This window comes from Cupressus sempervirens, chromosome 8, assembly GCF_028749045.1.
Source record: "Cupressus sempervirens isolate cs-2001-9-10 chromosome 8, ASM2874904v1, whole genome shotgun sequence".
NCBI classification, from domain to species: domain Eukaryota; kingdom Viridiplantae; phylum Streptophyta; class Pinopsida; order Cupressales; family Cupressaceae; genus Cupressus; species Cupressus sempervirens.
The window spans coordinates 697,199,781-697,271,869 of record NC_143125.1 but is presented as its reverse complement, the minus strand read 5'-3'; the positions used below and the strand labels follow the sequence as shown (position 1 = coordinate 697,271,869).

At 34.4% G+C, this 72,089-nt stretch overlaps 1 protein-coding gene and 1 long non-coding RNA gene across 2 annotated transcripts; one reads left to right on the top strand and one right to left on the bottom strand.

Moving 5' to 3' along the window:
* Positions 1 to 17,288: 17,288 nt before the first annotated feature.
* On the bottom strand, positions 17,289 to 50,275 carry LOC149544364 (uncharacterized). Its single transcript, XR_016355777.1, has 2 exons — positions 49,973 to 50,275; positions 17,289 to 17,787 (listed from the first exon to the last, which is right to left on the bottom strand). It is a non-coding gene; the product is annotated as an uncharacterized LOC149544364 (long non-coding RNA).
* Positions 22,969 to 31,842, top strand: LOC149544365 (uncharacterized). The gene is made up of 5 exons (XM_089796547.1): positions 22,969 to 23,113; positions 24,085 to 24,137; positions 30,655 to 30,996; positions 31,094 to 31,615; positions 31,711 to 31,842. Exons 1-4 carry the CDS (start codon positions 22,969 to 22,971, stop codon positions 31,331 to 31,333), a joined length of 780 nt encoding a protein of 259 aa, XP_089652673.1. The 3' UTR covers positions 31,334 to 31,615; positions 31,711 to 31,842.
* Positions 50,276 to 72,089: the final 21,814 nt, after the last annotated feature.

The following is a 72,089-nucleotide window of genomic DNA, read 5'->3' as shown; positions in this document are numbered from 1 at the left end:
GGAACTCTAAAGAGGAGGGTAATATTCTTGAAAGAATAGCAAATGTGATTGAAAAGACAAAGTCTTCATTGAGAATGAAAAAGGTTACACATATTAATGAGAAGATTGATCATGTTTCTAATATCGGTCTTACAATTGTAGGTAACATAAGGTCATCAAGAATATCTAAGAAGAAGATCCATAATCCCCCTATTGTGCAAAAAGATTGTTCTAATAGAAAACTAAACTGTCAGTACCGGTAAAGCTCCACTAGGTGATCCAAGTGGATAGTGAGTCAGATAAAGACCTAGGTGGTGAGCTTATTGATAATAGTGAGAGAGTTTAGAATATTGTGGGATTGTCTCCTCCAAGGATGCAGGTCATAAACACTCCTAAAAAAGTTATTGAATCACAACAGGATACTACCAGTCCTAACTAGCTCATAGCTTCCGTAAATAGGAAGAGGATTTTGGTTCTAGTTTCTTTCCCTATCCACAGTATTGTAAGAAATTATACTAAAAAGCCTCCCAAACCCAGAAGGACTAAAATCACAGCTAGGATAACCTTTGATAGTGCAATGGGGAGGAGTATAGTTAAGGTAGCCACCTATAATCAAAAAGAGGGAACTAATAAGTTGGACCTAGGAAACTTTGAAATCACATGTATAGATTTGGGGATAATGAACCATGAAACAAAAGAACACTAGGTTGAGACATCTTCCAAACAATTTGTGCTACAATTGCAAAAGGACAAGATCAAAAAATAAATAAATAAATTGAAAGATGAGAATAATGTAATGGCTAAATATATAAATTCACTGGAAGGACAGAGTTTAGTTCCTAGTAACCAATCAAATCTTACCTTTGATTCTAGTGCTCTTGAAAATCAACAACTATTAGAGGATTTAAAGAAAGGGAAGATGGAAATGTCTTCCATGTTCAGTTGGATTAGCCTAGTACCAAATCAAGTCACTAAACACATGCAAAATCTACATAATATTGTTTCTCCATTAGTGGTTTGGAAAGGTGAAGTCAAGAAATTCTCAGCCATGGTGCCCAGTTGGTAGAAGCAGAATATTTTGATTCAGAAAAGTTCCTAAAAGAATATAGCTTGGAGGCTATCCAATTACACTTCTACTATCTCAAGGATACAATCATGTGAAAATGAATTCAAAACATTGCTTGAACATGTAAGTAAGGACTTTCAACCCATTGGCTCAACTTTTTCTAATCCTCTTAAGGAGGTTTTGATGTGGAGACTATGACTAAACAACATGAACAACACATGAATTCTATAAAAGCTAAAATTGATCTCACATCATTTAACTTCTCCAAGGTGGCCAAAAGCGAAGTAATGTCAGGCATGTATAATCTATGACTCCCCAGTTACATAGGTATAATGAATAAGATGAAGTCGAATAAAAACATTTGGAAAAACTGACACATAACATCAAGAGCCTGAATACAAATGCCATGACCAAATTCATGAACGCGTTCAAGACATGGAAGCTAGCATGTGGACAAGGTGGTGTTGAAGATAAGGAGGAGGAAGAACCACTGAACCAATTGACAGATGATATTATCTTTAAATTCTTTCAAGACATTTAGTTTCTATTTTTAAAAATTAAACTTAAGGTCTGCATACTCTTATGTTGGGTTTTATAACTACTTTTGATAATCTGAGAATTGGGTTTTCAAGGAGATTCTCAGATAGTTCTCTATTTAACTCTAAAACTTAGTAGTGTTTAGGGTTGGCAATTTTTGATGTTATCATACCATGACCATTTCTATCTAAGTGTTATAGCTATCCAAATGTTTTAAGTTTCCAGTATTGTTCTTTTGGAAAGGAAATGCTTGAATGTTTGAAGATGTTATGGTTTAAATTTACTTGTTATTAATTTAGTATTGAGTCAATATTGAATTGTTGAAATTTCTATGATGCTGGATAATCCTTTTCATGCTAGAGGAGTATTAGTTTAGAGCATTTTTCAAGAGGTGATTCATAAAGAAATTATGTATTATCTCAGTTGTCTGTATTTTTGTTGATGTCATTCTTGTTTATTAGATTATTCCCCTATCTAAGAATAGACAGGAAGCCTTAATACTTTTTGGTGAAAAGTAGCTCTTATTGAAAAGGTACTTTTTTTTGAAGATCTGATAAGGAAGATGAACCTTACAAAAATTTAGACAGGAATTGAAGAAATTGAAATTCCTCAACTATTGGAAAATTGCATTTGTCTTGTGAATTTGGATTTAAAAGTTTTCTTTCATTTCTTTTTATTAAAAGACAAATCTTCCCACCAACAAATTTTTGGCGACTCTACTGGGGAGTCAATCAAAGGAGATTTAGTATTTCATTATTTAAGAAGTGATATTATCCTCCAATATGGTACTCCCACATTATGATTTCTTTCTTGTTCTTCAACCCAATCTTGGCTTTAATGACACCCAAGAAGATATCATATTCAATTTGAATGTAGTGGCTTGGAGAGAAAGGAAAAATAATCAACAATACTTTCAAATAGTCAAAACTCTAGAAAGAGAAGAGGAAATTCGTGAACAACTAAGAGTTCTTGTAATTCAAGCAACTGTAGAAGTAGATAGATTGGCTCAAGGGTGAGTGAGGAATTGAATAAGAAAGCCAAGAAAGTTGGCTGAAAAAAGACTCACAAGAGCCGATAGAGAGAGAGAGGCTTTAATGATGATGACTTTGAAGCTTTAAAATTGACTGATTTTAAACCTTATCACACTAACAAAATAAATAAGAATGTACAGTCACTTAGTAGGCCTACTTCACCACCAACACAACCTTCTCGGGTTCTACAAGCTCTTGATATCCCTAATGCTATTACCTCCTTTGTTTTAAACCTCCAACCTCTAAATATTATTCTTCTGATTATGGCTTTCTGGGGCCAACAAAATGAAACTCTCCTACTTGGAGCAAACCTTGGAGCCATGCCCAAGGGTGCTAAATATTCTTGCCAAATTTAGAGGAGATGGTAAGATTCCAGCTGAGGATCGTCTAAGCTCTTTCAAAGCATCCTGTGGAACCCTGGATGTCCCTACTGAAGATATTGTTGTCTGACTCTTTGTTCTAATGTTTACTGATGTTGTTGTTGATTGGTTTAACTACCTTCTACATGCCTCTATAACCAGTTGGGATACCATGACTAACACTTTTGAAGCACATTTCAAAACCCCTAGTGATGGAAGTTCTTATCTTATCCAATTATCTGAGCTTAAGAAAGAAATGCACGAGCCTATGAGAGAATTTGTGGCTAAATATAACAAGCTTTTAAAAATGATTCCCATAGCTTTAAGACCCAATGCTGAAAATTGGAAGGGATTCTTTGTAAGAGAAATGCCCCCTAACATCTCTTTCCATATGAAAAGAAATGTACAGGTTGATTTGGTTGCTGCCCAAAGATTAACCATTGAATTAGGGGATGACTTGATAATCATAGGAAAATGGAGAAGGGATATGCAAACCTTGAATTCTTAGGCCTCTACAAGTACAAGATCGGTAGTCTAGAGGTTGGTTAATGAGGGTTTCACCCTAAAAAGGAAACAAGGTAGACTTGGTATTTATCCAAACAAATATCAAAATCAATCTAAGAAAAGCACTTTCCTCATGCAACAAGGAAGAGGTTCTTATCAGCTATTTGGTCCACAAAATAAGTTGCAGATTGAAGCCCCTCCTAATAAAGAGGTACTGTTTTATTTTCATCTTACCATGGATCATGGTGGTGAAACCTATACAAATTGGTTGAGTCATTTGCAAATGAAAGAGATTGAAGGTCAACATGGAATTGTTAACGAAGTAGATTTAGATCCACCTGAAATGAGTACCTGACACACATTTTTTCTAGAATATGAATCTGATTTGGATAGAAATGGAGACATTCTATTAGCCACTAATGATACCTCATGTTCTATATTGATAATAGGTCAAAAGGCATCCAAATTTTCTCCTAGAAGAGGCTTGAATTCACAAGGTACGAAAGTGAAAGATTCATCCCAACCTATCGAAGATTCCCCCAAAGCTATGGAAAATTATCCCCTTGAGAGGTTTTTTGTAAATCCAAGTTTTTCTACTTCCTTTGATCTAGTTTTGTTTTGTAAATCTTCTACTATTACTATATCTACTGCTAAGTTTTTAAAAAAAAAATCCTAAGGAATTAGATAGAATAGTGGAATTTATCAAAGGCGAATCTTGTAATAATTCACAACTCATTGGAGAAACCTCTAATTCTACTGAGACACATGTCCCAATCAATGAAAATTCCCTAGAACGAGCTGTAGATCTTGAAAGTCTAATGATCTTGGAGACAAATGGCCAAGATAGAAAACCTGATTGTTTTTATATTTCTCATTTGCTAAACGGAAAGAAGCTTAGTAATTGCATCATAGACTCTAGTGTATTTTTAATATAATGCCTTCTTTTGTTGCCAAGGCCCTAGGTATGACTCTTACCAAGAATTATGGGAAATTCTACACTATGGAAAGTAAACAAGTGCCTTTGATAGGCAAGGTGAAGGATGCACAAGTTGTTTTAGCCTCATACCCAGATAATATACTAAAACTATCTATGTTGGTGAGTGAGATACCATCAAGATATGGGATGTTACTTAGTCAAACTTTTTGTAGAGACACGAGTGGTGAAATAAAGATAGATTGGTTTGAAGTAATTATTCCTATGGGTAGAAAGAAATTCTATTTGACTCCTGAATAAAAGAATAAACACATAGTTTTTTGTTTAGATGACCCAAAGTCTTACATTTTGTATCAAGAATCTCAATTTGGTAATTACTTGATTCAATCTGAAGAAGATGTAAATCAATTGAAAGAGTAAGAAATGTGGAATATGGAATTTGATAGAAGTTTCTCTAGTTTTGGATTAGGAGCAGGTGTTGTCGTAATTTCCCCTAAAGGAAACATGTCAACACACTCTTTCAAATTGGATTTTCCTAATGCTAATAATAATTCCAAGTATGAAACTCTCCTTTTGGGATTGCATGAAGAAAAGATAAAAGGAATAAAATCATTCACAGTGAAGGGAGATGCCAAGCTAATTGTAAAACAATGTTGAGGTCTCTATGCTGTAAAAAATGAACATTGAAACAATACCAAAATCTGGTATGGGACAATATTGAATTTTCTGATGCATTTAATATCAAAGCAATCCCTAGAAGTGATAATTCTAAGGCAGATTCTCTCATAGTGTTAACTTCATTACTTCTTCCACACCCACAGAGTTTGATCAGAAATGATATAGGATCAAGATGGTCTATCGTCCTAGTGTTCTAGATAATGTAAATCATTAGTAAGTCTTTGACAATGATAAACAAATTAAGCAATTCATAACTTGTGTCAGATATTTTGCTAAGTCCTATTTTGAAGGTTCTTTGAAAATATTAGGTAAAGAGCAGTTGGATTCTTCTAGTGAACATGAGGTAGTTCAATTAAAAGGTAATAGAATTCCTCGTGGGTTCATTTCTCTTGAAAATGTGTTTTCATGAAAGAGTGAGGGTTTTATAACAAGAAGGTGCCAGACCCTGAAGTGAAAAAAGAATATGATAAGATCAACATTGGAGATAGTGATGGTTAGAAATGGATCTCCATAGGGAAAACTTGTTCCTCAGAAGAAAAAAGTAAACTCAAAACATTATTAACTAATTTTACAGATGTTTTTGCTTGGAGTTGTGATTATTTAAAAAACTTCAGGAATGGAGAGCACATAAATTCTATCCCATTGAAGCCAGAAACTATTCCCTTCAGAAAAAAGTTGAGAAGTTGCAATCCTAAAGTTTCGGAAGCTATCTTCAAAGAGGTAGAAAAGACGCTCAGAGCATGAATTATTTATCCTATTCATCATTCTACATGTGTGGCTAACATTGTTTCAGTGTGAAAAAAAAAATAGAAAAATAAGGATTTGTGTAGACTTTTGTAATTTGAATCAAGCTAGCCTCAAAGATAACTATGCATTCCCCATAAAGGAATATTTGTTATAAAAGGTAGCTGGAGCATAAATGATGTCCATGCTGGATGGTTTTTCGTGTTATAACCAAATCAATGTAGCAAAAGTTGATCAAGACAAAACAACTTTCATAACTCCCTGAGGCACATTTACTTACAATAGCATGGCTTTTCTCTCATTTACGCAAGCACCACATTCCAGCAAGCCATGAATTCTTGTTTTAAAGATATAAGGGATAAAATTATTGTGATCTATCTTGATGAAGAGAAGAAAGGGTCATTTAAAGGACTACTTATGGTACTCTAGAGGTGCAAGGAACATGGGGTATCTCTAAATCCCAAAAAGTCAATTTTCTTTGTTGAAGAAGGGAAATTTCTAGGACACATTGTATCAAAGAAGGGAATTTAGATAGATCCTGAAATGGTGAAAGTTATCTAGCAACTAAGCCTTTCAGTGAATAGGAGAGGAATCAAATTGTTTTTTGGTCAAGTTAATTTTCTTCAAGCTTTTGTACTAGATTTTGTTGAACTCACCAAATATATAATAAAAATGATGAGTGAAAAAGAAACTTTCAAGTGGAATGGAAAAGGTAAGAAAGCATTTTAAGAGATTAAGAAGTCTATTTCTCTGGCTCCCACTTTGGTCGCTCCTGATTTAAAAAAATATTTCATCACTTATCGTTATGCATCTGAGCATACGTTGTTGAGTATCTTAACACAAAAACACAGCTAAGGTAACCAATTCCCTATTGCATTCATGAGTGTTCCTTTGAAAAACAAAAAGAAAATATTCACTCATTGAAAAACAAGCCTTTATAGTAGTAAAAGTTGTTAAACAATTTAGGTACTATATTCTGCATTCTCATTCTATTGTTTATGTCCCTGAAACTGCTGTGTATTTTGACTCAACATGATATAGGACTAAATAACAGGGCTACTAGGGCAACCAAATCATTTGTGATGCAAAGGCATCTAAGGGTCAAGGCAGTTGAGTTAGATGTGGGTTTTGGTCAAGATTTACTTTCGGGGTTCTTAACTTTTGACTTGGATGTGGGTTTTGGCTAAAATTTTATAAGTAGTTGCACTAGAAGGAGTTATTTGGATTATCAATCAAGCTCATCTTGATAGGTGGTCATTTTGACATTTTTCTGGTAGTCTAAAATCTCATCTTGACCTTTGAAATTGGCTTTTGTTATTTAAAAAAAAAATTTAAAAAATTTGTTTTTGTAATAAACCTAAAATCGTATCTTTGATTTTGTTGATTAGTTGGCAATTCATTTTGCCTTAGTTGCGGGATTTTCTTGAGAAGAATCAAGATTCATAGGATGAGTTTTAAAAATTACCAAATATGGAAATTTTCATTTTTCTTGAACATCTGCCAAATATGGTAATTTTCAGAATTGTAATGTGTAGTTGTTGGTTTTCATTGTAGGGGTAGAGTAATGAAGAGTTATGGTATTTTGAAACAATTTTTTTGTGTCAAATTCTAAATCTTTCTTTAACCAAATTGGGGTTACATCATTTGGTCATCCTAGTTTAAAATGACTAAAATTTGCATTGTTAGAGGAGATCAAGATGCAAAATTGGAATTCAAGGATTTCATCATAAGTTTATCAATAATTCTTAGTTTCATTATGAAAAAGTGGGTTTTGGGTGTAGGAATTTTTTTTTGTACTACAATTTAAGATTAAATAAATAAATAATTTTATTATTAGATAAACTCATAATTAAATAATTATCCAAATAAATTAAAATAACTAAGTAAAGGACTATTACTCTTATATTCTTTTTCTTTTTTAAATTTTAATCATAATCCATATATTACACCTTAAATTATATATTATTTGCCACTTTTATTTCCAAACTTTATTAATTGTAATTAGATAATTACACATTATATTGGATGATAATATGGTAGTTTTAATATATAAAACTACAGTAATAATAGAATACTTATTATTTTATAACAAAAATAAATGTTTGGTTATAATTCACAAGAAGTTGTGCATTTTTTAATATATAATTATGTGATACTATTTTTTCTATAATTAAAATAAAATAAAATTAATATATTAAAAAAATAAGAAAAAAATTCTGCATAATTAAAGATTCCATATATTGTTTTGTTAATTATTGTCTATTTATTTAATATTAATTTTCATAATACTTATAATATTTATCATCTATATAAAATCAAATTATTAAATTTATTAATAAAATTATTTTGTTAGAAAAGAATGATAAGTAAAACATATCGTAAAACTTCCACTAAATGATAATTAAAGCATGAGATGCCATTTTATTTTCCTCAAACGACTATCAAATTGAAATGAGAACATTGTTTCATTAACCATTGTTACATGTCTCTCTTAACAAATTTGTCCCTAAATGGGTACCATTCATCTTATCATTTGGCACGCTTTATGTGAAGCCTAATTACAATGATTAGTGAAAACCCATAAATATTGCTTTCACTCCCTTCCCCTTAATATGATATTAATTTTCCTAGAGCATGTTAAAGACTATGAAGATGCCTGATACTCAGCTCACTCACCATGTCAAAGTTAATTTTTCACAAACAGATTGCCTACTTGGGAAGATTTCAACAAGAGGTAGGGAACTTTTTAGATTATTATATTGGTTTAGGGTTGTTAAATGTCTTTTTTTTAGTTAATTGATCTTGTATGTTCTCTTTCACTAGTAGCCAAAAAAAATTGAGATGTCCTAAGTTTCATTCTCTCTATCTCTTTTGTGCACGATCCTTCTATAGGTAGATTTTAGAGCATAAACAATTATGATCACCCTTGTATTTTTAACCATCTAATTTGATCACATTCGAAATTAGAGAACCAAGTAATTTGATCTCTTTGTAAGTTTTATCACCAAAACTAGAATACTGCATTAACAATATCTATGCACTCGACAATCTTAAAAATTCCTAATTGTATTTTCTATGTCAAAAAAAATCTTCAAAATAAAAAATAACATGCTTGTTTGCAATCGCCCTAAGTTGTACCGCAAAATAAAGAATAAGTTTTGATAATATGTTAGTGTGTGTTTTCAAAACACCAATCTTAGGGCCAACAGATTCTACAATGTGGAGAAGGTCATGGATTGTAGAAACACCAGTTACCAAAGATAGGGAAACATTAGTCTTCTTCTCACCATGAGCTAGAAAAGCCTCTTTCGGGTAGGTTCTTGAGCCAAAAGAGCCTAGTAATCATAGGGTATCCTTTCTCTTTCAACATTAGGAGTAGACAATGGCACCTTGGTCTAATTTTACTCCCAAAAGCTAGGGTCTAAGACACCTATTTGGCCCATATTCTATGCTAGGGAAAAACACTCAAGCTCAAAAACCATCACTGGGTAACTGCAGATGTGTTTGGTGTAGAGTTCTAGAAAGTGTGAAAAAATCACAACCCTAAAAATTTTGCTTGGCAATAGCTAATGTCGAGTGACAGTTTTGTTCGGTACCAATGGATGTCGAGTGACAAGAGGGTGCCAAGCTCGCTCGGCACAAGAGGAAGCTGATTTAACTCAACAAACAAAGGGTAACTCGGCATATACTTAAGTTCAACAATAAGAAAAATTGAGTGAGTTTGGTAGCCACTACAAAGTGGTGCTCGACAGAAGAGGATGCCAAGTGAGCTTGGTAGTAACTGCAAACCGAACTTGGTGAGAGTGACAGAGAGGATGAACTTGGTAAAGACCAAACTAAGTGGGTTATAACCAAACTTACAACCTACATTTTCCACCATCAAAATCAGAGAGCCAAAGTTTGAAGCTTTCAACAATGAACTTCACAAATGCAATAAATAGAGGAAGAACAATAGATTTTAGTATGCCCACTTGCTTGCTTTCTTTCCATTCAAATATAATAAAACTGTTACAAAATCTGGGAGTATTGACTTTAACCAAAAAACCCTAAAATAACCCTAAAATATTCAAACTGATTAAAACTTTAAACTTTAAACTTACAGCTCTAATGGTTGCATACAACAATGCCTGGAGCAATCACTTCTTCAAGGGTTGAATCAATAAAACTTATAGAATAATAAAAGAAGAAACACGTGCAACTGCAGGCATGAGACAAACTTCTTTCTATCTTCACTTGATCTGCTGATTGACTCCTTTTTTTCTTCCTTTGATTTACTCTACAACTCTCTGACTATTGAACTGATCAAATGAATCAAAATACATTCCTTTTGTCTCTTGCCAAAAATGGTTTCCCTCTCATTTTGAATTCAAACTCACCTACCCGCATTCAAGATTTCTGAAACCGTTAGAGTGGTAGGTGGGTGTTTGACCCTAGGGGAAAATGACTATTTGCATTTAATATTTCAACATTCCCCATTTGCCCTGAGCCAAACAAACAAGGATCACTTCTGATCCAAATCAACTACACCAAGACTCTCTCTTAGGTGCACAAAAATTCTAAGGCCTAATGGATTTGTGAAAATGTCTGCTAGCTGCCACTCATACTTACAAAATTGTATTTTGATATCCCCATTCTCCACCAACTCTCTGATGAAGTGATATCTAATCTCTATATGCTTGTTTCTCCCATGGAAGACTGGATTCTTAGACAATGCAATTGAGGAGATGTCACAATAAATTATGGTTCCATCCTCTTGCCTTTCATTCAAATCTTCCAAGATCCTCCTTAACGAAATAGCTTGACATGCTATTGCATTTTCTGCTATATATATTTAGCCTCTGTTGTAGATTGAGCAACAATAGGCTGTTTTTTGGATGCCCATAAAATTACACCTAATCCCATATGAAACATCTATTCGGAAGTTCTCTACCTGTCATCTCAACTTCTAGCCCAATCACTATTTGTATAACCCACCAAATTGAAATCATTTTCTACAGTACACAAAATTTCAAATCCCTTGGTAACATTCACATACCTTAGGATCCTCTTTCCAACTTGCCAATGGGAATCTTTTGGTGTTTCCATAAATTTGGAAATCAAACTTACTGCATACATCATGTTTGGCCAAGTCAAATACATCAAACTTCCAACCATAGTCTTTTATAATGTTGGATTCACATTTTTGCTGCAATCTTCCTTGCTCAACTTTAGACCTACTGCTATTGGTGTTGGGGCTACCTTATTGCTCTCCATTTTGAATCTCTCCAAGATCTCCTTTGCATATTTTTCTTGAGAGATGAAGATGCCATCATTCATTTGTTTTACTTCTATGCCTAGAAAGTACTTCAAGAGACCTAGGTCTGTCATTTCAAATTCATTTTTTATAGCTTCCTTGAACTCACCAATTAAAAAATTATCATTTCCAGTGAAGATTAAATCATCTACATACAAGAAAATAATCAACATACTACCTTTTGCTGCCTTGATATAAAGTGTGGGCTCACCATCACTTTTGCTAAAGTCATTGCTCAACAAATATGAGTCAATTATGTTGTACCATGCCCTTGGAGCTTGCTTGAGCCCATAAAGAGATCTCTTCAATCTATAAACTTTATGTTCTTCACTTGCAACTTCATAACCAAGTGACTGCGCCACAATACTTCTTCCTTCAATACACCATTTACGAAGGTGGACCTCGCATCCATTTGATATGCCTTTCATTTGTGCTGGGCTGCAATTGCTATGAAAGCATGCATAGTTTCCATTCTTGCAACTAGGGCATATGTCTCATCATAATCTCTGCCATACTACTACTTGTACCCCTTGACCACTAAACATTTGTTATGCCTATCTATTTTTCCTTCAACATTGCACTTGGTCTTGTATACCCATTTCACTCCAATTACTTGTTTCTAGTTAACTCCCATGTCTCATTTCTTTCAATAGCATCTATCTCCTCATCCATGGCATTACACCATTTCTCCTCATTCACAACTTCCTCAAAATAAATTGGATCACTATGAAAAATTAATGCAAAATTTACATTCTCATCATAATCTTCCTCATACCTTTCATCTTGGTATATCTCCCTTAAACTCTTGGTCTTTCTTGGCAATAGGGAGGTGAGAGTGGGATCTAAATTTTTAGTATTGTTGCTACTACTATTTTGCATACTAGCTTGGGGTTGTCTTGAAGTGCTTGGAACTATGCTCGACATGTTAAGGGTTGCTTGCCTTTTTTCCTTTGTTTGCAATCTATGTTTGCTGCTCCATCTTCTTGCTGATCACTAATGTCATCATCTTCTTCTTCAATGGTAAGCACTTTACTTGAGGTTCTTGAAGATTCATCTACCAAGTCATTTGATGATTGATTTTCAAGAAACTCCACATCTCTTGAAATGATGATCTTCTTGTTAATTGGATCATACAATCTATAAGCCTTGGATTCTCCCTGTAAAGGTGCACTTCACACCTTTTTCATCCAACTTTTGCCTTTGTTCCTTAGGCACATGTGCATATGTTACACATCTGAACACTTTCAACTGCTCAACTGTCCATCTATTCCTTGACCAAGCCTCAAGAGGTATCTTGTCATGAACTGATTCTATAGGACACCTGTTGATCAAATATATTGTTGTTGCTACAGCTTCTCCCCAATATTCAGTTGGAAGTCCTTTTTCTTTCATCATGCTTCTTGCCTTTTCAAAAATAGTCATCTTCTTTCTCTTAGCCACTTCATTTTGGTGTGAAGTATAACTAGTTGTATGTTCTTTCTTGACGTCATTCTGTCTGTAAAAATTTACAAACATGTTGGAGGTATACTCCCCACCTCTATCTGATCTAGGAATTTTTACATAGTGTCCATATTCTTTTTCAACTAGGGCTTTAAATTCAACAAATTTATCAAATGCTTCAAATTTATTCTTTAAAAAATACACCCATATTCTACGACTAAAATCATTGATGAATATCATAAAATAAGTACTCCCCCCAATAGAAGTAGTTTGCATAGGGCCTACCAAATCAAAATGCACCAATTATAATGGTGCCCTAGCGCTTCTGAAATTTCTAGAATTAAAGGGAAGTCTTTGTTGCTTACCCAATATGCAAGCTTCACACTTGTCATATGAATCTACAATGCTTGGCAAACCATCTACCATTCTTTTCTTGGATAATAAATTTAAACCAGCAAAGCCAAGATGTCCATATCTAAGATGCCAAATCTTGGAGGGGTTTTTAATCACTCCTAAGAGCTAATTATTAATGTACTGTTATACATGCATGCTTGGGAGGTGCAACACTAACTTGAGAAGAGAAACATGTCTCTATCCTCAATGGAAACATCCAGTTCTTTGTCATTTGGATTGTTGCAAGTAAGCTATTAATCCCATCCTTCTCATGAATGACACACTTTTTATTTTTCATCAGCACTTTATATCCATTTTGAATGAGTTGTCCAACGCTCATTAAATTATGCTTTATACTAGGGGAAAAATACACATTTTGTATCTCCTTGTCACCTTGATTGGTGCAGACCATAATAGATCTTTTGCCTACTATGGGAATGATTCCATTATTTTCCATTTTAATTTCAAACTTGAAAGTCTTATCAATGAAAGAAAATAAACTTTCATTACCACTCATGTGGTTGCTACAACCACTGTCCAGGTACCATACCTCAAGGCTTCCTTCTTCACTGATGTTACACATGATGAAGGCTGTGGGATTGTTTGCATTTTCCATGTTCACATCAACCACATTAGCATTTTTCTTTGATTGATCACCCCATTTCTTCTAGCATTCACTTGCATAATGTCCATACTTATGACAATAGTAGCATTCAACATTGCTATTATTGAAGTTTTAATTCTTCCTACCTCCTCTAGAGTTATTTTGAAAGGTGCTTGCTCCCTTTTGGTTGCTTGCTCATCCTAATCTTTCTACACCAACATTCCTTTGACCATTCCTTCCACGACCTCTATTTCTTGAGCCTCTATTAGAGCCATTTCTTCCTCTCCCCCCACCTCTTGAATTCTCTTGAGCCTTGAAAGACTGCTCTTAGGAAGTTGTTGATCTTATGATCTGGTGCTCATGGGTTTGAAGAGTTTCCATCAACTCATCCATGGTCAATGTGGTGAGGTCTTTTGCTTCCTCTATGGTCATCATAAGGTTGTCATATTTATGAGGTAAACTCTTCAATATATTTTCCAAAATCCTCTACTCATCATAATTTTCTCCATTTGATTTGAGTTGGTTTATCAAAGTGGAGATTCATGAGCTGAACTCTACAATGGGTTCATTGTCCCTCATCTGAAGGTTCTCAAACTCTTTTTTGATCATTTGTAGCTTCACTACTTTGACCTTATCAGTCCCCTTGAAGTTCATCTCAAGGATGTCCCATGCTTCCTCTGCATAATTTTCTGTTGCAATCTTGGAAAAAAACATTTCTGTCATTGTTGCCTTAATCAAACTTAATGCCTTAGCATCCTTTCTCCTTGACTCTTTCCACTGAGTCTTTTATGGATTTGTGAGAGAAGCATACTGAGCTGGGTCTATCACATCATTGAACTCATTAATCACAAACTCCCACAAATCATTAGCAACTATTATGGTTTTCATTTTCTTTGCCCATGTATCATAATTTTGTCCATTAAAGGATGGTAGTTGATGCCATATCTGTCCTGTATTTCCTACCATGTCAAAAATCCTAAAAAAATAAATGCTCTAACTCACTGTGGATGTGGGGCCTCAAAGCTTTGAATAACTGCAGATAGAACTCGGTGAGAGTGACAAAGAGAGAACTTGGTAAAGACCAAACCAAGTGGGCTGTAAACCAAACTTACAACCTGAATTTTTCCAACATTAAAACCAGAGAGCAAAAGTATGAAGCTTTCAACAATGAACTTCTCAAATGCAATAAATAGAAGAAGAACAATAGATTTTAGTATGCATGCTTGCTTGCTTTCTATTCAAATATGATAAAACTATTACAAAATCTGGGAGCATTCGGCTTCAACCAAAAAATCCTAAAATATTCAGATTGATTAAAACTTTAAACTTTAAACTTACAACTCTAATGACTCATACAACAATGCCTGGAGCAATCACTACTTCAAAGGTTGAACCAATAAAACTCATAGAATAACAAAAGAAAAACATGTGCAACTATAGGAACGAGACAAACTTCCTTTTGTCTTCTGCAATTTGACTTGATTTGCTGATCAACTCCTTTTTTTCTTCCTTCTCTACTCTGCTCTGCAGCTCTCTGATATGCTAAACTGATCAAAATGAATCAAAATACATTCCTTTTGTCTCTTGCCAAAAATGGTTTCCTCTCATTTCACATTCAAACTCACCTACCCGCATTCAAGGTCGCCGTCAAAGTGGTAGGTGGATGTTTGGCTCCAGGGGCAAACGACTATTTGCATTTAATATTTAAACAAAAAGAATCTTTGAAACAAGGCAAAAAATTTCACACCAAAAATGATCTAAATCATCTTTCTTTGATATATTTAAAAATTAGAAGTTAAAATCCTCTCCAAAAAGATTATATCTCTAGAGATTTTTTTAGATTTCTACATTTATACTATACAACATACTTCTTGTAGTGGGCTAAATGTACTCATGCTACTGTTGACCACCATAAATCAACCTAAACATCAACCCAGAATCAAAGCTACAATTGATAAATGTTGAAAACATTCATCTGCTATAGGTAGTTTAATGATTGTCTACACCAAGCTCTAAGAAGATAGAATATTCAATAATACATGACCCCAGTAAATCTTTTATAATGCTTCTCGAATAAAATGTCTACAAGAGGTTGAGCTAGAGGTTCTAGATCAGTTTAGCCTTTACTCTTAGAACTCATCTATGACATGTATTGGGTTTTACTTTGAGAAGATGCACTTGCACATGCAACTGTGTGATTTAATTTGATAATATACTTTTGTACAGTCCCTATGACCAATATTGGACATTGAGAGGAATCAACGTCCGATTTACATCAAATCCCCATGAACTAGTTCCATTAAGATTTATCTTTCTAAGATTGTGCTATGGATATTCTAATTGAAGTGTGCTCTAATTTGATTGATAGAAGTCCTAGATGATTTTCTACTCCATCAAACATAACTTTCATGAGGACTTATGCATATAACTTGGAGAATTAATGTAGGATTTCACCACCTCTCCCTATTCAGATGAGATAATTGTGGTAGGGACCATACAAGAAAGTTGTATCATTCATTGGATCATTGATTATAATGGCACCTGCCCCTGCAGATACATACACTCCATTTTTTTCAAGAATTGATAGAAACAAATCTCAATGTTTGTTGACAGCCCTAGCAAATAGTAAAGACAATAATTTTCCAAATTGCACTTAGCTCATATATATTTCTTGAATTCTGACAGTTTTTGTTAGGTTGTTTGTGGTTGAAGTGCTAATCTAGTCATTCATATGAATATTTTATCAAAGCTATAATAAAACTAATGAGGACAGTAATACATCTTACATTCATAATGATGAAATTAATGATTCCAATTTATACAGGATTGTATTCCTCTTTTAATTTATTCTTGCAAATCTATTTGCAACACGAGGCCATCGCTGCATGAAGTAGGACATATACATAATACAAATAAAAAGAGCTTCTATTGTAGTTAAAGACACATTATTTTAGTGATTATAACAGCATATTCTTCTCTTATTTATGATGTAATGAAAACCCAAGAGACCAAATACAAATCTATTACATTAGTCTAACATACTGATTGTGGACAGCAGGCTAGGAACATGCAGGATAGATCAACCAGACTATTTAGAGGCATGTGAAATTTGGCCTTTATGCAATATGAAATATATGGAGGCGACACAACTACCCTCATTATTACCATATGTAGACAAAGTTCAAACAGTCATAAATCCATTTAGATATATAGGAATTTTGAGGAGATTATATACAGTCAAAATAGTCTTCAAGTACAACAAATTAATTCCTGCCATAATACTACTTAAGTTCTACCATAGATGTTACAACATTGAAGACATCCTATGCTCATGATCATTGTCTTTCTTCTATCCCATTTATAGTACCCAAATCAGATTTTCTCACTTTTCAAATACTGTCAAACTTCAAACCATATTTAAATCTTCAAATTTAGATCATACTTAGGAAATCTGATGCAGAGCATCTTGAACCCATAGTCTCTGACAAGATAACTTTCCATTTTTCATCATCACAAACAGCACCTAAGAAAAACTCTTCAAGGGGAAACTACTTCTCAATACCCATATCCTAATTTACTAAACATCTTATAATCTTGGTTTTGCATGGCATAAATCAAAGGGATCAAGCTCATCAAAACTTATACATTCTTGGATGATCACTTATCATTAACAACTTCTTCCACAAAGTAGGCTGGTGCTAATGAGTTGTGGTTTCTTCTAACATGGATTCAAAAAAAAATCTTGTTATTCTTTAAGAAAAGTCTTTCACAAATATTTAATGTCAAATAATAAGTACCCAAAATGATAACTCAATGCTATGAGCCTCAACATTTTTCCACTGCAACTTCTGTTACCATTACGCAAATTCAACACCAAGAGGATCAAATCAAAACCAATAATAACCGTTATACCTAAAAAAATTTTGCTACGTACAGACAAGTTTCTCATGCTTTCAACTGAGGATAAAGCGTAAAAAAATCAACTAATGAAAAGAACTTACAACTAATTGAGCCACATTTTCATTTGTTTAGATTAAATTAGGCACAGTTTCCATATGTATGGAATTCTCAACTGGTCCTCTATCTAATGCACACTTCCATAATATCTAGATACAGAATATGAAGATAAACATCTGGGCACATATGGGTATTCCTTGTTCTACATGGAATCCTAGCTTCAAAGTGACTACTGTCAGCGAATATCCACAAATCCTGAAGGCAATATCTGTTAGAGGTAGAACAAGAGTGAGAATCAAAGTATTTGGTAGGTTACAGACAAACAATCATTGTTTTAGTGAGTAGATGAGTTGCAAGAGTTTAATTGGTTGAAACAGATTGTAGTAGGGTAATCAATATGTATTCTCTCTCTGAGCTTTTTGAAACTACATTTAGCTTGAGAAAGGAGTAAGCAATTGCTACTTCTACTTCCTCAATAAATATTTTGTGTAAAATTTGTCCTGGTTTCTTATCATAGGTAAAAATATGCATTTTTTGACTTCTTACTGTCAACTCCAAAACTTCTAGGATCGGTAAAAATTAAAATTCTTAGACATTGGCAAATACACTGTCATGGAATCACTGACAGATGGCGAGATAAATCATTTACCTCAAATATCCCACCATTGAATTCCACAAGATATTTTATCAGAGGAAAACATAAAGTTTAACCTAAAATTACTGATCAACATGAAACATCCTTAAAATAATGAGGAAAACTGGTCAGAGTTTGGCCTTCTATGCTTTGTAATCCACCAGTATATCACCTGGATGTACGTTAGGATGTATCCAAAGCCTGGTATAGAGAATAGAACCACCAAAGCAACTAAAAAACAATACATTATTCTGTTTTTCGATTTTTGGTAGTAGTCCTGTTACAGGTTGTCATCTAAGGTACTGCATATAGTTTTTATTAGTAAAGTATGGCACAATGTACTTCTAGGTACCTTCAAAGACATTTTTGTGGGTATTTTGTCAAACTGCAATTCACAGGCAAATATTGCAGTGCTTCTAGAAAGCTGGGCCTTTCTGGCTAAATCATTGATTTCAGCATTATAAATCTGTTTCTTAATAATGTGTAATTTTTAAAATATCCAATTTATACTTGCCTACTACAATTGACCCTATACAATTAGATCTGAAAAGGGAAAGCACATTGGACCATTGAATCAATAGTATTAGCACCCGATGAACATTGTACTTATATACAGTCAACATAATGAAGCAGTCAATTATCATGGTCAACCAAACTGACAACAAGAAATATGAGAATTTTACTGTAATATCAGATATTAAAACTGTATGCTCGGGTTGAACCAATGACTAATAAATTCATGAGGGCATGAACAAAAAGTTTTACTAAGGAGATGACTCTTCTCAGCATTTTAGCCATGAAATAAGAATTAGCATATATAATTGAGTCGGCACATACAGGCACCAGAATGTAAGAAAGTGAGAAAGAAAAGATACGTCTGAGTAGTGAAAACTTGTAGTGGATAATCAATGGAGAAAGGGAACAAAAGATAGGGTATGGATAATATCGTAGACCTTTAAAAGGTAGTGCATAACACAATTGATTGTAAAAGAGGAGTGATGAGGATCAAACAATTAGAAGAGTTCAAAAAAAAGGAAACGTGAACACCTTGGAAATAAGATAGATTGCATACCACTTCCAGCAATAATACGTAACTTTCAGATTCCTGTTCTTTTTCTAATACTACAGAGCTTATATATATATATATATATATATATATATATATATATATATATATATATATATATTTGTATTCATGATCAGTACACTAACTATTATAAGGGGTAGAGTATTATGTACTTCCAACCACCCTACATAGCTAGAAAAGAAGATCCACAACTGTTTGTATAGGAAACAACATATTCTCTAGGAAATATTGCTTCGTTGAGATAATCAAACCAAACACAGGAATACCCTGAACATTTACAAATCAGATATTTAGAGTGCTGGAGTTAGAATCCAATTAGGAAAAACTTCTCATGCTCTCAATCACAAGATATATATCAGCACATTGGCATAATGAATATAGGAGACAGAATATAATTGGGGGTTAATTCAGACTTCTGTGCAACTATATGTCTACGAAACAAATCAAATAGAAACTCGGACATTTATTAATAAAAACAACACCCTTATCCATTCTTAACTCTACCCAAATCTTCATATCTGAGATTTATAAGTTAAAGCATTATTGCCAGTAATGTTCCATATGTAGATTATCATACAAATTATAGCAAAGATGGATTATTATGCTGATTTACACTATGTGTAAGATGTACAGTTTAAACTTTATATCATTGGGAAGATACCTAATCAGATTCATAACATTGTCCTTACCATTATTACTATTATTATAACTACACATTAAATAACATGAACATTCGAGAGATATCATAGCTTGATTCATTGGAACACTAAAAAATTCTAGGAAGGAAACCTATTCTCATTAATTTTAAAAGCAACCATCATAGAACTTAGTATCTAGGCCAAAATATTATAATACTGAATACAGATATTAGTACTGTGCTGAGTTTGATTTTTACACAGCATTGATGGTGGACCGTTGAAAGTCTTTCTGAGTCATCAGAAGTGTATTATTGTCTGAGATAAGTAATCTCTGATATTATTAAAAGTTTTGTCTACTGTAATGATTTTCAAAGACCTTTTTGATAAAATTACTTTCTTCTAAGTTTTATCGCCAAGATTTTTTCTCAATTTCCTATGTCATTTTCAGTCATCTATTCTATTTTCTACAGTGTCAGATTTATGTTAATGGTGTATGTTCATGTTAATTCATGTTTTTACACATCACTATTTATTCTTGATATCTTTTACAAAACTTTTTTTTGAACATGAATTTGATAAAAGCATGTGAACTTAGAGAAAATTGATGTGAAAGTAAAATAGTACAGTTAATGACATAATTTTCAAAATTCTATGATATGGAAGCATCAAAGATAATGATACTCGTGAGGAACAAATCTAACTGGATAAATGTGTGAATATACTGTCACTAAACTGAAATGATATTTTAATTGAAAATTGGAAAGACGTGTATCAAAATGCCACAAAGTGGGTCCTTCAACATACAAGAATGAAAAACAATCAATTGTATGGTTTCCGCAGAGAAAACGTTTACATCTGAGGAGGAGGCATGGTGTAAGCTAGTTACATTTAGGCAGATTCCATTTCATTCGAAAGCAATACAAGAGCTCCATTTTTTGGGGTCTTTGAGTTGGTTAGGCTCAAGAAGTATTTCCATTACCAACTCCATTTCTAACCTATCCAATTTTTTCCATGGGTCCTAGAGATAGGGGTTTTAGTTGTGGATATATGACATGTAAAATATGAAAAAAGCTGTTCACAGTGATTTATATATCTATAAAGGTGCTAGAAGACTCCAAAGGAATTATCGAAGCCAATCATTATAGACACACTACATTGGAGCCCGATGTCCTTTGTTTTGTTTTCCAACATTAAGATCATGATGCATGCTCTACAAATGAAACAAATTTATATACAGAAGCTGGGTGTATTTGTATTGAAGATGGTGAATGAGATATCTCGGAGCACCCACGCAAACAATGAAAAGGGGTAATAATAAGGAATAACTCGTGCATACTATACAGAAATGAAGAAACCACCATTGATAATAGCCAAGGTGGATTTCAGAATAAAAGACCCAATGTTTAAAACCTATTCATGCTATCAATGAATATAATATGCAAGATGGAGATAAAAATGGGAAATGATGAACACAAGGAAATATTAGGATTAATTTGACAAACACAAGTGTCATTAGAAAATGTGATTTTGTTAAATAAAAGACAACTCTTCACTTGGAAAAGTCACATTCGCAAATTGCTGAATAGCATCCATCACAACATCAATTGGCAAATGCACAAAAGGGAACAGAGAGAGCATCCAGAAAGAGAGAAGAAACAAGAGCTGGAAAAGCATGTGAAATAGAGGAAAAAACAAAGTTGCAAAAGGGCTCAGCAAGACTATGTAGAGAAAGAGTTCAAGCTTCAATTTATTGTTCTACGAATAGCTTGATGTTTTGTTAGAAAATACTCAGAAGCACTTGAGAGGCCAATACAGATTAAAATTGAGTTATAAAGGTGTTAAAGTTGTGATGTATGACCATCCTCAAATGAAAGTATAGACCCTCCTGAAAATAATTTTATAAACACAAAAAACTTCCATTTACCTTGTCACAATTTGTAAAGACCTATTGGTTACGCATATTTTCCTTTACAAATAATCTCTGATACCGATTCGTGGCCCTGCTCCCTGGCTTCCGCATCTGATACGGACGGATGCGGGAAGCCTCCAGATGCGCTGCGGGTGCTGCCCGGAAGCCACCCGCAGGCATCCGGATGCGGGTGGCTTCCGGGCAGCATCCGCAGCGAATCCGGGAGCATTCGGACGCATCCGCGGGAGTTAGGCGGAAAACTAATTAAATAAAGTATATTTTAACTTAAAACAATGAAACAACATGTGACTAAAAGCATTTTTTAAAGCATTTTTTCACAATAAAACCCTAAAACGACCCTAGAAGACAACATAGAAGCATTCCAAGAGTCATTTTAGAGTTTTGTTTGCACCTATAGCCACTCCTTCATTGTGAAGCTAAGTTCAGCATTTTCGAAGAGGATCGATCGAAAAGGGAGAGATAGCTTTCTCAAAGAAGTTTAAACCATTCAAGGTAAGTGATCAATCCTTTTCTTGAGTATTTAGATGAATTTTTTTGAGTTTTTGATGATTTTTTTAAGTTCTTGAAGATTTTTTTAAAGTTTTTTTTCAATTTTTTTTTTTTTGAAAGATATGTAGAAGCAACTTCGGGTATCTATTTTAGTAGTTTTTCTCACTTCTTTCCACTTGTATGCATGATCATTGATGTTCATCGTTGTTAGGAACTAATTAAAATTTATTTATTTTCTTATAAAATAGGTTGCAAAAAACTAGACAAGAATGGATACCGGTGGTAGTGCTAGTCAAAGTTCAGTGGGGGGCCAAGGAGGGGAAGGGATTGATAATTTCAAAATTGATGTAGGTTCTCCTTTGTGGAGACATACAGCACAGATATCACAGGTTGTAGGAGGTGGCTCATACTTTTGGAAGTGCAATTATTGTCAAAGTAACAAAGGAAAACCTTTCAATAGCTCATATTCTCGAGTGAAGCTTCATTTTATGGGCCCTGCTGGCAAAGGATTTGGAATGTGCAAAGGCAAAAATGGTACTGGGATGACTAGCGCGGAAATACTTTCATTTGTAAGAGAACAAGAAGCTGTTGATGCATTGATCAATAGATCAAAAAAAAGCTACTATCAAGGTCCTTCCTCAAAGAGCAAGCCAAAGACACCCACTGAACCAATGGCATCCTCCCAACACCCATTCTTGCAGGTACCTGTGCCAGAAGAGGATGAGGAAGAAGTGGAAATTTCAACCCGTAAAAGAGGCCCATTGGACACCGCATTTAAAATGGGGGCAAGAGACCGCGCTGATGAAGCTATTGCACGTTGCCTCTATGCGAATGGGCTTTCTTTCAACTTGGTGAGATCACCATATTGGAAGGAAATGGTGGCAGCAATCAAAGAATCACCAGCTGACTACACAAGCCCGGGCTATGAAAAGGTGCGTACAACTTTATTGCAACAAGAGAGGGCACATATAGAGAGAGACCTTTAACCAATCAAAAAATCTTGGAAAACTTCGGGTCTAACTATTGTGTCAGATAGTTGGAAGGATACAAGAAACCGGCCACTGATTAATGTGATTGCAATTTCCCCCAAAGGGGCAATGTTTTTGAAGGCCATTGATTGTGAAGGGCAAGTGAAGGATTCGGAATTCATTTCTAAAATTCTCATTGAGGACATTGAGATGGTGGGTAGTGAGAATGTGGTACAGGTGGTCACTGACAATGCCAAAAATTGCAGGGGTGCAGGTGCTTTAGTTGAGAGTCGGTATGACCATATTTTTTGGACTCCATGCACTGTTCACTCCCTTAACTTGATCATGTAGAGGATTGGCACTGAAGTAGATTGGGTGAAGAAAATATATGAAGAGGGGGAGGACATACAGATGTTTGTGACCAACCACCACATGTCACAATCCATTTTTAGAACATACTCCAAATTGGAGTTGCTGAAGGTAAATTAATTTTTTTAAATTACTAAGTTTCATGGTTTTGTAATTTAGTTAAAAATTAAAATTTATAATTATATTGTCAATTGACATATTGTTAACTTGCTTAGGTTGCTGAGACCTGTTTTGCATCTCATACAATCGTTATGAGACGGCTCCTCAAGGTAAAAGATGCATTAAGTCAAATGGTCATCGGTCATCAATGGGGTGTATGGAAGATCTCAAATTCAGAAAGAGCACAAAGGATCAGGGATTTGATCTTGAATGAGAGTTGGTGGGCTCGTGTGGCATATGTATTGGATTTCACCGAGCCCATCATGACTATGCTCTGTTTTGCTGATACAGATACACCTTGCTTAGGGGATGTGTATGATGGCATGGACACCATGGTTGAGAAGGTAAAACACTCTATACAAGCAGAGAGTGACCCCACACAATGTGAAGCCTTATGCAAACAAGTGCAAGCAATTATCAACCATCGTTGGAATAAGATGACTACCCCATTGCACCTCCTTGCATATGCCTTATCTCCTAGGTACTATAGTGAGGAGATAGCTGGTCTGCCGGATAGAGTTGCACCATTTGCGGATGAGGAGGTTGCTGAGGGGTGCCACAAAGCCCTTTCAAGACTCTTCCCACTGGAAGAAATGCATGAAAAAGTGAGGGAAGAATTTGGGTTGTTTGCTTTGGGGTTAAAGCATTCTTCATTTGCACTAAAGGACCAAAATAGAATGGGAGCTATCACATGGTGGTACATGTATGGTCAACCTTTCAAGCATCTTCAACCTCTTGCAATCAAAGTCCTATCACAAGTAAGTTTTTTATTTTGTTTTGTAAATTTGTTTTAAAATTTTATGTTTACACTTGCATTGTAGAATTTAGTGTTTCACACATTTTATAAAATTAATTTGCTTTTCATTTGTATGTTTTGTGACAACTATATAGGTTGCTAGTTCTTCTGCTGCTGAAAGGAATTGGAGTACATACTCCTTTATCCATTCGGTGAAGCGCAACCGGTTAGGCTCCAAGAAAGCTGAGGACTTGGTCTTTGTCCACACCAACTTGCGTCTTTTGTCACGTAAGAATGATCATTACAAGGAAGGGGCAACAAAGCTTTGGGATGTAGCCCCTGAGTGTGCAGATTTGGATGCAACACTTCATGATCTTGTTACAGTTGGAGACGGTGATGATGTTAGTGTGGCACGTGGTGCATCTAGCATAAGTGGAACCATGCTTGGTTCAAATGATCTTTCAGCAGTTGGAGATGACAATGAGAATGTGGATTTTCTTGCAAATCCCTATGATTCAGAGCCAGACTCTGATTGATTGAATCTTCAGACTTCAATCATTTACCATGTTTTTAAATTTTATTTTGTTGGAATCTTGAACATGACCTATTTGAACTTATTGTTTAAGAGTCAAGACTAAACGCTAATGTTGGACAAGCACATATTGATATTGATATATGAATATCATATGAATTTTGAAATATCTTGAATTTTGTTTAAGGGTTCAATTAACTGTTAAGTATCATAGATTCATAGTCATATTATGCTTTATCAAATGATTTTTTTTTGTATCTTTCTTGCATTTCGTTGCATATGTTAATATTATAATATTATATTTATATATATATATATATATATATATATATATATATATATATATATATATATATATATATATATATATATATATATATATATATATATATATATATATATATATACGTTTCCTCCTGCATCCGCATCCAAAAAAAAAAAAAATCCCCGCATCCCGTATCCGCTTCCGGAATCCGCTTCGGAATCCGAATCCGAATCGGTAACTTAGCAAATAATGAATCAGGTCTGCAGGTCCAAATGCACATTAAGTTTTTAATGAATCAGCCAAATGTGAGGTTAGTGAAATTTGTAGAAGACCAAATGGAAACCAAAAAAGGGGAAAACACAAAAACAGGGGGGGGACGTCATTTCTAAACCAAAATAAGGCTGTCCAATCCAGGCAGAGGCTATCAGGGGATTGCAATCCAAGTGTATTAACATTTCAATGAGAAAGAAAATACATTAGGTTTGAGCTTGAAGTAGATTCAGTTTTCACATTAAAGTAGTATTTAGAATATTTTAGATGGAAATGTCAATTTAAGCATACACAACTTATGAAGAAAACAAAGAGGATAAAGAAAGAAAAATCACACTATGTAAGAAGTGCAATGGTAACGGACAATTACTCTTCCCTTTATCTTCCTTTATCTGTTGTCGCTTGATATTTGGAGAAGATAACAAATTGAGATAATTCGAGAAAAATGTCACAGCTACAATATTTTAGATTTGAGTTTTCTATCACTGCCTACCTCCAATAGACATTTTTCATTTTAATAGGGAACAAATATGTAAAATTTGTTTCAGCTTCTTTTTACTCCTTCTATTGCTAAGCTTCATTGAATCAACATAAGACATCGTTTGTGTTTGTAGGGACAATTGAATCTGTAAGTGAGGTCTGTGTGAGGCAGATTTGTGAATCTGTGGATAGTTTAATAAATAATCATGATGTTTGTATCTGTAGTTCCATTGTTCAGACATTCAGAGGGCGTAAGGGAATGATAAATTCCTTCAAATTTGGCATAGCAGTATGTCATCCTCTAATGGTTCAACTTAGTACCTTCTGGAAAATTGGACTGAGAAGCACTTGGATAATGCCAATAAAATTGTCAAGAAACAGTGCTGCTTGCAGAGTCTGGAAAATCCTCAAAACACCCGAGGTACTCTACGTGGCAGAAGAACAATTTATTCAATAAAATGCATAGACATGTCTATGCCTCATCCAATAGGAGAGGATCATGTTCTGGAGGCATCTTTTGGCAGTTAATGCCACCAGCCATGACTTAATATATAGATGAGTATGAGAATGCTTTCTTTGAAAATCCATCTACAACACTGTCATTGCTACTCAATCTCATAAAATCAATATGATAACCCATTTGTTCACAAGAATAAACAATCTTGAGAAGTTGAAGAACGTATGTGCCCATCGGAGGACTAGATAGCACAAAGACTCAAACAGAGGCTGTAATTTGACCATTCTTTATCAATGGAAGCAAACATGAGGAATATTTCTTTCTACGTTTGTCAAATGAATTTTCCTTTCCACAGTTTTGGCACTTTAATAAGTTAGTGGATTGATTCAATTACTCTTGACTGGTATATCCATTAATGGGCTTCAATAATTTTATGCTACATCTATTTTTCCTGGTATATCTATTAATGGGCTTCAATAATTTTTTACTGTATCTGATTTTTAATTCTTCTATACTTGTTAGTACAATTTCCCACTCTTTCTAACACTGTACTAGAAATTTTCTCATACACAATGGCCTTTAAAGATTTTTGAGTAGGGGATTCTTCTAAATTCCCTTCTTATTAATATAGTCCTATCGTGGTTGATCTGATTGCAATTTTAAAATGGTTGACTTTCTATTATTACATTTTATTGCAAAAGAGTTTTGTTCATCATCATGATATCCACCCTCCCTTCTATACTGGTAACGAAGTATTGCTAACTATCTTTTTCACTGCTGCCATCTCTATCACTAGGGGGAAAAGGAAAACTGATTCAATTCTGACATTAATAGACCAAAAGGGTAAATCCATCCTGTAGAAGCAGGGAAATGATACCATGATTGTTTTTTTAGAGTAAAAGCATCGGAACATAAGGTTGCAAGTAACGCCTCTCAAAACAGAATCAGACTTTCCTCTCAAACAACAGAAGTGACACAATCCATATACAGATGGGGAAATTTTCTGATCTTCTTATGAGAGGGGAGTAAGTGTATTCCCCAAAATCAATTAGAGCATGCAGTGCCTTTGCAAGGAGGAGAGTTGCGTTTGTATTGGAAGCACGTTTAACAAAGTTTTGACAAAAAAATTATGAAACATCATTTTTAATGTTAGGATATATTGAAACAACGTAACACCCAAACAATGATAAAGAAATCCAAGGAGACAACACTAATCAAAATGTAGAATCCATGAGAACAGAAAAGTTTGGGGACAAGCAATGCTGATACACATGCCAGAGAAAGTGACCTCATGGTTCAAGAACCTAAAATGAAAATTACCTACTAAGGACCTCCATGATACATAGAGAACCATCAGACTTTAGGAGCATAATAGTATAGAATTGGCACCCTCCACTTTGTCTATGGCTGTGATAAGTGATACTTCAACGAGGCACGTGGGAAGAGGCCTACAAATTACAAAACCTACTGAAAGCTGACTGTCCACACGACTCATCAGGAGGATCCCTACCCCCAGCTACTACTGCTAAATGGGGTCAGAAGGAGAATGAAATCCAGCTACTATTGTTAGTATTATTCGTGGATTTTGCTACCCACCAAGCTTTGTAGTTAAGGTTTTATCACAGGCCTATATAAGTTTATCCCTTAGCTTGGCGGCTAAAGAATTAGCTCAGCGGTTTCGTCTATGGCATAGTTGAACATGTGACTCTAATCCCCTGCTCCAATCTCCTCTGGCCTCATTGTCAAATGGCCATTTCATGCCCTGGGCAATATCGGGGCTCTACTGCTCAATTTTCCAACGCACCCTACGTTGCTCTGTATCAAAACCCGCATCGTGAAAAAAACCCCAATTTTTCTATAGGTCTGACGGACAATCTTCTAAAAATCTACACCATGTTGGTGTTGTGAGTGACAAAGGTGATTAAAATGTGGGAAAATAGTTAGTACTAAGTATGAGGTTGTTCATGTTCTTCTTTCAACAAAAGCAGAGGATACTATTGAAGGAGGCGCTGGCTTGGTGGATGCCAAGGCAAAAAACTCTAGTGTTGATGTGTGTTTTATGACTCACCAAACAGTAGAACAAAATACCGAAATATCTTATCCTCTCTTGAATAAAGTCTTGTGTATGCTAAGATTGCTAGAAGATCATACAATGACTTCAAGGTTCCTTTAATGCTAGGTCTTGAATACAGATAAGATCGGTGGTTGATGTGATTTGTTGATGATCACAAGGGGCCTTACATGTTTATTCATATTCATTTCAAGCCATACTGGATGTGGGAGCTATCTTAAGGTTTTGCAATGAAGCGCTTCTTTTTTTTGGATTTTTCACAGAATATGCAGAAATTAAATAGGATGGGGTTCAGGAATTCTATTCTAATCCTAAGGGTAGTGATAACAACAAATAGTATTCTAGTGGACAAATTTCTCAATTTACTGAATTCCGCTTCGCCAAGTTATACTACAACTAAGCATGAACCAGTGCAATCTTCAAGGGTTATGCCAAAGATTTTCATATCAATGCATACACCATCATAAAGAACAATGTATACAACTGATAGAAGTTGAGCATATGCATGAAAGGGGTTCAGGCTAACTTTACACAACGAATTAGAATCACTAAAACGTCAAAAGTATGATCCAAAGGAATTCATCAATACACCATCATATTCTCCATTGTAATCACCACACATTGACTATGCTAAACTTAATCTATTTGAAGAAATTTAGGAGAACAAACAAGCACTAAGACACGTCAAGTATTCACCAAACTCCAATGAAAACTTTATTATCTCAGTAGCTCATAGCAACAATCTCATAAAAATATCCCTTTACAAGTGAAAAATGAGGCCTTTATATAGGTCCTCGATTACAACGGGTGGCACAGATGAGCACAATAACCGATGGCCGAGATCATGCCACACCAGCCCTAATTAGGGTTAGGGCAATGGAAAGGAATCTACATTAATGCCATAAGGAATCCACTTACTGTAGTGGGTAATAAATGCCCACTATGCATGCTCGTTTAGGAAGGAGTGGGGTGCAATAAATATCCACCATGCATGTCCATTACTCAATAAATGCGCAGTCCTCCTTGAATAAATTATTCTTGATTTCATTCTCTGAATGCATAGAAATTTGACTTGGAGACCTCAGTTCTTCATCAAAGATAATTAGATGCCATGAAATGATGATGGAGGCCATGTAAGCTTGAGTCTTTTCCAACTACATCATTTTAACTAAGATCCAACTTTGACTGACTTTTCTGAAAATCTCTCTTCGAACATTCTCGTCTTCCATGTACTTGCTTGGAAATTTATCTCCCTAAAATGGATTGGAATCCGTTGTTGATGATTATGTTACTCTAGAATTTCTTTATATTGAACTTCCTTCGCCATGTTTTTGGATTTTTGGATTTGAACTTTGATCTTTGAACCTTGAATGTCTGGGACCGGATCACTTAGTACTTTGATCTTGGTACTAGAATTTTGGATTTGAGCGTCTTTCTTGAATTTCTAGAACTAGAGCTTTCTCCTCTTTTTTCTTCAAATGCTTTCAATTCACTATTATGCCTTTTCTTACATTTTGAAGAATTCCCAATTTTTTTTTTATCATCATCAATCATTTTTCTAGTCTTGGGTACACACTTGAAGAGGGTGAAATTCAAGATCTGGAGGAGAAATTTCTAGCACTTAATCCTTTTTCATTTTTCCATGAAGGAGAAAGTTTCCAACACTTAGCCATTTATTCTTCCATGAAGGAGAAATCTTCAACACTTAGCCAGTTTTCCTTCCATGAAGGAGAAAGTTTCCAACACTTAGCCATTTTTTCTTCCATGAAGGAGAAAGTTTCCAACACTTAGCCAATTTTTCTTCCATGAAGGAGAAACTTCCAACACTAGCATTTTTTCTTCCATCAAGGAGGAATTGCCAACACTGGTTCATGCTTAAAAACTGGCTAAGTGTTGGCAATTCCTCCTTGATGGAAGAAAAAATGCTAGTGTTGGAAGAATCTCAAAAAATCCAGCCTTGGAGAAAAATTATTGATTTTTTGCTAATCTTTTAGGTAGAATCCTCCAAGAGAGGCATCCCACACTTTTTTGGTCACCTTGTGCAGCATAGGTCCTTGACCTTCTTTTGGAGGACATAGGAAAACTTGATTGGGTGAGTCCAATTGTGGAAGATGCTAGGCGAGTCACGAAATATATCTATAATCACCCATGGGTTCTCAGTTTGATGAGAAAAGCCACTAAAGGCAAAGATTTGATGAGACCTGCTATGACAAGGTCTGCAACGGTCTTCTTGACGTTGCAAAGTATTCTTGACCACATATTGGCTTTGAAGCAAATGTTTGTGTGTGCTGATTGGGTTGCTTCACCTTACGCAAAGAAGCCCGAAGGAGAGGCTGTGGCACGAATAGTGTTTGATGATAGCTTTTTTGCAAAGGCTAAGGAGATTGTGGAGGTAACTTCATTATATTTTTAGTGTATTCAAGTTTCATTATCAATTCATAACTTACTATGTTATTAACTAATTTGTATTTTTCAAATTTCAAATGTAGATGTCTCTGCCCCTGGTTCTAGTCTTGCGCACATGTGATGGGCAGCAATCCCCAATGGGAGGTTTTTATGAGGCCATGGATAGGGCGAAAGAGGCTGTTAGAAGTTACTATCACGGGGATAGTCTCAAATTTGACCCCATTTGGGAAATAATTGATAGGAGGTGGAACAATATGCTCCACCAACCTATTCATGCAGCAGGCTACTTCTTCAATCCCAAATTCAAGTACTATGATAATTGATTGTCCTTGAAGTTGGGATTTTAATAAGTCTTTATTTTACTTTACTTTTTAAGGTTGTGTAGTAAGACTTGATATCATTTTCTATTTGTTTTAGGGCTGATGATTCCTACTCAGATCCTAATGGAGAGGTCATGGAAGGTCTCTCTAAATGCATTGAGAGAATGATATCAAGTGAAGAGGAGAGAGACCTTATTGTGACCGAACAACAAATCTATGTGGAATCAAGGGGTCCTTTGTTCTCTTCTATGCTAGCAAAGAGAGCAAGATCTACTCAAGCACCAGGTAAAGCGTCAAACTTTAAAATTTTTGCTAATTGATAAGTTGTGCTTCTGATTTTTTTTTTATTGCTTTATAACTTTTTTAATTTTGTTTTGCAGATGCTTGGTGGGCAAGTTGGGGTGGCAATACCCCCAATTTAAGAAAATTTGCTCTCAGAGTCCTATCCCAACCTTGTAGCTCATCCCATTGTGAGCGCAATTGGAGCTTATTTGAGTCCATCCATACAAAGAAAAGAAATAGATTGACTCAAAAATGGATTAATGACCTTGTTTATGTGCACTATAATCTTAAGTTGCGCATAAAAAAGGCACAGCTCTTAGAACTACCTGGTCCGTTTGATCTAGATGAGATAGATCCTTATTCTGATTGGACAACACAGGAGCCAAGTCCATTGTTTACACTAGATGAGATCGCTGATTTGGAGAGGCAGGCCATGGAGGGGGAGGCTAAAGCTGATTTTCAGTTCACTATGGATGACATTGAGGATGAGGACGAGGATGATGATGATTCAAGCGAGGATCAGGCATTACCATTAGGAGGAGATGCATCCTCTTCACAGAGTTCACAGTCACGCAGCTCACGCCCTATCCTAGTGCGGGGCACTTCTTCTAGGACTAGACCCCCTCGCTTTCCTGCTAGTGCAAGTGGAAAGAGGAAGATGTGATTGACACTGTCAAATTGTATTGATGTATTTAGACTTTTAGTATTTACTTCTAGTTTAACAGATTGAAACTATTTAGTAATTTACTATTTGCTTCCTACCATGAGCATTCTGCATGAGAATGCAATTTTGTACGCATTATACATTTATATATATATCTAAACTTCATTTCTTTCTTTTGTATTGTCTTTAATTAACTTATTAGATACATCTTCTCATTAAATTTTGCAAAATAAATGTATTTTTAATTAAATTTCAGCGGTTTTTTGGGTTCCTGAGTTTTTCCCGAGTTTTTCCCGATTAAACTTTTGGGGGGCTTGGCGAGTTTTTGAGTTTTCCAACTATGCTTTCCTTCATTTCCTTCATTTCCTGAAAATTGCGCTCTGGAATTTTAGGGAGCGAGCTTTTTAAGGAATGAAGGATAAAATCCTTCATTTCTTTCCTTCATTTCCTTCCTTCATTTCCTGAAAATTGCGCTCCGGAATTTTAGGGAGCGGGCTTTTTAAGGAATGAAGAATAAAATCCTTCATTTCTTTCCTTCATTTCCTTCCTTCATTTCCTGAAAATTGCACTTCGAAATTTTAGGGAGCGGGCTTTTTAAGGAATGAAGGATAAAATCCTTCATTTCTTTCCTTCATTTCCTGAAAACTGCGCTCCGAAATTTTAGGGACAGCTGGCATATTTCCTAAATGGGATTAAATCTTTGTCTCCTTTAGTCTTGCGCTCCGCAAAAGCTGACAAAAGTTTTTTTTTAAAAATAGAAAGGGGGCCCCCGGCTGGGGCGATGGTGACTGGCGGTCACAACATCTTGCGACTCCACGAGTGAAATGTTACAAGCATTTCAAGGATAAGACTTAATCCGAACTCAGAATCTCTGGTCTCTCTATCTTACGTCATCAATAAGAGAGAAAACAAGCTCAAAAGGGGAGAATAATCATATATTGGATCAAAAACACATTTACTCTGTGACAACCTGAGTGTATGCAATTTATATTAATTCCATCTCAACAAGACCACTCAGAAATCCTAGGATTAATCATGAGAAGTTATTGATTCCTCTTGACTTCAAAAGCATCTTGGACATTGCCCCGTTTCCAGTCAGGCGTCCATAGCCCCGACGAAGTTGTCGCTGTAAAACCAACGAAGATTGCTCCACTTCCGGCGAATTATTCTTTAGAACACCTATGGAGATTTCCGCGTACCCCCAAAGCCAATCTCATTATTTCATCATTTTTCTCTCTTTTTTTTTTTCTTTTGAATTTGTATTTCATTTCTTTCTTTTCTCTTGGCTTGTAAGCAATGAAGCTTACCATGGGTTTAGGAGTTACAATGGCGCTGAAGCAAGATTTTAAAATTTTCACAAGTTATGACCTTTCCAAAGACACATAAATGGACTTAGAGCAATAGTTAAGAGTGTGAAATATGTGGCAACCTCAGAGTTCATGCGTCAAGACACAATGTATGATTAACCTTCCAAGTCAAGTATGTTTTCTAACCTATTGAAAATATATGAAGGATAGCTGAGATTTTAATGCTCTTCATAACAATTATCCAAGAAATAAAATAAAATAAACTCGGTGAAGTCTTCAGATGACGTAACCAAATCATGACACCACTCCACTTGCAAAAAGGAGATTCTCACAGCTATGAACCACCTAGCAAAAGCCAAAACCGAAGCCAAACCAAAAGAAGAGAGAAAACTGAACCACCCAAGGAAGACAACTTAGGGAAAAAGAAAACAAAACAAACAAGGGAAAGAAACCTAAACTACGCAAAGCCAAAACTCCTAACCAAGAGAGGGGAGACAAACCAAAACGCCCACCTAACTAAAAAAAAGGAAAAACAAAAACAAAAACACACCACAAAGGAAAACCTAAACTAACTATGTACAAGTTAGGCTTCACAAAGAAAACCTAAGGGCAGAAATAATGCTTGAGGAATTGCCCATTGATAGGCAATTGGACTTCCTTTCCTGTTAGAGTCTTAAGCTTGAATGCATTATCTCCCAAAATTTCAGAAATCTGATAAGGACCTTTCCATAGATTATCAAACTTGTCATGTCCACCTTTCTTTTCATGTGCCTTATCCCAGCGAAGTACCAGATCTGAAATTCGAAATTCTTTAACCTTTGCCATTTTGTCAAACCATCGCTTAACAACTCCTTGATGTTTAGCAAACTTTTCTAATGCTTCGTCCCTCTTCTCTTCCAAGTGCAATAATTGGGTCAAACGTGTCTGCACTCTATCTTCTCCTTCCATAAAATCTTGCATGAATCATAGTGTTGGAATCCTCAATTGGATAGGAAAAATTGGATCTTGTTCGTAGACCAAATGATATGGAGATGTCCCCAAAGAACTCTTTATTCTAATCCTATCTGCCCAAAGTGTGAATCTCAGCTGTGTATGCCAATCTCTAGGGTTATTGTCTAATAACTTCTTCATTGCACTCAATAGATTTTTGTTTGTTGATTCTGCCAATCCATTCCCTTGCAGATAGCGGTTTGATGAAAAGTTTAGTGTGATCCCATAGTCAAATGCCCAATTTGAGAACTTCAACAATCTAAATGCTGGCCCATTATCACATACAAATGCATGGGGACATCCAAACCTGGTAATGATATTTTCTTCAAGAAATTTGATAACAACCTCCGTTGTACAATTTTTCAGTGATTGAGCCTCAGTCCATCTGGTGCAATAGTCTGTAGCAGTCAAGATATACTGATGGTGTCCTGATGATGGTGGATTGATGGGACCGATGAAATCTAACCCCCATTTTGCGAACGGTTTTACTTCAATAACAGGTTGTAATGGCATAGCAGGATTTCTTTCACGTGTCGCAGCTATCTGACATGTGTGACAAGTCTTCACGTGTTCATAAGTGTCTTTAAACAAGGTTGGCCAATAATACCTTGCTCTTGATATTTGATGAGCCATAGCCAAACCACTTCCATGACTGGTTCCATATTTACTATGAAAATGCTCAATGATGTGTCCAGCCTCTTCCTTTCCAACACATCTCAAATAAACCCCATCATGATTCTTTCTATATAGCACAGATCCTTGAAGCATAAAATTTTGACTCTTCATTCTCAATGAACGCCTTTGAACAGAATTCAAGTGTGATGGAGACTTATGGTTTAGCAAATAATGAACAATGTCATCATACCATTCATCTGGGGATACTTCTTCTAACACATATACTTGTTGTACTAACCCGGGACCAGTTGTAGACAGGGTTTAGGCTAGAGTTTGTCCTCGTACCAACTTCATTGGTTGTATCTCCATGTCATATTCTTGAATAATTGCCATCCACTTTCCTCTTCTTTCTCCCAATTCATTCTGCATTAGGAAAGTCTTTACTGCTGCATCAGGAACTATTGCATAAACCTTGCTTCTTAGGATGTAGTGTCGGAATTTCTTTATTGCTTTCACCAAAGCATAAGCTTGTTTTTCAATGTTTGGATATCTCAATTTTGCATCTTTCATGGGTGAACTCATGAATGCAATAGGATGTTCATCCTGATCATCTGCCTTATGGGTGAGGATAGCTGCGCAAGTGTGTTCTGAGGCAAAAGAATATATATAAAAAGGCTTGGTGTAGTCAGGACTCAACAAAACAGGAGCATCCACAATTGCTTGCTTGATTTCTTCGAATGCCTTTTTTGCTGTAGGTGTCCAATCTATTCTTGCTCCCTTTTTTAACATATCATTTAATGGCCTTACTATCTCTGCAAATCCAGTTATGAACTTCCTTACGAAGTTAATTTTACCAAAGAATGACTTTAGTTCTTTCTGACTAGCTGGCAATCCTATCTTTGATATTGCCTCAATGCGCTCAGGATCAATTGAGATTCCTCTTTCTAATATTACATGTCCTAACAATTTCCCTTCAGTGACAACGAACATGCATTTCTTTGGATTCAAGGAAATCCCATATCTTCTACATCTTTGGAAGATTCTCCTCAAATCACGGATGTGATCTTCCCTGCGTCGAGAGAATACTGTGAGATCATCCATGTAAATGATGATGCACTTCTTTACCAAGTCTCTAAAAGCATAATCCATGGCCCTTTGAAAAGTGGCTCCTGCATTGATCAAACCAAAAGGCATTCTTCTATAAGCAAATGTACCCCATTTTGTTGTGAATGCCGTCTTTAGTCTATCTTCTTCTTCTACCATCACTTGGTTATATCTAGAATAACCATCTAAAAATGACATCATTTGAGAACCGTTAACAACTTGTATCACTTCATCTAATGACGGCACAGGATAATTATCCTTCTCTGAAGCTCTGTTGAGATTTCTAAAGTCCACGCACAACCTTATCTCTCCATTCTTCTTTCTAACAGGTACAAGGTTGGCGACCCACGTTGAGTGTCGAACTGGGAATATAATCCTTGCTGACAATAACTTCTTCACTTCTTCATGTATTAGTGGTTCTAACAATGGATTCATTGGTCTCTGCCTTTGTCTAAATGGTTTATTGTTTGGCTTTAACGGAATAGTATGTGTAATGAGAGACGTATCATATGTCTTTAGATCTTCATATCCCCAAGCAATCACATCAGGGAACTCCTTCATAAGCTTCAATATTTCCTCCTTTTCTATGGGGGTACAAACTTTCCCGATAAATACATTCTTGACATTTTCTCTCATTCCCAAGTTCACCTTTTCACATTCCCCTTCTTCAGTACTTTGGTACTTGACGGAACTTAGTCTGTCGGCATCAAAAATTCTCTCTAGTTCAATCATTCCTTTTGGAATGGTATTTGTCCTTAAATTCATAATCTCATCGATTTCAAATTGAGCTTGTTGTTGTTCTCCTTCATCTATGACTTGTGCTTCAAATACCCTCGAGCTTGTCAAAAAATCAAGAATATGCTTGTCATCTTCAAACACTTGAAAATTTGTGATGTTGTCAGGAACTGATGGTACTGAAGTCAGCTCAACTGTAAATTTCTTCACACAATCCATGGCTAATGGTTCTAATGAACTTGCAGATTGAGCCAAAGAGTTTGCTACTGGATTGCTTGTTCGACTTATACTTTTAATATTGAAAGCATCAAAGCTTTCGATTAGGTCCCAAACTCTATTGCGATACCGACCCAATATTTTATCATGGCATGTATATTTCTTACGTACCTGTCCAATAACTATGTCTGAATCTCCACATACGTGTAGGATTTTGGCACCCTTTTGGATAGTGAGGAGCAATCCAATGACCAATGATTCATACTCAGCCACATTATTAGTACAAGGGAACTGCAACCTATGTGATGCCAAATATGTTTCTCCAGTTGGGCTGATGAGTTCAACACCAGCTCCACTACCTTTCTTTGATGTGGATCCATCAAAGGATAAAGTCCATACTTGATCATTTTCATATTCCATGGGTGATTTTATCTTTGAATCCTTGGATTCTTTTTGATGTTCTTCTTGTCCTATTTCACCTTCTCGAATTCTTTCTTGTTGTGGGTCTAAAATTTTCATACAGGATGAGTTCATTTTGACCACATTTTCTGCTATCCATGCTTGTGGAACCATTTTGGAAACTTGTGCAATTGCTTCTTTGCACATGGTGCATGATATCTCAGAATGAAAAGCATCATGTATTCTACACCAGTTGGGTAACAACAGATTTTGAATGGATGCATCTTTTCCTAGTTTAACTTCCTGCTTAATGCTTTTTAGGACAAAATTCCTAAAATTCTCAAACATTCCTTCATTCAGCGATGGTTCTGAATTATCCATAACTGGTACCTTAGCAAAAGTTGGAGTCACATCAGGACATCCCCCTTGATTGTAACCTTGCAACATTAAAACTTCTCTAGTTTTGGGAATATATGATCCCAAAGTGGTTTCCATAAACAAGATCTCATTGTGTTCACCATACTCAGTGATCAACAACTGGAGCCTTGGAGTGCTCTCTATCCTTATCTGATTGGGAATTCCCTTCCATGGGAGCCACATGTGTGAAAAGTCCGCTGCAATATAACCATTCAATTTCCTTGCCCAATCTCTACTAAGAAGCATGCCATACCCTTCAGGAATATCCACAATAGATATGTCAATACAACTTTGAACACGTGGATCAGAGGCTAATTGCATGTGAATATTATTCAACTCTCCCACGACTGGGACTTCAGTTTTATCCAATTGTGTGACTTTCTTGTCAGTCTGAAGTGGAATCAATCCCAACTTTCTACATATGTCCAATGGCATTACATTACTTGATGCACCAGAGTCAATTAAACAATTATGTAACATTTTTTCGAAAATTCTAACAGATACTAGGAAAGGTGCAGGTTCTTCCTTCCCTTGATAAAAAACCACTGGCTTCTGCCCTTTTGAATCAAATGTCTCATTGTTATGTATAGAATTTCTCTCATTTTGAGTTGTCATGGAACTTTCCACTATAGGAGAATTATCTTTGATCATTTCTAGTGATGGATCCTTTGAAGATACTTGTCCATTTGATGTAACCTTCTGATCATCCTGAGAGTTTTGCACCATTCCAATGAAACTTGAAGGATTCTCAGCAAGCTTAGATGCATATGGTGATACATCATCTGCAACATTGGTGTTTTGCGCAAAATTGTATTGTTGGACATTGGATACCCCTCTTGGAGGATGTGATACATTTTGAGAAACAATCTTTGTGGGGGCGTCATTGAAACTTTCCAATAATGTATCTCTAATTTCTGAAATCTTCATCAATTCATATAGTGGAAGACTCACTTTAATTTTTTTGAATTCCTCTAGTACATAAGAACTCAACCTTTTCAATTCCTCCCTAGAAGGACTTCCTTTCTGTTTTTGTCCTGGATTTTCACATTGCCTTTGTTCTCCTTGTCGAGCAAAGGATTGAAGATTATTCCTTCCTTTATCACTTTGTGAAGAATTTGTCATGGGAGATTGGCCTCTATCTTCTTGAGAGCTCATGAGTTTCCGATATTCAGGGGAGTCTCTGAGAGGCTCAGGATTATTGTTCGCATTTGGATGTGGGGGAGTTGAAAAGTTATTTGGAGGAACTGATGATGTTAATGGCTCATGGTTCCTATAATTCCTCTGATACGTCTTTATTGGACTATTACCCGATGTTTGTTGAAAGGCTTGCACTTCACTTGTTCCTTCCACCAAGACACTATTATATAGAGGAGGAAATAAAAATCCATCCTTATATAATGATTCATTTGGGGATACTGGTGGAGGTTGATTTTCTGGTGGGACTTGATAATGCGGCATCTCTATAGGACCATTTGCTGACGCTGGTGGGAATTTCTGATTAGCTTGTATTGGCATGTAATACTGAGAATCAGGAGGAGGAAACTTAAAATCATCAAAAACCAATGCTTGGTCATATCTTGGTGAGGGTACCATCTCATATCCCATAGGAGGAGGATTCTCAGATGTGGTAGTGTTCCTCACTTCTCCCTTGAAAATATCTGCTGCTCTTTGAAATTCGTGACACTGTAATTCAGAATGTTGACTAGTCTCATGTAATCTACACCATCCAGATAGTGCAGCTTCTGCTAAGAAAACTTAAACAGTTGGGCGATTCTCAAATGGAGGATTATCAAATGGTGACGGTATGCCTCCATTATTTGGATTAGTGTTCCATGATCTTCTTTGATGACCTTGGTTATTATTACGATATCCTTGATTACCTTCATTGAATCCTTGGTTGTGTCCTTGATTACTATCATGATGTGGAGGGGTATTCCCTTGATAACCTCGGTTGCTACCTTGATATGATTGATAATTCCTTTGTGCATTTTGCAACTGATTATTTTGATTTCTAAGGTAAGTGACCTCAGTGGACAACTTTTTCACTTGTTCAATCAAATCTCTCATCTCATCTTTTTCCTCTTGGGTCCTTGTAGAATTTGTCGTGTTCTGGAGATAAATTGGTTGTGTAGGCATTGCCTGCGATATAGGTGCTCTAGGGTGCAACACCAACTGGCTCGGAGGGGCAGGAACTGGATTCATAGTCGGAGCATAATTCAAAGCTCCTTGATTCAATGTATTTGTATTTCCAAAATAGCTAGGTGCTCCATTCGTAGTTGCCGGTGATTGTAAACTAACTTTCTCCGCCTCAGCATATGCTTGGATCAAACTTGCAGGAGCCGGATGAGTTTTTTGAACAAACATAGATGTGAAACTGTCTAGGGCTACATAGTAGATAGGTCGTGCTGCATCATCTCCTATGCGATATGGATCACGCAATCTCGAATAAGCCCTTTGAAATCGGTTATTGAAAGCACCAATTGATTCATGTTCTTGTCTCCTTATCTCAATAAACTGTCTATACAATTTTGCAGGGGTGATAGGCAATCTGAACTTCCCGAGGAATGCATCCTTCAATTGTTGCCAAGTCTGTATTGAATTTGAAGGTAGGTTGATATACCAGTAAAATGCTTCCTCACCCAATGAATAAGGGAATAGTCTACATACAACATCCTCATCTTGCACGTTTCTATTTTGGAGGACATCCTCAAAAAAATTTATGTGTTCATCAGCAATGCGATTCACATCATTCACAAAGGATTTAGAACAAAAGTGTTCAGGATTCTTTGGCATATTATTGTATGCGGCAAACGTTGCAAGGGGTGATGCATTCTGCGGACGCCATTGCTGGGCCATTACTGAAACTTGTTGTTGGACAGTTGCAAGTGAAACAACTTGTATAGATATTTGCACAAATAACTGTTGAATTTGTGTAGCTCCTGGTGGAACTCCTCCTTGGATTGATCCTTGTGCTTGATATTGAGGTGGTGGAGTTTGGAATATCCTTGTGAGATCAGCTACACTTGGTGAATTCTAACTCATAGATGCTTCTTTATTTCCTCGCCTAGGCTTTGGATCAAAACTCAACTCTTGTAATTCGTGCGCTCCTGAGGTAAATCTCAAGGATTTTCGATGTACCTTGGGTGAGGATGAATTAATGTTCTCCAATATGTGAAACTGCAAGAAATCTTTTAGTCAGGCCCTCCTTCTAGCACCAGTTTTTGTTGATGTGTGTTTTATGACTCACCAAACAGTAGAACAAAATACCGAAATATCTTATCCTCTCTTGAATAAAGTCTTGTGTATGCTAAGATTGCTAGAAGATCATACAATGACTTCAAGGTTCCTTTAATGCTAGGTCTTGACTGTGGATAAGATCGATGGTTGATGTCATTTATTGATGATCACAAAGGGCCTTACATGTTTATTCATATTCATTTCAAGCCATACTGGATGTGGGAGCTATCTTAAGGTTTTGCAATGAAGCGCTTTTTTTTTTTGGATTTTTCACAGAATATGCAGAAATTAAATAGGATGGGGTTCAGGAATTCTATTCTAATCCTAAGGGTAGTGATAACAACAAATAGTATTCTAGTGGACAAATTCTTCAATTTACTGAATTCCGCTTCGCCAAGTTATACTACAACTAAGCATGAACCAGTGCAATCTTTAAGGGTTATGCCAAAGATTTTCATATCATTGCATACACCATCATAAAGAACAATGTATACAACTGATAGAAGTTGAGAATATGCATGAAAGGGGTTCAGGCTAACTTTACACAACGAATTAGAACCACTAAAACGTCAAAAGTATGAACCAAAAAAATTCATCAATACACCATCATATTCTCCATTGTAATCACCACACATTGACTATGTTAAACTTAATCTACTTGAAGAAATTTAGGAGAACAAGCAAGCACTAAGACATGTCAAGTATTCACCAAACTCCAATGAAAACTTTATTATCTCAGTAGCTCATAGCAACAATGTCATAAAAATCTCCCTTTACAAATGAGAAATGAGGCCTTTATATAGGTCCTCGATTACAACGGGTGGCCCGGATGATCACAATAACCGATGGCCAAGATCATGCCACATCAGCCCTAATTAGGGTTCGGGCAATGGAAAGGAATCTACATTAATGCCATAAGGAATCCACTTACTGTAGTGGGTAATAAATGCCCACTATGCATGCTCGTTTAGGAAGGAGTGGGGTGCAATAAATATCCACCATGCATGTCCATTACTCAATAAATGCGCAGTCCTCCTTGAATAAATTATTCTTGATTTCATTCTCTGAATGCATAGAAATTTGACTTGGAGACCTCAGTTCTTCATCAAAGATAATTGGATGCCATGAAATGATGATGGAGGCCATATAAGCTTGAGTCTTTTCCAACTACATCATTTTAACTAAGATCCAACTTTGACTGACTTTTCTGAAAATCTCTCTTCGAACATTCTCGTCTTCCATGTACTTGCTTGGAAATTTATCTCCCTAAAATGGATTGGAATCCGTTGTTGATGATTATGTTACTCTAGAATTTCTTCATATTGAACTTCCTTCGCCATGTTTTTGGATTTTTGGATTTGAACTTTGATCTTTGAACCTTGAATGTCTGGGACCGGATCACTTAGTACTTTGATCTTGGTAAGAATTTTGGATTTGAGCGTCTTTCTTGAATTTCTAAAACTAGAGCTTTCTCCTCTTTTTTCTTCAAATGCTTTCAATTCACTATTATGCCTTTTCTTACATTTTGAAGAATTCCCAATTATTTTTTATCATCATCAATCATTTTTCTAGTCTTGGGGACACACTTGAAGAGGGTGAAACTCAAGATCTGGAGGAGAAATTTCTAGCACTTAATCCTTTTTCATTTTTCCATGAAGGAGAAAGTTTCCAACACTTAGCCATTTATTCTTCCATGAAGGAGAAATCTTCAACACTTAGCCAGTTTTCCTTCCATGAAGGAGAAAGTTTCCAACACTTAGCCATTTTTTCTTCCATGAAGGAGAAAGTTTCCAACACTTAGCCAATTTTTCTTCCATGAAGGAGAAACTTCCAACACTAGCATTTTTTCTTCCATCAAGGAGGAATTGTGTCATGTCCCCTTTTCAAAATAATTTAAAATAATAATCTTTGCTAAGGTAAGCAGGCCCAAAAAAGGTGAAGTTTCGGAAAAAGGGGATAATTTTTGGAAGCTAATGGACTAATAAATGAAAATTATTATTAAAATATGTTTTATTAACCCCTCTTGGACGTGAGTTAGGGTTATGCCCTCTTTTAAAAGGTTTGGAAGCATTTTGGGTTGATTCTAGAACTTGATTTTTGCTCATTTCTTTGTTATTCTTCAGAGGCTGCCAAACCTGTGGAGAAGGAGACCCAAGAACGGGAGTTTGCAGGTTTCTAGGGAGGCTAAGAACAGGAGTTTGAAGCCATTCCATGTGCATGCTCATGCAGAGTTTGCCTTTGTGCTGAACAGTGCAGATTTGTAATTTTTCGAGTGTGTTTTTTGTAAGAGTTTGGTGTTTTCAGTTGAGTATTTCATATCAGTTTGGGTTGCTGCTGTATTTCAGACTTTTAGATGTTAAAATAGAGCTGAATATATGTATTTGGTTGTGATTATACTTCTGTGATAGATTATTAGTATTTTTGTGGTGTTTCCGAGCTATTCTATGTTGTTTTCGGGAGCCCGATGAGCATTGTTTTTATCCTCCATTTGGGAGTTGTTGTGTAAATGTTATACAGATCTGAAATTGTCATTTTGTAGGCTGTTATGCTGCTGAAATTTCTATAAAAATGTCTACTTTCAGATTTACTAATAATATGTGAAGCTGTGAAATTTTTGGCACTATTTTCGGCATACCCGATTTGGGGTTTATTGAGAAATTGGTGGATCTTTGAAAGATTGGTTGTTTGATCTTAAAGATCTGATTAAAGGCTTGAAATATCATATAAAATCAGAAAAGGAACATTTCAGTGGTATCAGAGCTATGATCTTGCCAGCCTGAGGGTTTGTAGAAGTTTGCATATCAGTTTTGACAACTACCCAAATCTTGCATGTCAAAATTTATGGTTGCATACTACTTCTAATCAATTGCATGTTAGTTCTTGGTGAATTTGGTGGTTGCATGTTGCTTCTAATCAGCTGCATGTCAAAATCTATGGTTGCATGCTACTTCTAATCATTTGCATGTTAGTTCTTGGTGAATTTGGTGATTGCATGTTGCTTCTAATCAACTGCATGTCAAAATCTATGATTGCATGCTACTTCTAATCATTTGCATGTTAGTTCTTGGTGTTTGAAGAAGTTATAACCTATTGGGGTTACACTCTACTTTATCTAGAATGGACAGGTATAGTACAGAGTCTCGGAGGACACGATCTTGGACAATTGATATCTAGAGTCAGAACAGAAGAAAGGATGGTTATTTAGACATTCGAGATAAACTTAGGAAAATAAGCCATGACATGTCTGAACAGTTGGTTGAGCACCACCGTATGATGAATGACATGTTGTCCGACCCAGCTAAGGTGGATAAGTTGACCAGATTTCTATTTGGCAGATTTTCTCACAGGGCAAGTGACACAATTACCAAGAACTTGCATGAGGAGTTTGAGAAACTAGCTTATAGCCAGGCAGAGGTCTCAGATTCTACTCTGCCACAGGAGGTAGTGAGAAAGGATATTACACAGATTGATAGTAATGGTCAACTTGATACTCAAATTGAGACAATTGTATACAGGTCGTTAAAGGGTGATATCACAGATATTCAGGATGGTATAGTTACAACAGGTAGTGACTACAGCGTAGTGGGTTCAGATGATGATTATGAGGATGTTGTTGTGCATGATGGTGAGATACCTGGTAGAGATGAGCAGACATTGAGCATTCATGACTTTGCTGAGAAAGAGTACCAAGCACAGTTAGATGCTTCATCACATGAGGTTGAGGCTGGTAGTACTTCACATGATTTGTCCAGCCAGCTAAAAGTGAACAAAGACAGTATTGTGACTTCATTATCTCATCATAACAGGTATGTGGAGTTAGTTGGTATTGGTCATATTACTCAAGTGAGGATTTTGCTTGAGTTACCAGCTGATTCTAGTTTACAGATATGGACTCGAGATTGTTATATTGGCATTTGGGATTCAGTTGACTAGAGATCTTTAACACTTTTTTGTAGCAGTGTTTGTTTGGGTGCTATCATGGATTTGATTAGCAGATTGCACGGTGTTGTCTTTTCTTGTGCTAACAGCTTGTCCGATGTTGGTATTAGTTTTTATACACCGGTGTTGGGCTTTGTTCATATATCCAGTTGACCATACTTGCTAGAATGTGTTGATGATTTTTCATATTTGGCAATGTGTACAGATGAGTCCCAGGATCATATTGGCATTGATGACATCCAGGAGGATGCAGTGGGCAGTTTTGAAGACTTAGTTTCCTTGGGTACAAAGGAGTTGGACAGCAGTGCTACAGTTTTTGATACTCTGTATGTTGATATGAGCTTTAGAGTTGATTCACAGGATATGAATGGTAATACTCTAGAGACTAGTAACTTTGAGGATACTTCTTTAGACAGTGCATTAGAGGAGGTTTGTAGAAGGCAGTCAAGCCAGTGCCATCATGTGTCTAATCAGTTGAGAGTTAGTGAGCGAGACATTGCTATCGCTTGCCAACATTTCGATGTTGCTCGTCAATTGTTAGCAGTTTATGGATGGGGTTCTCCTACTAGTGATGAGCAGGGAGGCATTTATCTTTCCTTGACAGAGTTCCACTCTTTATGGGAGGCTATCCAGATTCTGAGACAGGATTATATGCAGTTGGTAGCCGACAGAGATTATCTTATGGAGTGGGGCAGTACAGCATATGATCTGAGGTGTGGTGTCTGATGATCTGAGGATGTCCATGGTTGAGACTGTTAAAGATAGTGGAGATGGGGATGCATCCATCCTTGATACTAACATTGGCATATCGGGTTCATCCCCACTAGAGTCAGGTTCAGTTGAGTTGGGTGCTACAGTAGATTGTTGTGGTATGCCTGACATGGTGGTGACCTCTAGCACTAATGGCACGAAGACTAGAGATGTTGTATCAAAGATCATGTGTGATATTGGTGAGCCGACAATTGGCATGGCTCCTACTAGTAATACTACTCCCTTGGCGATGTCTTTAGAGGTAGTAGTCAGTTCCAACTTGGTTAGTGATCGATTGCAGTTAGTTACATCTGGATTGCAGTCTGAGCCACTGACTGAGATTGGTGCATTCTATCGGCATTACACTGTGAGGTATGCTCATCAATCTACCTTTGATGACCATGTTGATGAGATGATGATACAGAGATGTACTTTTCTTTCTAGTGCTTATCATCAGTTATGGGACAGTTTGATGCCTCAAGATGAGAGTTGTGATGGGCATGACATGGCGATAGGTTCTGCAGTTGACAGCTTGATAATATGTGACTTAGAGCAGGAGTTTGGGAGTGATGCTTCACTGGGTGTTGTTATTGATTCTACTCCTTTGGCTATGACATCTCTTGACTTAGCTAGTGATCAGTCACAGTGGGTTGTATCACTTGTTCATGGTGAGCTGTTGACTGAGGTTGGTTTTTTTAATCAACTTTATATTGCAGGGCATGTACATCAGTTAGCATTTGATCCTTGTGTTGAGGAGTTGATGGTAGGAAAATTTGGTTTGGGTTCCATTTCTTGTTGTTTATCTTGTGATGGCTTTTCACCATCAGTGGTGTATGGGAGTTATGGTTATGAGACAGTGGCCGATGATCTACAGAGTTGTGTTGACTGCAGGAGTTGTACAGTGTGTGGATTCTCCATACTTGGTATAGTTTCATTCGAGAGCGTTCACCATTGTTGCAGAGTTGGATTGTACATTCCGTATGGGCCAGTGGGATGCGTTGATAGTATTTACTGTGTTGGCAGTTTGATTTGTCCACTTTACTTGGGTTTTGATGTTCTAAGAGTTTGTGTCTCGTGGGTTTCTGACTGTGGAAGTTGTGATTTTGGAATTTGGTTGAGCTGTAATTGTCAGTTTGATTATGGATTCCTCTTGGTTATATTGCAGAGGATATTGCAGGAGCCTGTGTTAATTGACAATAGTATAGCTCATGACTACATTTGGGATCCAGGTGGATTGATTGGTTTATTGTTCAGCCATTGCTTGAGGACAAGCAATACTGGGAAGGGGAGGACTTGTCATGTCCCCTTTTCAAAATAATTAAAAATAATAATCTTTGCTAAGACAGGCAGGCCCAAAAAAGGTGAAGTTTCAGAAAAAGGGGATAATCTTTGGAAGCTAATGGACTAATAAATGAAAATTATTATTAAAATATGTTTTATTAACCCCTTTTGGACGTGAGTTAGGGTTATGCCCTCTTTTAAGAGGTTTGGAGGCATTTTGGGCTGATTCTAGAACTTGATTTTTGCTCATTTCTTTGTTATTCTTAAGAGGCTGCCAAACCTGTGGAGAAGGAGACCCAAGAATGGGAGTTTGCAGGTTTTCAGGAAGGATAAGAACAGGAGTTTGAAGCCATTCCATGTGCATGCTCATGCATAGTTTGCCTTTGTGCTAAACAGTGCAGATTTGTGATTTTTCGGATGTGTTTTTTGTAAGAGTTTGGTGTTTCCGGTTGAGTATTTCATATCAGTTTGGGTTGCTGCTGTATTTAAGACTTTTAGATATTAAAATAGAGCTGAATATATGTATTTGGTCGTGATTATACTTCTGTGATAGAATATTAATGTTTTTGTGGTGTTTTCGAGCTATTCTATGTTATTTTCGGGAGCCTGATGAGCATTGTTTTTATCCTCCGTTTGGGAGTTGTTGTGTAAATGTTATACAGATTTGAAATTGTCATTTTGTAGGCTGTTATGCTGCTGAAATTTCTATAAAAATGTCCACTTTCAGATTTACTAATAATATGTGAAGCTGTGAAGTTTTTGACACTATTTCCGGCATACCCGATTTGGGGTTTATTGAGAAATTGGTGGATCTTTGAAAGATTGGTTATTTGATCTTAAAGATCTGATTAGAGGCTTGAAATATCATATAAAATCAGAAAAGGGACATTTCAAATTGCCAACACTTAGCCAGTTTTTGTTCCATGAAGGAGAAAGTTTCCAAAACTTAGCCAATTTTTCTTCCATGAAGGAGAAATTTCCAACACTAGCATTTTTTCTTCCATCAAGGAGGAATTGTCAACACTTAGCCAGTTTTTCTTCCATGAAGGAGAAAGTTTCCAACACTTAGCCGATTTTTCTTCCATGAAGGAGAAACTTCCAACACTAGCATTTTTTCTTCCATCAAGGAGGAATTGAAAACACTTAGCCAGTTTTTCTTCCATGAAGGAGAAAGTTTCCAACACTTAGCCAATTTTTCTTCCATGAAGGAGAAACTTCCAACACTAGCATTTTTTCTTCCATCAAGAAAAAATTTCTAGCACTTCGTTGTTTTTGCTTCTATAAAGGACAAATCTCCAACACTTAGCCATATTTGCTTCCATGATTTTTAATTCTCTTGCTCGTGGAAATTTTGAGTGGTCATGGATTTTGTCCATGATGGAAGAATTCCGCAACAACCATTTTTCTCCAAGGCTGAAAATTTTGAGTGATCGGGGATTTTGTCCATGATGGAAGAATTCCACAACAACCATTTTTCTCCAAGGTTGGATTTTTTGAGAGATCATGGATTTTGTCCATGATGGAAGAATTCCGCAACGACCATTTTTCTCCAAGGTGAGACTTTTTGAGTGATCATGAATTTTGTCTATGATGGAAGAATTCCACAACCACCATTTTTCTCCAAGGCTGGATTTTTTGAGAGATTGTGAATTTTGTCCATGATGGAAGAATTCCACGACAACCATTTTTCCTATTATCTTCATGCCCTTCTACTTTTGGATATTTCATGGGTGGTTCCAGACTTAAGCATTTTTTTCTTGATTGACTGTCATGCTTGCTCATTCTTTTGGATATAGACACATTTACCCTTTTGGCTCTTTATCAACCATAGCTCACTTGTTGCAGAAATAGACCTGCCAAAAATAAGCATTCTAAAAATAGTAAGTTGTCCCAAAGTCAAAATAAAGCCAATTTGAGAGGCAATGAAATTTACTAAAAATAGACTTACTAATAATAGAATTTCTAAAAATAGTAAGTCAAGACATTCAATTCTCAAACAAGCAAATAATTTCCATTCTCAGAGCCACATGGACAACACTTTTCACATCTAGCTAATTTTACCAATTCTCATTTGAAAGAGCGAACTTTTTAAGGAATGAAGGATAAAATCCTTTATTTCTTTCCTTCATTTCTTGAAAATTGCGCTCCGAAATTTTAAGGAGCGAGCTTTTTAAGGAATGAAAGATAAAATCCTTCATTTCTTTCTTTCATTTCCTGAAAATTGCGCTCCGAAATTTTAGGGAGCGGGCTTTTTAAGGAATGAAGGATAAAATCCTTCATTTCTTTCCTTCATTTCCTTCCTTCATTTCCTGAAAATTGAGCTCCGAAATTTTAGGGAGCAGGCTTTTTAAGGAATGAAGGATAGAATCCTTCATTTCTTTCCTTCATTTCCTGAAAACTGTGCTCCGGAATTTTAGGGACAGCTAGCATATTTCCTAAATGAGATTAAATCCTTGTCTCCTTCAGTCTTGCGCTCTGCAAAAGCTAACAAAAGTTTTTTTTAAAAATAGAAAGGGGGCCCCGGCTGGGGCGATGGTGACTGGCGGTCACAACATCTAGTAATGCCTCTCAGTTGGGATTCCACCCTATATAGGAGATACGTTGCAGATAAAAAGAGTAGGGAACAGATAGACTAAGAAACCTTAAAATTTCTAAACTCTATAAAAAGCTTGAAGCAAAATGAACAGGAAATGAGTCATAACTTACAGATGTACCGGGATTAATCGTGGCAGCTACATGGCATGAGCAACGAGAAAAGATTCCAGGTAGAATTATTGAAGAAGATTGCTTGCAGGGCACAAAATATGATTCCACGCAGAACTGCTCAACATGAATCCTTATGTAGTGATTTTTCCCTCCACCATGAAAACCATCCTTGCCGCTGATAACTCCATCGATAACTCCATTTTGCTAAATTTTCAGCGAGTACCGCTACTTCATTCCTGCGCATTTCAACAAGTTCCACCGTGAGTTTTTACCGTGAGTTGAGGAAATGTAGTGAAGTTACCTCTAATAAAAGTGCGGTGAGCACCATTATTGTCTTTATTTAAAACAATTAAGAAATATTTTTTAAAAAAATTAAATTTTTTTTTTTTGTTAAAGACAAAATTGATATTTTGTCTTTAAGTTTCGTCTCTAGTACCGCTGGTGTGTAGTAGTGGCAGAGATGTCTTCGGCAAAATTCTTGATCTATCTGCTTAACCCACTTTAAAATTATATGTTATTGGCTCACATGTGTGTGATTAATTACATATGCAGGCTGTATTTGGATGATTCATTTTGTGGTTTCCATTCAGACCCAAATAATAATGTGAGTGGACGTCGGATGTGTCATTCTCAGTGTCGATTGTATGGAGGTGAAAAATTAAAACCCATCACCACGATAACTCTACTTGATGTGATTTAGATTTATAATAGTATAATTGTGCATTATACAGATCACTTACTCGAAATTCAGCCACAGGAATACCTCAATTATTTTTTTTTAAATGTAACAACAGTCTTTAAATACCTTAAAATAAGTACATGCTAACCTTATTAATAATCTCAATAAAGTTGTAGGAGTTTACATTAGTTTTGTTTCATATGCCTTTCACCTTCTTATATATTCAATCGCAGAAAATGATTACTAAAAAGTCTCGATCTAAAAGTGGATGAATTTCAAAATATTTGTTCCCTTTCCTCACGTTTTGCTTCGACATAATGTTATGAGTTTATTGCCCCTAAATTTTATCAATGTTCTTTAAATAATCATGATACCGTATAAATTAATTATTCACATCTGTCATAAAAGGGGCAATTTTGGGGTTTTAAAAAAAAACTTGACTGAACAAGCATAATTGCAGTGTATGCTATGTCATTTCATTTGCTTGGTTATAAAACAATACTAGATCATAGCATGATTACAGAATATTCAAATATAGAAAAGGACAATCATAATGCGATGGATTGTATAAAATATAAACGTGAAAAACTATCATCTTGTTTCACTAGTTGGAATGCCATGAAGGTTCGAATTGAATAAGCATGAGGACCTTCACATTTTCTTCTGTCAGTACCTTAGTTCACATGGCTTCCCTCAAACCTGCAAGAGAATGAAGATGAAAAGGTAGTAAGTTTCTGTCTGATATAACAGAACAATTGAAAGATTTGGACCTTGTATATTCTTTCAATTCAGTCATACCAGTGAATTGTCAATGTGATAATATTTGGATAGAAAGAGACCTATCTAATATGTTTTCTAATACCCTTGGGGATAATACTATTCTTTTTCTCCCCAGACTTGATCAATCAATGTCACTAATTTTTCACTTTAAGGTTACAGTCATGGTGGATAGCCTGTGATTAGACCTCAGGCTGTGAAGAAATTCTCTATTTTACGGTTTGATTTATTGTTTCCCATCAATGGGTGAGGCAACCGATTACTTCTGTGTTATAAAATCTCATTCATCCTAAACCATTTTTCTATACACAGAGCTAAATCACCCTAACCCTAAAAATGGTATTATCACCAATGCTTGTCACAACCATAGCATCCAAATAAACCCAAAATTACCTTGTGTCCCCATCCATAGCGTTCAAATAAACCCAAAATTACCTTTTATAACAGAATAATTAAAGCGGTGGACCTATATTCTTTCCATTCAGTCATACCAGGGCATCGTCAATGTGATAATTATTGGATACATAGAGATTTTCATGCTTTATGACACCCTTTTAGGGAGATTTTGTTATTCTTCTCGAGTCATGATCAATTAGTATATCATTTTTTTGACTTCAAGGTTACAGTCTTGGAGGGTAGCTTGTACTTAGGCAGTGGAATTTTTTTCCTAGTGCTAAGTTTTTTGTTGTTCAAATTTAGTTGATGAGGCTGTAGGCTCAGAAGATGAGTCCTATTAAAAGATCTAAAATAATCCTAACCCATTGCTTTATCAGAAGAGTTGAATTTCCCTAGACCTTAAAATGGAAAAATCCCCAAACTTGGCCTCTTCCTACTGTGGTAAAGGTTTTTACCTCAATAAACTTGTTGTTAGACGGTTTGCCCTCATCAATTAAGAAGAGGGTCTAAAAATTTTACAATTTGGTATCAGGGGGCCACAACTTTAGAGAAAAAGGAAACCCTTGGAAGTACAAATAAAAAATCTCATTAATCTGATAAGTAGGATATATTTTTTCATTGAAAGTTAAATTGTGCTATTGCTATTTAGGATTACTGATGAATCATGGGTCAATATGTTTGACTACAAAATACACAGTTGAATCCTAGTAGCAATATCATTAAAAGGTTTGTTCTTCCCAAATTGTAATCACTATAATAGACTTCATGCACAGGTGACTTCACCATTGACATTGCAACAAGAACTATGCTCAAAAGCTGATGTTATAAGTGTGTGTGGCAAGAAGCTGATGTTGTAAGTGTGTGTGGCAAGAAGAAACATAAGAAAGGATGATGGAAGATTATGCCCTTTTGTTATAGGTATACAATCAAACCCTCTTCCTTTTATTTATTGTTTTTTTTTCTTTTCAAGTTGAAAAAATGGTAAATGTGGTCTTATTTAAATCTTGGCAAGTAATAAGAGTTGTGCAAATTTAGCAGTGATAAGCTTATCAACGAATCTGGTGTACTTCTTGACCACTCAGTTTCACAAGAATTAGGTTGCAGTTGCAAAAATCACTACCATCTAGTGAGGAATTATTGCCAATTATCCTTTCTTTTATCACATACATACTGGTAAGCTAACTCTATTTGGCATGTTCAATGCACTCACAAAATTCATCATTTTTAGTTTGATACTTGTATTTCATAATCAATAAACCAAGCGGAATTTATGTACACTATCTCCAACAAGCACCATTCCCTGCATATCATCACCAAATTGAATACTCAAACAATCCAAAGGAATATGTGAGAATTATGTTAGTATGATCCCTCTAATGGAAATTGGAAACTCGATATCATTTTCGTTAAGATAATCTTGGTGGTATTCATGAAAATTGTTCATTCTTGAGCATAAGTTTTGAATTTTTAGGTGAACAAAAGCTTCTTTCTACTAGGAAAATAGTACTATGTTTTTGTCAATCCAGAGGGAAGCGCCGTGACTAGATTTTATCAAGTGACTATTGCATTTGTCAGAAAGAGAAATTTGGTGTAGCCTTCTAATTCAAGGGAATCATATGATGTTCGTGCAGAAAAAGATGATGCAGAATCAAGGCTACCTTCAACCATCCTATTCAAGTATGTAATCTCTCATTCCCATTTTCTTCACAAAACATTTACTTTTATTTAATATAGACAAAACATTTTTTTTCCTTCAAACTTCTGATAAAGCTAATCAGTAACAAATTTAATATTTACATAAGCAATTCATAACATGAAATTGTGGTATTTTATTACTTATTATATCTAACTTACAGGGATTTGTAAATATATTATATATAAAATACATACTTAAGGAGTATATTACTCGTTTCCCTAATGCATCCTAGGAAAAAAATGAAAAAGATCTTTTCATGGAGAAATTTTTAGATGGAAGCCACCAAATGATTATCAATCAATAACAAAACCTGTCACACTTCAGAAGCTTTAAAAAGACACATCTTCTATTTTGCATCCTTTGAAAGAAAAATCTTATCTTTTATTGGTCAAGCATTTCAATGTGGATTTGCAGAATCACCACATTAAAATATTTTTGCAGCCCCATTCCAATCCCTAACAACAGTACCATAAACTAAAAACATTAATAATAAGTTAATTATGAAATAGAATGATTTTCTCACTTAGAATGGAGTCACAATGGAGAGATATATAGCTCCATTTTATTTTTTTGATGGAGGTCACCCACACTACCAAATTCGCCTAGGGCACAACCCGACCCTCATTCCTTTTTGATGTCTTTGGATCTTGCACTCAACAAGACTTGATCCCTGGTGGGCTCTTTGTGAGCCATTCAAATTCACCAGTAGACCAAGGGCTCGTTGACAGCTCCATTTTATTTATTGTTGGTAGCATCAAGAAATTTTTCAAACATATATCAAGATTCATAGAATCTCTTAAAATGAAGAGGAACCACAACGTTAGGAGAGATAGAAGTTAATAGGTGGGGTAGACAAAAGAAGAGAAGGTAGAGAACAAGAAAGCATGTACTGAGAATGTGTAAGAAGCTTTGTTGTCAAATGGATGGTAATCAACGGTGAAATATTTTTCAAATTGTTCTTCATTTTTCAAATCCTTAAAACTAATTCCTAGAGAACAAAGTTTATTATTCAAAGGACCAAATTTCTATAAATAGCTCTTCATTTTTTTATGCAACATCTTCTGATAAACTTCTGGCACACAAACCACCTACCATTCCATCCACCTCCATGAAACTACTACTTTTAAAAATATGTAAAACAATTTCATGATTCAATTCAAAAATAATATGAGTATGTTCTTACCTATACACATTGAGATAACTCCATCCCTATAGTCTTTTCCACAACATTTCATGTCAAGTAGTAATGTTGCTACCCCCTAGGGCTCCAAGCAAATGGCCAATAAAAAGAGCTCCCACATTACCATTCACCTTTTCAGATTGTAGTTCCAAATTAGTTTGTTATCTTTTTAAAAAAAATTAGTGGTACAAGTAAGAGCTAAATTTTTAGTGAAGCCATAGATCTAAAGGAAATTATGAAGAAAATAGGAGATTCAAAATATTTATATCCTTATAAAAAATTAAAAAGGATGATCCACACTCCACAAAGTTGTAGTTTATTAATTGGACCAAAGATCTATTAACACATAGTTTAGTAACAAATTGGAAATAATTAGTTAAGAAAAATGAAAGGAAATAATCAATCAATTCTCTAGATATGGTAAGTTTTTAGTATGTATTTTCATAGACTGTACCAAGTTGGTGAATGCTAAGACATTTTTTAACTCAATAAAGAATGATGGAAGCATATTGTCTAGTATAATAGAAATGAATGTGAATTCATAATTTAATTTCTCTTCATTAAATTGTAGTATTAGCCAAATTCTTTGATTTGAAAACTTGAATTTTAAACAAGTTATTTTCAACTTTATGATTTCTAAGGGAACTAGCACAATGATTTTTAGAAATAAAACATCCTCGCATTTTATATATTGAATTACATAAATTTACTGATGCCCTATATTAGATAGACCTCCTATTTTAGATAGACACGATAATTTTTATTTGCAATGAACATTTGTCAATAATTTTATTATTTATGTTTCCCAAATTCATTTCATTTCATGTGTTGATCTCTTGATTATGAAATTCTATAAAAAATATTCTATTAAACTATTAAATAAACTCAAGCTATCAAAATTAAGATGACAATACTTCAAATGCTAAAGCAATGCTTGGTTTATGTGATCTACCTTGAAATTAACATCTTTTGTTCCTTGAATTTTATGAATTTTAAGATAAAACATTTTTTTCTTGCAACTAACTTGTCGCTATGAATCTTATCTATAATTATACAAACTTCATTGTTAGATAAAACTTTAAATTCCTTTTTAATTAAATTTTCAAAACTCATTAATTTATCATCTTAACCCAAGCTCAAAGTAAACATCAAGAATATTTTTTATTCTCAGTGTTTAGTTAAGACATGTATAGAACCTTTCCCCACCCAATGAAGAGGCCCCAAGACCACAAAATTCATGGACCAAGATCTAATTCCCTCAAGCAATCAAATTCCTCATTCTAATCGAATACCATGTTTTCTGATCTCAACCCATGACTCCAATTCCATCACAATCAAAACTATGGATCATGCTCTCACCATGTGACATTACATCTTCACGTTATGTCCACACCTTGCATTGCTCACACACTATTCCAACCCCTTGATCAAACATAAATCTTTCTCAATCTGATTCCAACCTTAATCCTTACTATTTGTACCACTTGGGTATATGTCACTCCACAAGACTATACTGAGCATCTAATTGTTCATTAGGATCCTAAACCCCCATTGATCCCATCAAGACTCTATCTCCATTCATAGGGATTCTATCATGTTGATATCCCTCTTGTCCATGTACCTTCTCTATCAACACTTAAACAATCCCATGTGATTGTCCCTCTTACATATTTTCACATGTTCACTCCCAAAGACTACCTCTATTTATATAACCTCTCAACCATTGCTAACGACTCCCGCTCACCCTTCTTGTTACTCTTAGACTTTTTCAACACTACTACTATGCTCTTAGTGCTCCTAGAGAATTTTCTTCATAAACATAGATCTATCTTCTTCTATAGATTATTCATTGCAAACACTATCCATGCAAATTTATCACAACAATAAGAGGTGTTTAGTCGCTAATATCCGATGATTCAGGTAGCAAGAAGGTTTCTTTTATGACCTCTTTGAGCTCCTTCTCTTCTTTAAAAACTTTTGAACAAAAAGATCTGGCAAGAATCAAATTGGAGTCTTATTCTAGTTGTGTTTTCTTATCTTGTCTTGTGTCGTTGTCTTAATAGTCACATTGTGGAAAAATATTATATTTCTTGATAAGTTGGAATTAGAATGGAATTGGCATTTGGAATTCTAAAAAAGTTCTAATCCATTGTTTGGGTCCGCATAATCAAAATTGGAATTGAGAAAAATTAGAATCCAGTATCCCCATTTGACCCCCAAAAAAAGGATTCCAAATTCCTCAAAATACTTGTTATTTAATATTCTCATTTTAATTCCCATTTTAAATCTCATTTTTTTTAAAATGAGGATTTCAACTAAAGTAAAATTTAATTGGGTTTGACATCCGGATGCCCATTTGAGGTTAACTTTTTTTGCACAAATTTTTGAAATTTAATTTTTTTAAATGGGGAGAGAATTTTCCTCTATTACTAGCTCATATGTTCAAATAAAATAAAATAATTAGCTGCACATATCTAAATTCTTTTGTCTTTCTTTTAACTTTTTCTTGAATTTTGTTTTACAATGAATATTGACATTTTTGGCATCTGCAGAGCTGAAAGCATCATGAATAGGTCTTTGAAAAAATTAAAGATATGAATCGTCTTTCTTACTATAACTTTTATACTGATTTTTTGAACCATATATTCATATTTTGAACCAAATGGGCTTGGAATAAAAAATTTCAAATATCAAATATTTTTAAGTTTGAACCTTGAATAGTCCCAAAACAAGTTCTAGAAACTATAATCTGGATTTCAAGTTCTAGAATCCCAAATCAAGGGTTTAAGATTCACATTCTTAAATCATATTCCAGCAACCAAATAGGCCCTAAAATAATACTTTATTACTGTGTGATTACTATAGCTATGAATGTAGTAGTAACCATTAGTTATATATCTAATACTTTCTATTTTGGATGGTTACTGGTAGTAATTTTCCTCCCTACTTGGCATCTAGAAATCTTGTACTATTAAATCTATTTTTAGCACCTACTTCTAGCATTAGGGTGGTCTTTCCATAATCTTATTAAGGTTATTGCAGGGGGCTATACAATTTTTAACATTTCCCGTGCATCATTATTTTGAGATATGGACAATTTAACACTGCAGTGGGTTGTGCCCATTATATAGTAGACACAATAGTTTGAGGACATATTTCAAAATATAAAACTAAGATCAACTAGTACTTTAGATGGGTAAACATAAAATTATTCAAAGAAAATTGGTGAATGGGAATGGGGCAAATGCTTGGATTTGGAACAATTTCTAAGTAATATTGATATTGATTTTGAGAGGATTTGATTTGATTTATCATGAAATTGTTGTCATGCTATATGTGTGTGAAATAATGTGTTGATAAGGGTGCATTAGCTTCCTTTAAAGGACACCCAATTTTTGTCTGCATCATTATGATACATCATATTTAAAATATAAATTCACTAGAAATTGTGGGTACAGGAATTGGTAGCTAGCCCACATTCTTATAATGGAATTTTAGAAAAACTAGGAATCACACACAATAAGAATGATTTCTTGTGCACAAGCCTATATCAATAATTTTTCTTGAAGAAAAAGTACCAAAACATTTTTCCATTTTGTGTAAGCCTGATAAGCTGCGCCATAAAGAGGTGAACCTACATATCAATGCCTTCTATGCAAAATAATAGCTTTTTCTCTATCCTTTTCACAAAGTTCCAAAACTGGAGTTGTTTCCTTTGTTTAATAATGTCCCTCATGTCAAATTCATGGGACCGTAATGGTTTGATCTATTTATTTCTCAAGCCTTCCATCAATGCTATTGTGACTCAATTTGTCATGCCCTAATTTAGCCGGGCAAAACACAACCAATTATTTTATTTTATTTTTTTAATAAATTTATTTATATATTTGACAACATTTAAATCATACATCAAAGGTTTTCAACGAAAATGATAACCAGATAAGACATTCATACTGGCATTAGGATAATCATTTGTTCTCTAATGCTTGTCAATAAAGTTCGTATCAAATATAATTGTACATTATAGTTCTAGTAGCAAGATAGTGCAAATGACTTAAATCTTTACCAAGTATTTAATTACTTAGTTAAATGCAAAGGTGTAATCGTGTTTTCATTGGCATACATACACTTTTGCATGAAACCCTAGTCAATATATATTGATGTAATTAGTTTAAATTTTGCTTATGAGTCTATTTGGTTAAAATGATGAAACCACATTACTTTTTAAAAAATCCCAAGTACCCAACTCAAGAATTTACATGAATATAAGAATACCATTTAATTTACTTTTGTATTTGTTATATACTTCCATAACAATATTATCACTTTTTACAAGATGAACCCTAGGACATAAAATGTTTATATCTTAGCCCTACAACATCATGGCGCTAAGGGTATCAATTTGTGTATTCTACTCAATGTATCCTATATAGATTACATCCTCACATATATTAGATTTGTGTATGAAATTTGAGCATTATATAGACAATTCTTAAAAAAATTATCCCGAACATAATTATACCATATTCTTAAACTTATTTTATTTTATTATTTTACTACTATTATCATCATTATTATAATATTAATTATTTTTATTATTATTATTGTTATTATCTCATTTACTAATCATGAAACATTAGTTATCATTATATATTTCCCTTATTACTAATCAAAGCTCCCTCTCGAACATATGCTTTTATCTATTTCATTAATTAAAAACAAAAAAAACATTATTAACATTTCAATGTAGCTTTAAAGAAAGTTAATTATATTATCTTCTAACCAACCCCGACTAACATATTTTAACTACCCTAATACTAACCCACCCATTTATTTAGAAATACACATATTTACCCAATCCACTAAACAACACTACCAGTCCTACCTTAACACCTATTCTAATCTCATACATTACTCAAAGTGTATATATAAAACAACTAAATATTATATTGCTACTAATTAAACATCCTAAATTTCTGAACTTACCCACTAACCAAAGCTACTTACCAACTCCCCACTTTAAATTCTTAACACATGACTTATACTATAAAACTACCTAAAACATTACTAACTAACTCTTTTAAATAATATAACCTACACTGCCAAAATTGGTGCCCAATGCAAAGACAACCTAGCACTCACCTCTATCCTTCCTAGGAGCTATGCTATTTCTAAGGTGATGGACATGACTTGGGTTTGCTCTGATATTAAGATAGCCCAAAATACTATACTCCCTCGGGCCCATTTGGTGAGCGGAATAGGAATACCTATTCCAAAAAATTTGAATTCCTTGTTTGGATGCATCAAAACGGGATTGGAATACAAAGTAAAATAGGAATACGTATTCCAATTTTGGCCCAAAAATGAGGTTTTGCAATTCCACCCAAATAGGTGTTATTGGAATTTGCATTCCTATTCCATTTTTTTTAATTTTAGAAAACATAAATTTTTGAGTCCGTAAATTCCCATCAAATATTGGCTGAACCAAATGGAGAACAAGAATAAGTTCTATTCTAGAATACGTATTCTAGAATACATATTCCTATTCTACTCACCAAATGAGCCCTAAGAAAGACTTACCATAGTTTTGGTCGCCTAAGGTAGGACCACTACCCTTAACAAATCTGCAAATGTCAAGGTCATGTCAAGTCATGATTTCCACCCTTTTTTTTGGGGCCAAGTTTGTCAACTCACCTAGGGAAGATGACAGGTCTGAATCATTATATATTTTATGTGCCTTACCTCTTTTCTCATGACATAGTACGCCTAATGAGGAGGAAGGCTTTATTATTTCTGATTTTGTGTCAGAATTCAAGGCAAGTATAAGCCTTAGCATATGTGCAGAGAAAGGAGTACGCCTAGGGAATGTGGCAGATTTAAATACAGTTCTTTCCCTCTCTTGTGTCTAGGAGCCAAGATTTGACCATGTTCCTTGGTTATATTTTTTTTTGAATTTATATCTTATTGGATGATGAGTAAGGGGTGGTCGGTTAGGCAGCGATAACATGACTATTACTAGATTTTATTTAGTATTTTTATTTTTATTTTAAAGAAGCTCAAAGTTCTAAGTGGGTTAAGGGGTCTTTTCAAGAATGGTCTGGCACTAGCTAAATGGCTGTCAGTTCCGTCACTCCAATTCCGTCTCCTTTTTACTTGTCAGTATAAAGTACTTTTTAACAATTTGGGAATTGTGGTAGATTTATTATTTTTAATTTTAATTAAACGATGGGTTGGATGTGTTTTTTTAATGAACATCACCGAACTTCCAAGCTCCCTCCAACACTTACCATTTAATATAATGCACTCATTTACATTGGGATTTTTTTTTCAAATGGAAAGTTAGAAATTTTTAAATATTTTTTTAATGAAATGCGTGAATATAATAAATATTCTTATTCTTTATATTTCTATTAGTGTGTAATAATTAGAAATTAGAAATCTTTACTATTAATTTTTTTTTATTAGATTGAATTGACATTTAATATAATAATCAATATATAAAGTAATTTGTAATTAGTATATCAATGTTTAATTTGATCAAAAAGTTAATTAATTAATTTTTTCAATTTTTTTATTATGTTTGTTTTGTATTATTTGATTTGAATTATTTTTCCTAATTTCAAATTGAAATAGAATTTAGAAACAAATTTTAAATTATATATAGATAAATGGAAAATTTATTAAATTTAGGCATTTATATATGAATATAAAAAATTATTAAATTTTTAATGTACAAATACAAATGATTTCAAAAGTCTCTTTTTGCTTTCTTTAAAATTGTTGTATAAACATTCTTATAGACATAATTACAATCTCTTTCAAGTCAAAATGTGTCTCACAAGATTAACCACATGCAATAGAGGTTGCATGGATATAAAGTTGTCTTCATAGGGACAAAGATTAGTTAGGTATGGAAGTCTTTTTATATATATTTATGGGCAATAGAGTAATCATATGTAATGTTTAGGTGCCTTTGTAATAATATGATGAAAAAAAAACACTTTATCTTAAAAATAAGTTTTTCCATCTCAACAATACTATTTTTATCTCAATAATTTACTTATGTGAATATTGAGATTTATATTTCAATAATAGTAATTTAATAAATATATTATTTCTATTACTTTAATAATATTTGATAAGTTTTATTTTTATATTTTTTTACATACAATTTATTTATTGTTATTAAAAAACAATGAGATTTTGTTGGAATTATGATTTTTAATTTTAGTTAATTGTTATATTTATTTTCTTTATCTAGAAACTATCAAAAATCAACCAAATTAAAATAAATAAGATTTCAAATTCTTAACCAATAAAAAAATCTATATTTCTATAAAATCAACAAAACATTTGAATTGTAAAATACATCCAATAATTATTCTTTATTTAAAAATATTCAAATATTTTTATAATAAAATTGAAAAGTTCATTTGTTATAAATATATTTCTTTTAATACAATCATTATATTTTTTATTAAAAAAAAAAAAAAATCATTACATTTTCTTTTTCTTCTTGTAATATTTAAAATTGCTCAAGAAACTAATACTAATATTAAATTTTATTTCAATTTGGAATTAGAAAAATAAATATTCAAATCAAATAATCTTATATTTGAAAAAAGAAACATAATTTAAAAAAATAAAAAATCTAATTGACAAATGTTTTGATCAAATTAAACATTGATATACTAATTATAAATTAATTTATATTAATTATAATATAAAATGAATCAATATAATTAAAAAATAAAAAATAAGAATATTTAATGTATTAACATATTTCATGAAAAAGATAATGGGAAATTTCTTTCCATTTAAAAAAAAAAAAAACCATTCCAAACTCCTAAGTGAGTGCATTATATTAAATGATAAATGGTAAGTGTCTTTATGGGGCTGGGGGAGGCACTTGGCACCTCGGTAATGAAATTTTATATTAAAAAATACATATCCCACCATTGTTTAATTAAAAATAATAAATTTGGCACAACTCCCAAACTGTAAAAAGTACTCTTTACTGCCAATTAAAAAGGAGATGGAAGGGAGATGAAATTGGAGTGGCAGAACTGACGGCATTGGCTGTGACCGGTTGCAAATATTCGGGCATTTAGCCAGTGCCTTACTCATGTAGGTATAACCTTTATTTAATATTTCCTTTCTTTCAAGGAACACTAGTACACTTAGGTCCCCTCAAAAGTCAGTGACCATTATGGATTCTTTTATTTATTTATTTTTTATTTTTGCAAGTTAACACTATTATTTTTTATTGCTTTATTAGAAGTCAAGATCCTAGGGAATATTCTTAGGGATTAATTTATTGGTCTGTAATGGGGAGTGGAATATTTCCACTTCCCATACAATTTCCAGAGAAGAATATGCATATTCTACAGCTTGTGTCTATTTTCCTCTTCATATAATTTTGGCTACATATATTATGGCATAGTTAACTCCCTTCCACTTCTAGTATGAAAATTTTAGAGAAAGGAATTGGTAATGTAATGATGTTATTCAATCTAGGAATTTATTAGAACTAGAACCCAAATAAATTAATGAAAATTTTTATGAACAATGAACTAACGAAATATAGTAGCCTTCTTCCATTACACGGAATGCATAACATATTGATATCTACAATACAACCATTTATATATTGAATTAAATCAACTACATCAAAAGGGATTAAACTACTATAAAATCTTTACACTAATGGGATTATAAGGAGAAATGTTTCATTCATATGATTTGACACAATACATCCAAACACCCAAAAAAAAAAACTTACAATGCATATTCCTTGCAAGAACTATGTACAATCTCTCAACTTTTCTTTACACTTTTTCAACAATATATAGTGACAAAATAGGCCTCTTATCATCACAATGAAAATAACCATGGGGACTTGACATTTCAATATATTTGTAATGATAGGGAGGATTTGCAGCTCCATACACACGTGATTTCCAACATTGTCAAGAAAAAACCCTAATATCCTCAAGTAGTCCATCTTCACGAAAACCTACACATGCACACAAACTTGGAACCATGGAGGCTCACCTCCCATCCAAGGCTTCTACAAAGCCACCCATCAAGGGGAAACAAGAACCAAATGGGTTGCACACATACATCACTTGCCATTGCACAACCACTATACAAAACACAAAACAACTCCCTCCCATGGCTAGCACAATGATTCACCATCGGAATCATCTCACATTGGGTGAAGGTGGGCTCTTCAAAGAGGAGATGCCATAACCAAACATAAACAACATATTTTCCATTGCGTTTTTGCCTCTCAAGGTTGTCATAACATCATTTACCATTGCATTTTTGCCTCTCAGGGCCATCATAACATCATTTTGCCGTTACATTTTTGCCTATCTAGTCCATCATAAACATCTCCTCCTTATTCACATAGAATCCCTTATTTATGCACAATATCAAAGGTACATGGCTTCAATGGAGCCCATACTCCATGAAACAAAACAAATCCCTCATCATGAAGTAACTCTCTCAACTGCAATGTTGAGCCCAACTAAGCCCTTCACCCAAGGCTTCTCTTCCCTCCCAAGGATGAGTGAAGCCTTCACACCCATGAACATATTCAACAAGAAAATCAAGGAGAAAATAAAAGCCAAAGGAAATCTTCAAGAACACATAGCACATTCACATTTCCACAAAAAAATGCCAAATCCACAAAACAAGATTACAATGCAAAGCATGCACCATTTACAATCCTCCATACTTGCAGATTTACTTTGCCATACTCAAGGCAAGAAAGAAAGGAAATAAAGCATAGTTGAAAACACCAACCTTGGTCCAAGCTAGGGTAATGATAGTTGTATTAGAGCTCCCCTAATCTCTCTCCAAACCTAACTGTCTCTAAAGTTAGAGAGTTGGTGAACAACCCACTAGTTTGCCACCACTCCTCTAAAAAGACTCTCTACCAACTTTTTTTAGTAGGAACATCAAGCCTCCCTTTTCTTACATTGTTGCTTCTTCAAAATAATAAATTTTACCAAGTGGGATGGTGAGGTACACTCATGGGGAAACTCCGAATTTCGAATTGGTTTAAGAGTGCATTGTTTAAGGGGTCCCCTAAGTTAGTAAATCACTAGAATGGTTGAATTTAGGCCCCTAACATGTTATACTACCATTAGGGTGGCTTATTTTCAATAAAAAGACACTCTAGGATCTCATTTAGGCCCCCTAAAATCCCTGACAAGTTTGAATTCGAAAATCAACATCATATTGACCCATCCTAACACTCTCTCCCAAGTGGGTCTTGCTCTTGAAACTAGACTTTGTCATTTTACCCAACTGACATTGCTTACACATAATATTACCAAGTTTCCTCAATTTTGGCAATCCTCTTACTCTTCTCATGTTATTAATGCTTACAAAATTATTAAAGTTTACATGACATGACCTCTTATGCCATAACCATATATCATCAAATTGTGAAAACAAGCATGTCTTGTTAGATAAATCTAGATAGAATAAGTTACCTCTTGTTTGTTCTTCACTTTCAATAAATTCACTAGTAGCATAAAATATCTTGGCCTTCTTGTGATGGAATTCAAGTTGGTATCCTGATTTGTTCAAATTTGCAACACTCAATAAATTATAGTTAAGTCCTTCAACCCAATAAGCAATGTCATACCTGATCTTATAAATCAATTTTATCGATCCTTTCCCTTTCATAAGACATGGTGCATCATTACCAAACTTGACACAACTTCCTTTATGTTGTTGTAATTTTTCAAACTTACTTTTGTCACCAGTCATGTGATGTGAGAAGCATCTATCAAATATTCATCTATCACCTTTACATGCATATGAAATTAATGAAGTTTTCTCATCTTCATCAAAATCATCTTTGATTTTGAAACATAGACAACTTCTTCATCATTACTATGAGACTCATTGTTAGTTTCTTCTTCAGCAGTGTAACAAGATTTCTTGCCTTTGTCTTTCTAGTTCTTGTTTCTTCTATTGTCTCTATCATCTCTTCTTCTTTAACACTTTCTTTCCCTTCTTTTATCCTTGACTTCTTTTCAAGACACCTAGCAGTAATATGACCAACTTTCTTACATGAAAAACATATTATAGGAAGTTTACATTTGAATTTTCCTTTGCCTATTGGAAGTCTCCTAGCCATTAATTCTTCAACCTCATCAAGGTCATCATGAGAGATATCACTATCACTATTCACAAACTTTTCTTCTCCTTTCTTATTAAGAACCAATTGAGATTTTAAATATGATTCAATATTAGGAGTAAAATTATAAAAAATTGACAAGGTATGTCATCGAAATAATCCTTCCAAAGTTAGATTGTTACTAGGAGTATGTCTTAGTTCTTGTATTGCAAAAACTTTAATAGCATAAATCAAAATTAGGGTTCTCATTACCTTGCTATTCATAGTTTCATCATTAATCTTTCCATTGGATCCTCTTATATAGTTTACCAACTATTTGACTCATCTACGATATTGAGCAATAGTTTCACCTTCTCTCATTCTCATCTCATCAAACTTTCCTTTGAAAATTTTTTCTTTTTCTTTTAAAACATTTGTGTCCCCTCCAAAGATAATCTGCATTGTATACTACATTTTATTGGCAATAGTACATTCCTTTATATCATCAAACTCAGTATAACTTAGGGCGGATGGAATCTCCAACATTGCCTTATTGTTTTGTTAATTTTCTTTGATCTATTGACTTTTCATAGGTCTTGGGTATCTCTATGTATGCATGTTCCATGTAGTATATTGTTGCTTCTCCAATTCTTGCTAGATGTAACTTCATTAGACTCTGTCATGCAAGGAAGTTCTCCTTGTTCATCCTTGGCACTTCCTTCTGGTACATCTTGATCTTTAGGTTCAAGTACCTTCAAAATTTTATTTACATGCACCAACATCTTTAATACCAATTGTTCGAATGATTTAGAATAATTGAGAGGGGGGTGGGGGTGAATCAATCATCCTTAGGTCTAGATGTACCAATTCAAGTTCTAATGACTTCAAATCCTTCAGATCTAATCATTAAGTAGCTCAGTCTCTATTGAAAATTTTATCAATAACATAATACTTACACTCCATTGTCCTAATAGTGACAGACTTGTAGTGTAAAACATTAAAAGTGAAACATCACAAATAACACCCACACAAGTATTACACTAGGATTTAACATGGAAAACCTATTTGGTAAAAACCACCAGTAACATGCTACCAAATTTTCACTCTTCTAAAGTGACCATTGTAAGGAGACAAACTTGTTAAAGGTTACAATACACACTGTTAGGTGTGATCCTATTAAATTATTTAATCACCCTATTAGGAGTGACCTACTTAGAGGGATTCAGAACATTCCATTAGAATGCCACCTTGCTTAAAGGATTTATAAATGATTGTTATGCGAACCTTGATTAAAAGATTTCAAACATACACAATGGTTAGAAAGTGACAATGAGATGATTTGAATAAATAAAACTTAGTTTGAAAATATAGATCACAATATAACTCATATGTTGATCCATTGGCTGGTTTTCATTATCATCTATCTCTGATCTTCTTGGACATGCTTGAAGCGATTACACTTCACCTCTTCACAACTCTTTGTAGCCTCCTACTTAGATTCTCTAGTCAATAGAATTAACAAATATCTACACCATTTTAGGTTACCCTTATGCCTCCTTAAATAGGTAACTTTGATGTTTTTCCACTTAAACATCACTCTGGATCTTAGGATTTGGTCAGATTCATTGAATCCCATTATTTTATTCTTCGTCTCCCCTTCTAGATCATACTTGTTAAAACTTATCTTTAAGCCCATGTCAAGGAATGCACAAACATGGTTTATTATGCATTAAATGCTCCTGGTCATCCATCACTATCTTCAACATGCTTTCCATATTCCAAGAATTTAATTGTGTTGGCTCAAAATTAATATTTCCTCACAAACTATCAAATGCTAACAGTTGGTCATCACTATCTTCTAACACTCATTGAATTACTTAGTCAATACTTACTATTCTATTTGTAACACTTTCTGATACTCTGTCGATATTGATGTTCAGTCAACATTGTATTTTTCTTAGCTTATACTATCACTTGGTCAACACTACGGTCACTCATTACATAGTTCTAGTTCCTTAATCTTCTTCTCTTTTTGTCAGTCAAGCCTATACATTTGGTTTTTGTTTGATCATTTCTTCTAGACTTCAATACAACTAACTTCTCCACTTATTTTTATGATTAAAAAATCACCATATCTTGTCAAGGTCTAACTTATCAAGTGCCTTATGTAGTTTCACATAACTCAACCTTTCCTCTAGGTCATTTTGTTATCTCTTCTTCTCAAATCCTCTTCATCAATCATTTTTATATGGCACTCTACTTAGGTAGAAACTATCTCACTAATAAAGTTTGACATTAGCGATAGCATAACAATTATTCCAATTGTATTTCTAACAATTTGTAGGCTCCTAAACTAATATCTGCAAATAATCTCTCACATTTATTCTATAGTCACATAATCATATTGAGCATGTTAGTAGTTAAAGAGTCCATAACCACAACTTACATAAGTTAGCTCATCACAATTTTTTTTCTCCATGGAGAATGCTCTCTCTTCAAGTTCTTTTATCCCACCATGTGTCCCCTCATAAACTCACGCTCTAAAGGTGTGTACAAATACATATTCGGAAAATATTCCTTCCCATAAGGACTTCCAAAACTAAGATTATTATAGACAATTGTTCCCTTCACACCATTCAAATTAATATGTACACTAATGGCGGCTCTCATCAAGTCATGATAGTTTTATTTTTTAGCCCAGTTAGCAAACATGTTATGATTAGCCAATCAAAGAAATAATTTTTTTCATGGAACAAAAAATTGAGCAATACATGCTAGATCATTTAGCATGCCTACAAATTTTAAAAATTTATAATCGCTCCAAGATCATATCAATTTAGGGTTGTTTTACCCCAGAGACATGAAATTAAAGAGGTTGGAAATATTAAACTAATAATATTTTTTACTATTTGTAGATGTTATAATTCTAAGAAAAAGAATGGCTTATTGGCTAGGGGTAAATATTATAGCTTTTAGTTTTTACAACATTCTCTCACATATTGGTATGTTTTCTCTTTATCAATCATGGGGGCTATGGATTATGTCTCTTATCCTTTTTATTTATCAATGTGTGATGCATTAAATCTTTATGGGTTTGGTCTAATTTGTTTGTAAGTGTGAAATGATTTTTTCATTTCTTTTGCTACATACTTGTTATGTGATATCTTTTTTTTCTTGCTAATGCATCTCAAATAGAGGATGAATAGTATATTGTACAACATTCTATCCAAAAAGACTAGTTTTAGAAAGTGGAGTCCTTTCTTTTGACCTTTATAAGAAGTATTTATGTTTATTCATGAATAGGGTCTCATACAATGTCCTTTTCTCAAGAGGATTACACTTTTTTTAGGTGTTTTGTGTCTTTATTTGAATCCTTGCATGTGCTTACTATGGTTTTTAATTAATGTGTGAGCTCTATGTATGGTTACTTTACCTTGTCATTCTCCTTCCAACAATGAAGGTTCTATGGGCATCATATCATAGGCGGATCTTGATATAAACCTTTGAACATAAATGGATTTAATATGTAAATACCAATTGACATTTTCCTCGCATGTCTAATAAAGCCTATACTTGGTGCATCACCTCCCCTTAGCTTACATTATTTGTTAAATGTTTCTTTCTTCCTTTTCTCTAAACACTAACGAGGAAGAGTTGACTTAGTTAAAATAATAGAGGTTGTGCTAGAGGTTGTACCTTGTCCAAGTTCCACAATACTTTCAAACATCCCTCATTTAGGCACAAGCTATGTTTGGAAACAACATGGTTCAACCCTCCATAAAATAGTCTGTATGTAGAATCTATACCATTCACATGTGATATCAAACCTAATTTTGGTACTTGGTGAATATCATATGTTGATATTCTAGAAGACCAATACTCATGATATCAAATGCAATATCAAATGGTGAAAATATTCCAAGATATAAATGAGATACCCTTAAAATTATTATTTGTAATATTATGTTGAAGTAATATTTATTCTTATGTGTTTATCCTTCTAAGCTAAGAGGGAGTGTTGATGTTTGATAGCTTCAGTAAGATATATATATATATATATATATATATATATATATATATATATATATATATATATATATATATATATGGTGTGTTGCACTTAGAACACATATACCTAATAAGGCAATGCTTAATACATTTGCATCAGATCCATGAAAATTCAACATCATTATCTATAATTTCAGAAGCAAATACAATCTAATAGATATCAAAGAAACCTACATAAAGGCCAAAGGTAAAAGATTCAGAAATCCAAATTCCTTGCCCCAAATGTCAATTTGGATGTTCTTGAGTGATTATTTTGCTAGAAGACAAAAGATAGAAATAAATTTGTATTGGTAAAAGCTTTTAACAAGCCGCTATCTAAGATGGAGCATTAAATTATGATTTAAACTATATTTAAGAAGATTTAACCCACTAAAGTTTTGCATCAACAGTGAAATTGGACTTTTTCTAATTAAAATTTTGAAAAATAATTTCCCAACTCACATTTATTGGGGAGAGTCAATAAAAGAATCAATAAATAACATTACATAAAAAATAAATAGATCAAAATAATCGAACTATAGAATAAACAAATAGACTTCAAAATTACACATATCTGATATTTGGCAAGGGTTGTTGCCCTACTATTCTGAGGGGACCTACAAGGCCCATTGGGCAGCCATGTCCTATTCTATGCCCCCTAGTGTTTGTGAAGGGGGTGTTCATGTGGAGGGATAATTGGGACTATAGGATGGGCAAGAACTCTAGGGCCGAACAATTTGGTCAACTTGACTTGCGCGGCTATCTATGTTCATCCTTCAAAAGTATACATATCTAATAGATTTAAAATAAAAAAGAAATTGTATCTAATGAATGCAATGCCATGGAAAGTATATTTGATTTTAATTATGCATGTATAAAAATATTATTAGTCTTGAATAAAAAATTAATGCATCATTATGAGTTTTTTAAGTGTATATTTTATCTTAATAAGACATGTAAAGAATTATATTTATAATTAATATTGAAAAGTATACCATACATTAATTAACATCGTTTTGTACATATTTGACTTCAATAACACATGCATAGAAAATATATGTTTAACCTTAAAAAATATTTCAAGGTATCCAGTCAACGAATAATTTAATGTTGACAAGAAAATATTATAATTCTCACAAAGACTTGGAAAGTATGCAATATACATAACAAAAAAGATGTTAGAATAAAAAAATTGTTTTGCCAATTTTAATATCATTGTAAAGATCTAAAAGAAATAATATAATTATAGAGAGTTTATTTAGAACTTATTTTAATTAGTTAATTAATCATATAACTAAATATAAAATATTTTTAAAAATCATATCTAGATTCTAAACAAAAACATAAAATAAAGAGCTTAGAAATGTCCTCTTAATTTTTGGTTTTTTAATGCATTTCAATTGGCATGGCTTTCATATCGACAACGTCACTTTAAAAACAATTGATTTCAGTGTTGCATAGGCATCTAGGGATGAGGCTAATTTTCGGCCATGTAGCCAGTGTCCATTTGTGAACATCAAAACCATTCAACAACTACAAGCCTAAAACCATAACAAAATAGAGACAAGGTGACTCATACCATTAATGTTTGTTTAGTAGTTAACAAATAGACAAAATTTCATTCACGCCTGGATATAACAAAACCTTACAAAAGTACTTTAGAAACATTATTTTTCTAGCAAAAATTACAAAACTGCAAATAAATGAACCTATCAGCCACAAGATAAATCATGGGTGCCTACATATATAGAATATTACAAAGGGCACAGTTGATCTTCTTTGTCAGGCTATTTTATGGATTCAACCTTCAAAAAGTTGATAGATAAAATTATCCATCAAATGCAATCATGCATATCTCCATTTAATGTGGAAGCACAACACTGCAATCAGAATACCAAATCCAACTCCATAACTTAATCCCAATCCCATTGCCCACCATCAAATCTCCATTATATCTTTGCTGCTACAAACTATAGTCTTATTCCATTCTGCTTGATGCTCTTTGCAACCTGAACCACAACCAAGTGTCATATTTTCAAGGGGAAACCCATGAAGGTTGGGGTTTCCTAAAAGGAGGAAGCCTCAAATGTTGTGAATTGTTTTCTCTATGGTATTAATCTTGATAGTATGTTGTTAGAAAGATTCAACACTTCGAGGAAGGTTAGATTTGAAAATTCGAAAGGAATTTTTACTAACAACTTGTTT

Bases quoted from the DNA above. Each gene is read 5' to 3' on its own strand.
- LOC149544365 (XM_089796547.1), top strand. From the start codon at position 22,969: ATGGCATCCTCCCAACACCCATTCTTGCAGGTACCTGTGCCAGAAGAG. The intron at 23,114-24,084 runs GTTGCCTCTATG...TTGCTGATACAG, and splicing joins CGCTGATGAAGCTATTGCAC to ATACACCTTGCTTAGGGGAT. The intron at 24,138-30,654 runs GTAAAACACTCT...TGTGCAGCATAG, and splicing joins TGGACACCATGGTTGAGAAG to GTCCTTGACCTTCTTTTGGA.